The sequence below is a fragment of the Onthophagus taurus genome, chromosome 3 (genome assembly GCF_036711975.1).
Source record: "Onthophagus taurus isolate NC chromosome 3, IU_Otau_3.0, whole genome shotgun sequence".
Lineage (NCBI taxonomy): Eukaryota > Metazoa > Arthropoda > Insecta > Coleoptera > Scarabaeidae > Onthophagus > Onthophagus taurus.
Genome location: NC_091968.1, coordinates 18,075,457 through 18,147,220, shown reverse-complemented (window position 1 = coordinate 18,147,220; position 71,764 = coordinate 18,075,457). Strand labels below are relative to the sequence as shown.

Here is a 71,764-nt window from a genome sequence, read left to right as displayed (position 1 = left end):
ATTAGCCGTTTGAAGAAAACTATGCAATCCGCTGCCGTAATCTGTAGCTCCCCATCCAGTTATTGTTAAATTGTTATGATCTAATTCAAATTTTGATTGTAAACAAGCAGGTTTTACGTATTTCGTGTAAACAGCTGGACGATCTAATTTAATTAAAGCTATGTCGTGGTAAAAAGATTCGAAATCGTACTCGGGGGGAGTGAAAACTTCTTTGACTTTAAAGTTTTGAGGTTCTGAAAATTCGGTTGTTGAAGCTACGTCTAAATCGCCTAATCTTACTAGGGAAACTGGCCCACTAAAAATAATTAAAAAATTAAACGTTTAAATAAAAATTTGTGTTTTCTTACAAATCTCGTGATTCTAAACAATGAGCTGCTGTTAAGATGAATTGATCGCTGATTAAGCTCCCACCGCATTTAAATTCGATGTTTTCTGATGGACCATATCCCAAAATAGCCTAAAATCACCTTAAATGTGCACTTTTAAATAAGTATTAAAATTTTTAATCACCATATGGCGGTATTCTTCAAAATAAACATTTACACCTCCAACGACAAAAGGAGAACCTTGAGTTAAACTTCTTGGTGTTGTGGTCGTGGTTGTTATCGTAGTTTTGATGTCCAATTTTAAATATTCTTGACATTCTTTAAGAATAAAATTATTATAAAATTAATTAATATTTAAAATTATTATTTTACTTTCTTCGCTTTTTCCATTCAAAGTTCGTCCTTGAACAGTTTCGTCATTATTTTGATCACAACAAACGATAGGATATAGACCAGAAAATCCACACGAAACAGGTCGAAATCCCCGTTCAAGTTCATTCTTTGCCGAGTTACATTCTAAGATATGTTGACATTTTCCAACTGATCCATCTCGTAAATTACAACGTTGAGAATCTTAAATATTTTTAGTGAAAAATGTTTTATTTAAAAATTAGATTAATTAAAACGTACCTTGAGATTTAACGAATAGAATGAGAGTTAATCCGAAAAATGTCTCAACGAAACCACGCATTGCTTTAAACTAATTTGTTTTGCATTAACCTAACTCACCTTGGGCTGGAAACATGTGAACGAGAATCAAGATGTTTTATATTTTTGTTCTGTCTCGGCAAATCTTCCCGGTATTTGCATAACGAGTATGTTTATTTAATGTTTATTATGGGTTCATAAATTATTTTTAAATACTCAAGATTGTTTCTATAACTGCTTTTTATTATTAGTTTGTTGTCGCAATATTTATGTACACTTCAATATTAGTTAGAAAATATCAGAGTGCGTCAACAGCTTTTCGCAAAAAGAGAAGCATTAGACCAAATCGAGCATAAGCATAAATCACCAGTGAGCTGATTATCACACTATACAAACCAGTAAGGTACATTTAATTTTCAAGGAACTTCTCCTGTTAATGATTGGTTACAATTGCTTTAGCCGAGCATAGCCCAAATTTTGCTCTGCTGTAGATATGAATACCTCAATTTAGTATTTGGTTGAGATGTATGTGGAAAACCCAAGAGAACAGCAAAATAATTGATTCGACGAAGAATGCCAGAATGCGATGCTGGAAAAGAACAGAACCAACCTAAAAATGATCAGGAGAAAACTTAGAGCTAACATTGAAGGGAAAATGATAGGGAGCTTAGGTGCAATATGTTACTAAAAAGTAACAGTTCCAAATACCTGTTACAACTGTTCCTCTGTTCCTTTGTTCCTCTGATTCTAGTGATAGAGCATATATCCCCAAAATGTCAAAATTGGATTTTTCTTAATAAAATCAACTATAACCTATGTACTAAAACTGATGGAGAAAGATGTTATAAATAAAAAATATACCTAATGCATCCAGAAATCATAATCCATCCTATTTCATATTTAACTATCACCATTTTCTAATGATATAGCATAATGGAAGAATTGTTAAAATCTGCAGGAATCTCAGCAGAACAACAGAGAAGGTTATTTATACAGGCCCAAGTACCTCCAAGGATATACACATAATTACTGAGAAATGTAAAGTCCTGAGAAGATGGCTGACCACTTCAGAACACTGTTGTACTCTTACAATGAATAACAAGAACAAGTACAGCCGAATGCGAACAAAAGAACTCAACCACCTTCTGTTGTTGAAGTGAGAGAAGCTTTTCAATATCTAGAACTTTTTATACTCAACGGCGAGACATTCACAATACACTTCCGTAGACTATTAACACAAGTATGACAGGAACACACAATACCAGAGGAATGAAGCACTGAGATTATTTACTTACAAGGGGACCTTACGGGTTCGTCATCACCGATTTTGTTCATATTTATAGGGATTGAAGATCAGTACTCGGACATCATTTTCCTGAAGCAGTTCGATCCCATGCTGGAAAATATCCGAGAAAATCGATTTCAAAATTTTCAAAATATTTCGCAACAATAGAAATGCGGTAAATTGTATCTTTGTTCATAATGCCGATTAGCCGAGCGGCGTGAGTGGGGCTTTGGATACCCAAGGTCCGCAGGTTCAATCCTTACTGTTCGCTTTATTTTTTTTATTTTTTCATTATTGATGATAATCATTATTTTTAATGATTATTAACAAATATTAAATAAATTCAAAAGTAATAGCACAATGTCATCTGTTCATTGTCAAACCAAATATAATCCAGATTACGCATACGGATGGCATAGTGATGACAAAATAATTTATTTATTGTTAGGAGTCAAGTTAGGAGTATTATATAATATGAAATATATTAACAATACGAATAATATACGAACCGCCATGCCGATCAAAACACGTTTCTCACGTGTACTTACCAATAGATTCGACACGGGAAGAGAAATAAACTTTTTCGGTGAATCAAAGTCGTCCGCCATTGGACAATAGCGGATGACTTTAAACAGTTCCCGTGCGGTTATTATAAACATTTCGAAAAAAATTTATTAGAAAGATCGCTTCAGAATAATGTATCCTACAACCGTACAATGCTCTGATGCGGAAGATACCGGGCAGCCTGTATATAGATATAACAATAAATTATAATAACAACAGATTACTATTTTTAATCAATATTACATGAACTGCCCATGCCATGCTATTAACCGTATCAGATTCTCGATTTTTGGGTGGCAGTTTATCTCCCCAAAGGATTTGAATGACCTTTTATCGAGCAAGGTATTAATGTTCGTTAAGAGCGACTGCACGGTAAAATTTGATAACAATATCTATCGGGGTGCAATAGATCCTTAGGTATCTATACCTTGCTCCGCGAGGTTGGTTAGTCCGCTTATCCCATATGTAATCTATGTAATGTAATGTAATATATATTGTTATTATCGTATTGTTAATATATTTCATATCAAGGACAGTAGAATCTAACAGGACTGCTACATCCATTGTTGTGACAACCTGGCCGCAGACTACGTCACACCATTTTTCACTCCCAGCTGTTGTTATGGTCTATGCGTTTACTGTGTATTTTTAAAGATTATATCCTAGACGTCTTCATATTATTTTTGAAGTTTTATGTTTTTAGACGTATTAATGTCTATCATATAACCTCTAAAAACACAGACAGTTACCAGGCGTGGCAAATAGTGTGACGTAGAGTGCGGGCAACCAACCCGTAGTGGACTACAAAAATACAATGGATGTAGCAGTCCTGTTATTTCATATTATATAATACTCCTAACAATAAATAAATTATTTTGTCATCACTATGCCATCCCTATGCGTGATCTGGATTATTTATTTGGTTTGACAATGAACAGATGACATTATGCTATTGTTTTTAATATTATTTTTGAATTTATTTAATATTTGTTAATAATCATTAAAAATAATGATGATAATCATTATTTTTAATAAAAAAAAATAAATTTATTTATAAATTTATTTAAATTTGGATTAATAATGATTATCATAATGAAAAAATAAAAAAAAAATAAAGCGACCAGTAAGGATTGAACCTGCGACCTTGAGCATCTAAAGCCCCACTCACGCCGCTCGGCTAATCGGCACTATGAACGAAAATACAATATACCGCATTTCTATAGTTGCGAAATATTTTGAAAATTTTGAAATCGATTTTCTCGGATATTTTCCAGCATGGGATCGAACTGCTTCAGGAAAATGATGTCCGAGTACTGATCTTCAATCCCTATAAATATGAACAAAATCGGTGATGACGAACCCGTAAGGTCCCCTCGTTAGTATAAAAGAAGAGAAGTGTGTACGACTGTGCTGTCGGTAATACTTTACAAACTATTGATACGCTACGTGAAAAACATAATGGGATCTTATCAGACGATATTCAGAAGTAATTATCCTACAATTCATCACATTTCGTCTATGAGATAGATCTAAAGCTATACTCAGCAATGTTGGAATTTGAGATTCTAAACCCCCTGGTAGAAATGGTAAAATTAACAATAACAGAGGATCAGTGTGTGATTGGAGACCAGGGTGAACTGTCAAACCCATTTAATACATGTAGAGCAAGGTCTATAGAACATAAGGTTACCCAATTGCGATTCTCCTCATCTGAGGGGCAAAGTGGGTCAGTGACGTAGCTAGTTCTATGAACAACACAACACGATGCGAGGTTTAAATATTTTATATAGACTGTACCACAGTACAGGCACGTAGAAGCTATCTTTTACTCTGATTGTATCGAACCAGTGACGTCAATCTGCGGGGTAACAATCGATACTACAGAGGCATAGGGAATTAGGTAACCTTATGTTCTATAGACCTTGCGTGAGACAAGGTCATGCCTTGTCTTGCAACCTATTTAGTCTTTGCCTTAGAGAAGGTTATACGAGAGTTACAGCTGAACCTAAAAGGAACTGGCAATTGTAGCCTCCAGGTTCATCATGGTGAGTATTAATAGGATAAAAAAGAATAAGTCCACGATGATTATTTATTATTTTTTTCTAATTTCGGTACAACAATGTTTCGCTTTTTCTAAAAGCGTCTTCAGGTACGACTAGAATAATATGGAAGATAATTATTACTAGTTGACGGGTTTTTTTTGTTAGTGATATAAAATTAAAATTATAAAAAGTTCTTTCCGTCAAAAACTAAGAATGATGAACACGTTTTTGATGAAATTTTTCCACATGATCATTTTTTCACGTGTTCATCATTCTTAGTTTTTGACGGTAAGAACTTTTTATAATTTTAATTTTATATCACTAACAAAAAAAAAACCGTCAACTAGTAATAATTATCTTCCATATTATTCTAGTCGTACCTGAAGACGCTTTTAGAAAAAGCGAAACATTATTGTACCGAAATTAGAAAAAAATAATAAATAATCATCGTGGACTTATTCTGTTTTATCCTATTAATACTCACCATGATGAACCTGGAGGCTACAATTGCCAATTTACAAAACGCGGAGTTATCCGTTAAAATCTTTAATTATGGCCACAAATTTTCCTTCCCACAAAAACTTAATAAAATTGAACTCGCGATCTCCCTGGAGTCACAGCTCCAATTCAAACCTGAAATTCACAAATTTATGCTTAACAATATTAAAAACATCATTAAAGACAACAACACTCACACGGGCTGTGACCGCAGGGAGATCGCTAACATAAAACAGAAGATCATTGATAATGACCTTGTAGGGACACTTGGAGACAAAAACGCCGGTCTAGTTATCCTTAATAAAAATTCTTATCTTCAAAAAACATTCTCTTTCTTTCAACAAAATAATATTACATTAATTAACAAAAACCCAACTCAATCTTACAATAACCTTCTCAAAAAACTTATTAATTCTAGCAAAGATACTCTTGTTAAATTTAACTTTAATACTTACTCACTCATTCAAATGAATCCCCTCCCACCTGTTCTCAAATGTTTAATTAAACTTCACAAAGAAGAGCATAGCATTCGACCTATTATTAGTAATGTTAATACTCCTTCAGAGAAGATTGCCAAACAGTTTCAAAAATTCCTATACAACAATTTTAATAGTGATATAAAATATAGTGTTAAAAACTCAAAACAATTAATTGATTCTCTTCAAGATATCCAAATCAATAATGACTCCATCCTCATCTCTTTCGATATTAAAAACTTATATTCTAATATTCCTATAAAAGATTCATTAAAAATAATCGAAGCCCACCTTTGTAATAACATATGCAAATATGACAGTGTTCAATACCAAGACATATATAACTTCATTTCCTTGTTGGAATTGGTATGCAATCAGAATTTTTTATTTTTGATAACAAATTTTACCAGATGAAGGATGGCCTCCCCATGGGTTCACCCATTTCAGGGATAATTGCTGATATTTTTGTTAACCACTTCGAAGGGATTCTGTTCTCGGAGAAATATGAATTTTTTACTAAAAATATTATCTTTTATAAAAGATACGTTGATAATATCCTTCTGATATACAACGGTAAAAGATCCCACATTATAGCTCTTAATAACATTTTTAACAATATTAATAATCTTCAATTTACTTACGAAGTAGAAAAATGTTCATCTATTTGCTTCCTTGATCTTAATATAACAAAGTGCACCTCCGAGAACAGAATCCTATTCGACATATATAGAAAACCTACTACTACCAATACCTTAATCCCAAAAAATTCATTTACATCATTTCAACATAAATACGCATCTTTTCGTTTCTTTTTTGATAGAATTTTAAATTACCCACTTTCACGTGCTAGTTTTAACAAGGAAATTAATACTATCATCAAGCTGGGCTTCGATAATGGTTACTCCCTTCAGGAGCTTCAAAATTTATTTTTCCGCATTCATCAAGCTAGAATTAATAATCTCATATATCCCCACTTTTCCAACCCCGGCGTTTTTGTCTCTATACCTTTCCACCCTTTAATCCAAAAACAATTTTCCGATATTTTCAATAAGTTTAATGTCACACCGGTATACCGTGCTAATGCTAAATTGGGCCAATTATTAACTAATAATAAACACATATTCGATGATAAACTTAAAAGTGGGATTTACAAACTTAATTGTAACGATTGCGATTCCTTTTATATAGGACAAACTGGAAGGAATATCAGTACTAGATTCAAGGAACACTTAAATAAAGAAAATTCTACTTTTTATAAACATTTAAAAGAACATAAACATAAAACTGATATATCCAAAATTAAACTTCTAAAACATCTTAATAAATCCAGAAAAATGAACCTATTTGAGGAATACTATATAAAATCATACCACATTAAAAACCCTGAACATATTTTGAATGAAATTACTGGTTTTAACAATTATAATAGATATTTTACACCTTTCATATAATTTCAAACTCACCGCTCTTGCATTTGGTTTGTCACATCCTGATACCAATTTTTCATTTTCTTAAGTTGTCATATTCCTTACTTCCCCTTTTAACTGACCTCAGTCCGTTGTAACCAGTCGATATGTGCACACGACTCAAGTTTTTCAGTAACACTTAACGTTATAATACGCTTTCAATAATATTAATACCTTTTTCTTTTAGATTTTTAACGATAAATTCCCTTTTATAACACGCCTTCAGCTTCCACAGTTTCTTTTACGCCTGCCTTCAGCATTTCAAAACTTTATTAACCTATCACCCGACGTTGGAGTTTTTAACCTGACATGGTAAACCCGCGCCGTTTTCAAAAATTTCACTTTTTTCTTTAATCCAAAATTATATTTTTAATCATCGGTCCGTCGTAGTTTTTTGTAAGAGAAATTTTTCCACATGATCATTTTTTCACGTGTTCATCATTCTTAGTTTTTGACGGTAAGAACTTTTTATAATTTTAATTTTATATCACTAACAAAAAAAACCCGTCAACTAGTAATAATTATCTTCCATATTATTCTAGTCGTACCTGAAGACGCTTTTAGAAAAAGCCAAACATTGTTGTACCGAAATTAGAAAAAAATAATAAATAATCATCGTGGACATATTCTTTTTTATCCTACTAAAAGGAACTATCTGTACTAGATGTGTACAAGTTATGGCGTACGCGGACGATATAATAATCATTAGCAGAACGCCACGAGAAGTACAAAAAGTAATCATCAATCTGAAGAATGCTGCATTAAGTATGGGTTTTACCATATACCTCCCTAAATCTAAATATATGTGCATATCACGCCGAAACGTGGTTCAATGGGGAAGTATAAATACACTGAGAAAAATGGATTGTACTATGCACTAAAAATATACTATGAGGTATAATACGTTTACTACGAATAGTGAATACAATACAATGAATTGCTGCATGTATAATATTTTTTCTATAATACGATTCGTACAATCTACATCTCTCAGTGTATAAACATTGACGGTGAATCAACAAAAGTAGTGAAGGATTTTACGTATATGGACTTAGTTGTAACTGAAAAAATGACAAAACCTACTTCGGCTTGTCTTCACAGTAAGGTGTCGCAATCTGTCTAAAATGCAAATCTCACTGAACGAGATAAAGAATAGATCAGTCGGCACAGGAAAACGATGTTGGGAGATTGCGTTGAATTTTTGTTTCATATTTATCACATATTAACATTTCATCCGCAAATAAGGTTTTTTCATTGTACCTTTGTCGTGGTATGTCGTGTATGAAAACATTAAACAATGTTGGTGAGAGGTACCTCTTTAAGGGTACCGATTTTTTCCAAGATGCCGGGAAATAGCCAATTAGTTTTCCAACATAGTTGAAATTTTCTTGGTAGTTACCCACATCTTTAGTATCCATACTACTTAGAAGATTTGAAAAGAGTATTCGTTGTCCTCCACGTTTAATACCTCTTTTTTCATTTATTAAATCAGGGTAGTGTGATTGGTATAGACGGTGCGTATGTGATTAGAAGTAGTCAACAGTAGTAGAATAGCTGGTAAATACAAAGGCACAACGAATTGTGAAAATAACGAAGGATCATCGAAAGACCCAGAAAAAGATTGAGCGACAACTTTTGAATGGCTAAATAATGTGAAGAAAAACATTCAATTAAGCGTATACAGGGTATCTCAGCGAGACTGTTCACTAGACGTTTCTGGGGTTCTGGCCAAAATAAAAATTTGAGTATTCAGATTTAAGTATAATCAATTGCGTTCTCTTCGACTAAAATATTTTCAGATTTCTAGCACTTTCGGCAACCCAACCCAATCCAACCCTATATATTTTCACGTACAAGTAAACGTCGGTTTGCGCCTGTTCGATTTAAGTCGATTCACAATTACGCCGGTTGGTGCCTATTGATTTTTTCTGATTTGAAGGCGGAAGAAAATACTGGCGAAACTTTCTTGGCAAGCACTGGGTTGTTCACGAGATTCAATTCTCGAACCAATATCCGTAGCACTAAACTAAGCGGAGAAGCAGCGGGCATTGATGTAGTAGCAGCAGCAGCCTACCCTCAAAAGTTTCAAGAAATTGTGCAACAAGGGAACTACCCTGCAAATCTCATCTTCAATTTTGATGAAACATGTCTCTATTGGAAGAAGTTGCCAACGAAAACGTTTATTTCGCGAGAAGAACGTAGCCCTCCTGGATTTAAAGCCGCCAAGGATAGACTGATAAATAATATTAACATAAACGAAGACAGTATCAGGCTTACACGCGTATGTAGATTCGAAGACGTAACTGAAGATGTGACCGAACTGTTAGACGTGCATGACCAACCACTCTGAAATCAAGAATTAGAAGAGTTGATGGAGGCATATGATCGCTCTCAATCAGAAAATCCCAAAGAAGAAGAGGAGGATGAGAAAGAAAATGATAGGAAAATCCTAAAAGCGAACGATCTAACTCGTTTCCTATCCTCTATAGCAGTGGTGTCCATAAAGTCGATCGCGAAGCCATTTTGAGTCGATCGCCAACAAAATCATGAATCTGAAATATCTATAATTGGGCCTCAGAACCAAAAAAGGAAGGTTAGTTTTAAAATGTAAAAAAAGATCTTAAACCCTTCGGTCTATCTTGGCAAGACATTTATATAAAAAGTCGATCTTGATCAAAAATTACTGGACACCACTGCTCTATAGAAAGGTTAACAGGTGAGATCTGAGATAGATGGGGATTACAATCGAAGCGCAAATTATGCTATGATTCTGCAAGAAAGCAACAATCAAATCAAATGAAATTGAATGCTTTTTTCAAAAAGAGTTTAATTTAGTACCGACGAACTAGTGAGTTAGTAAGTATTTATTTCAAAAAATACTTTAATTTATATCAAGAGATTGTTATTTATTTTGAATATATTATGTAAATAGGATATGTATTAAATAAACATGTTAGATTGTTCTTAGAATTTTGACATGGAACCTAATGTTATATCGTCCATTATATTTGTGTTCATTTTACGCCGATTTTGTTTACGCCGGTGTCTCTCGGAACGGAACCCTGGCGTAAAACGACATTTACCTGTATTTGGATTTGTCTTTTTTCAAGGTTTATGAATAACTTTACTTTTTGCAATTTGATTCGGGCTTTCTCGAGTTATTCGAATTATTCTAAAAAAATCTGAAAACACTCAATTTTTGGGATATCAATTTAGGATTCAAAACATGTTTAAGCAACATGATGGAGTATGTTTTGGTGCCAAGATTGGCTGTCTAGATCGTTTGGTCACTCAACTATGGCACGTAAACTTTTCAAAATATGGAAGCACCATAACTTCATTTCTTTAAATGGCACCCTTCATATTTTATTACTTAGTCGTCTTCGACGTCTCATTTTACATCTCTTTTATCCCATATGTCCTATACCTAACATTTATAGTTGGGGAAATAATTATGGTTTCTTGAAAAATGCACACATCATATCGATATTTACCTAGTATGCCATGGAAAGCAAAAGTTTAATGAGTTATTGACAAACGTCAAAGTCTGATTTACGTTATTTGATGCTTTTGAAACTTGTTGAGAAAAAATATCGAATAATTAGAGTAAAGTAAAGTTATTCATAAACCTTGAAAATAGACAAATCCCAATAAGTAAATGTTTGCTACTCCAAATAATCAATATATTGTCTTCCTATTTACGCCATTTACTATTTTTTTATTTATTGGATTGTTTGAACTAAGAATACTATAATTCCTCATTGCATTTGTAGAATTGTAGGAAGAAGAAATTCTAATGGTTTATTGAGATGATAAATGTCGAGGGCGCTTGCGGCCAAGGCATAGTAGTTGAGACGATTACTTGACGACTTATACTACAAGTTTAACCTCTTCCTCACTGACAAAAATACCTAGCAAACTTAATACCTTAGCGTCGGCCACCCTAGGCACTTGGTATACAATTATCGCATTGAAAAGTTACCAAGTTTTATTTGTAACAACCTACGATACACATTATCGTTGCGACAATGGGGTCAGTTACTTCCTGTTTTTTGGGTTAACAACTTCAATCATCGCGCCACAGCCCGAAGGGGCCTTGGGTTTCATTTCTTACTTGCTAATAATACTTTGTGAGCTACTTATGCAAATACCTATTCTATATTCAAAGGTACGAAGTTTTATTTCTAATGGTTTAGAAATATGTTAGATGTCAAGGTCACTTGCGGCCGATGCTCCACAATGGAGACTGTTACTTGCTGTCTTCTGGACATAATGAGCGTTAACGATTTCAATTATGACGCTTAGGATGCAAACAATCTCGGTTTTCGTATTTTCTTTGTTGGTAACAATACTTCGTGAGCTACTTATGCAAATACCTATTGCTTTCCTTGATAATGAAGTTTTATTTCTAATGGCTTAGAAATATGTTAGACGCTGAGATCGTGGAAGAGGCACTGCAATGCAGTTGCTTGCTACTTTCTTTATAATGACTGTTGACGATTTCACTTGTGGCACCTCTGTGGCTTCGGCTAGCGTATGGTCTGAAAAAGATTTTATTAAATTAATGAATAATTCAGTATTTGGCAAGACGATGAAAAACGTTGACGTAAGATTAGTCACTAGTTGGGATGATATTCATACTGGTAAAACCGCAGTTCGATCTCGTCTTGAAGCGCGTAATTTAATCGCTAATTTAAATTTTAAATCATAATTTTTACGAAAACGTTTTCGGTAATTCAAATGGATCGTCTTCATATTTTTTACGATAAACATTTGTTTAACAAATTCATTTATTTTAATTTTGTGTTATTTTGCTAGTTATAGTTTTCGTTAGGAGCTTAGTAGAGGTGAGTACTGGCTGTACACAGTTAAAGACCAAAGAAATAACGGGATGAGCAGCCGGTGTGGCAGGTGAGAGAATAAACCTCCTTTAATCTGTCCTAAGCTTTCGTTATTTGTTTATAACTTCATCATCTTGTATGTAATATTCAGTGGAGTTATAGACGTGTAGTTTTCAGGGTCATTTTTATTTCTATCTTTAGACGGTTGGGTGTGTTATTCCTAATAAAGTCTGGTTCCCGGTGGAATATTTGAAAGCATCCTCTTCACGAAAGCAGGGAAGTGTTTTTGGTTGTGTTAATGTTAACTTTTCCGTTATCGATGGTTTAATCTGCTATCTCGTTGATACATTTTTGAATGCTTCTGCCAGGTTGCCTCGACGTTCGGTTCCTTCTCAAATTTGGTGTTATTTAGTTTAGTTTTTAACCTGTTTTTGTGTAGATACTTTGTGCTTTCAGATATCAGTGATTCTAGGTTATATTTTTCAATAAATTTGGGTTGCATTTTGAATAATCGGAGTCGTTCTAATAAGATCTTGTATATGACAAGGTTAAAATCTATACTTATGTATTCGGATTTGAGTACCCTTACGTCTAGTATTTGCGATGTAAGTATTGCTCGATTTGTAATTACGTAGTCTATCATTGATTGCTGGCCTTTATTCTTGTTAAAGGTATCTTTTTCTTATAGTTTCTACGTGGGAAGTATATATTGTTTATCCTTTATTCATATCTGGAGCGAGCAGAAGTGTTGTTTCGTTGTATTTCTGGTTTATTCCCTGAATAATATTATTGAAATCTCAAGCATTAAGTTCTCCAGGTATTATTACCTTATCGCTAGTGTGAATTGTTTCATGAAACAATAGATATGCAAAACAGTCTGTTGGTATCTTTTTTTTCACCGGTGCTAAAGCTGCTCTAACAATTCCGTCCACCTTGATAAGTTTAACCGCTACAGGATGTTCCAGGACTTTGAATATAGAAGTCTAAATTCCAATTGTATTTTAGCAATGGATGAGCTTTTGATAAGGGATAGTTGAAGATTTTGTTATCTAGATAGATTGATTAACTTAATGATTGTCCAACTAAAACAGACGCCACTTTACGATGCAAAAATATTCCAGGAACAAATTGAAAGTGTAATGGTGACAAGCAATTGTAGGTCTTGAGACCATCCCAGTACTATACAACTCCATCATCAGGGATTCCACCTTGTCAATATCAGAACACTCTATCACCAGCATTTTCACCTTCTCAGTATCATTCCCTATCGCTTTCAAACAACATCGACTGAGAATATTGATCGTCGTCGGTTTCAAATCGATAGACAACAATGCGTTGAAGATTCGCAGGAGTAATCTAATGTACTTACCGCAGCTCTAAAACGTGTGTCAGACTAAATTTTGTACTACTTTAACTTAAAACGCCAACCACGCATTTTCATATTTGAAGATTTTTTACAACTATTGGAATTCTCCTAACAATTGGTGCTATTAACAGAAAATATATTCGAGTCAAATGTTCTGCCAACCCTGCCCCACATTTTTTTAATTATAAGAAGTATTATTCTATGGTGCTATAAGCAGTAGCAGATGCACATGTCAGGTTTATTACAATTAAAGTTAGAGAATACGGCAAACAAAGCGATGACGTCATATTTCAGAAGCATATCTCAACAAAGATACTCCTTTGCTAGGAACAAGCAAAGCAATGCCTTATGTGTATTTATTGACGATGTGGCTTTCTTATGATTAAATAAATAATGTAGCAAATAATCACAATATCGCACGGAACAGGTCAAAACTTCAAGCGCACCGATTAACACAAATTAAATAAAATTCTTCATACATACAACCTAAATCTGGTGTAACCTTGACACTATATTTGTTTGCTTTTAGTTTGTTGATCCACATCTGTTTGTGAAATCCTTCCATTTTTAATTATTTTATTTAATGATTTATTCTGTAATTGAATTCTTAATGTACCCTTTATATTAATAACCGTACTTATTAAGTCATCAAAACTATGGAAAATCTTCATTATGTAAATCTTTTATGTCTTATTATGTTCATCTTTTAATCGGTCTGTTTTCTGAACAATCAAGGTGATTTGGATTATTTCAAATGAAATCAGTTTAACAAAATGCGTGGTTCCATTAAGACGTTTCTCGGTTTAACATTCATATTGTTTGTTAAAAATGAAACGGAAATTGTCGAAGGAAGAATTTCAAAAAGAATTAGCGAGAAAAGTAAAATGTTAAAAATTTAATATTACACATTGATTAATATCTAATTTTATCCTTAAAGAATGTCAAGAATATTTAAAATTGAACATCAAAACTACGATAACAACCACCACGAGTACAACACCAAAAAGTGTAATGAAGCCTAATTTTCCCTTCGTTGTTGGTGGTACGAATGCTTATTTTGAAGAATATCCCCATATGGTAATTAACAATTGAAATCATTAACTAAAATAAATTATTAAAATAATTATAGGCTATTTTGGGATATGGTCCATCAGAAAACATCGAATTTAAATGCGGTGGGAGTTTAATCAGCGAACAATTCATCTTAACAGCAGCTCATTGTTTAGAATCAAAAGATTTGTAAGAAATCAACAAAATTTTTTGTTTAAATAACTATTTTTTTAATTATTTTTAGTGGACCAGTTTCCCTAGTAAGATTAGGCGATTTGGATATAGCTGCAACAAACGAATCTGCGGAACCTCAAAATTTTAAGATTCAACAAGTTTTTAGTCCCCCGGATTATGATTTCGAATCTTTTTATCACGATATAGCTCTAATTAAATTGGATCGTCCCGTGATTTACACGCTATACGTAAAACCTGCTTGTTTACAATCAAAATTAGATTTAGAACATAACAATTTAACAATAACTGGATGGGGAGCTTTATATTATGGCGGTAAATTGCATACTTATCTTCAAAAGGCTAATTTACACAATTTGCCGGCGGGAAATTGTGCAAGAAGTATTCGTGCACAACCGAGATTAGCGAATGGTTTCAATGAAGAGTTGCAAATATGCGGAGGAGATCCAGAAACTATGGTGGATGCTTGTCATGGTGATTCTGGTGGACCGATTCAAATGAAAATTCAACATTTACCACAAATGTATAGAGTTGTTGGGGTTACATCGTTTGGAAATAATTGCGGATTAGTTCCCGGGGTTTATACAAGAGTCTCTAACTATATTTCTTGGATTGAATCCATAGTTTGGCCAAATTAAATAAATGTATGTGTAATTATTTGTTTTATTTGACTTTAAATTTTTTTTAAATTCGATTGAGTTTTTTCTACTATAAATGTCAAAACTCACAATAAGTTTTTAATTCTCCATGCTTCATTAGACGCCTTTGGTTAGGTTCCATTCTGCCATCGTGTTCTTTACTCCTCTTGATCATGTGTTGGGTCTCCTCCCTTTTTTTGCCGCCCTTGCCGCCCTTCTCCAACAATTCATTTACTTTGCCAATACCTTTCTTGCATCACTTATATTCATCTGCCACTAACTATGGTTTTAAAGATAGTGTTATACAGGGTGTCTCAGCGAGACTGAACCTTCTTAGATGTTTAAGGGCTAGAAACAAGTTACAATAAATGTTCGAAATAGTGGCCGTTCGCATTCAAGCACTGTGTTATACATGAAGAAACACCCTCAACTGTTGTTCTTCGTACTTCTTGAGGAAAGAGACTGTAGTACGCGTGCTTCTAATTCTTCCTTTGTATTTACGGGTGTCTGGTAGACCTGATGTTTTATACATCCCCAAAGGTAGACGTCCACAGGCGTCAAATTTGGAGATCTTGCCAGTCAGTTTCACGGTCCTAACTGCCTTATCCACCTGCCTTCGAACATTGAGGTGAGTTTTTGAGATACTTCAATAGGCGGGAGCTCCATCCAGTTGATACCAACTGCTTCTTCTCATGTTCAAAGACAGGTTGTCAAGAAAATCTTCTACCACAGTACGTAATAAGTTCAGGTAATGCTCCGCCGTTAAAACGCCGTCATAAATGACGTAAGAGAACCTGCCATCCACCAAAAGCAAAAAACGTTAAAACTAAACTTAACCAGATAGTTTCTTTCTCGGATTGCATTCAGGTTGACGGAAGCCTAGATATGGTTGTTATGCCTGTTAAAGGTATCTTTGCGCGAAAACTTCTTCCGTCCAGATAACTTTTTCAAAAAGTTTCACACAAGTTCACTTCGTCGTCGGGATCTTGAGTATGAAGGTCTTGAACTAACCAGGACTTGTAGTTGTGGAACTGATGTTTCTTCAAGATCCTCAGATTGAGGCGTTGAGGTTGGCCTTGAAATATGCCAAGAATTTGCTTCTATTCTTCTAACTTTACCTTTTATTATCGGAGGTAAATGTGAATAGTTTTCATTAAACATTCTGCTAGTTTTACTAAAAACTTTGTCGCAGTTTCTGTGCATAAACGATATATTAAGGATTTCTTCATTTGTACAAATATTATAAAAACGTAGGTTTAGTCATTCTAGAAAAACGTTTATACATTGCAGAAACCTTACAATTTTTTAACGACTACAATTTCATAGAAATAAAGAAAAACCTTACAGCCGCCTTTCATACCAAAACTAAGAAAATAGTTAAAGCACAAGAATTTCTCACACAACAAAATGTATTCACATTTAATTTAACGCCAATGAAACCAAAAACACCTTTGGTATATTCATTGATCAAATTACACAAAAGCAATTATCCAATAAGACCTATTATTTCATCAATTGAGTTCATTACATACAAAATTTCTAATACCATTTTCCAAAAATAATATACAATTTAAAGCCAAATTTGCTGTAAATTGTGAGGATGTTATCCACAATATGATAAATATGCATTTTTTTAATAAATTAATAATTATATTTTACTAGATAAATGAAGCGAACATGTTGAGTGAATTTTAATGAATGAATAATAATAAACAAATTGTCTTGGTGATATTGTCATGATAAATAAATAAGATGTTTTAAAGAAAAGGGAGGTCGGCCATGAATGTGTCGCCACAAATACTCCTCCCTCCCCTCCTTCCAAGAAGAGATCAAGACAGAACGCAAAGAAAACGCATGTAAAATGTTAATTATGGTAAAGAAAAAGAAACATTTTTAACTTTATTTTGTTCATTTATAGAGAAAGGACGTAATGAATCGTTTAAAATAAAAGCTGTTTGTAATCTGTCAATACTAACAATACAATTCTTGTTATTTCTAAAAATTATGAAACTTTTATCGAATTGTAAGTGTTAAGAGGCTACTTTACCATACAGCTCGGCAAATTACAAAAAACATACATTATTTATGAAAATATTTGGATGAAATTTTGTACATAGCTTCTTCTAACAATTCTACATAACGCATGGTGAAAATTTTTAAAATTTTTCAAAAAAAGGTTTTTTTTTCCTCAATATTATAGAATTTGGTCGTTCTTTTTTAGCTTGCATGATAGTATACTTGAAAATAGTAATATTTTTCAAATGAAATTTTTCAGAATTTTTAGTTATAAAGGAATAGTTTGTAATTTGCTAAAGTTGCAAAAAGGTATCATAAAAATGAATATTGTCCGTCATGATTCCCACGAAGTATTAACTCCGCGTTAGTCCCGCCTCTTGCCGACTGAGCGGCGCTGACATCGACTCTCTTCATCGAAGCTCGATGTTTTATTTATTACTTTTTTAATGTGGTAGAGAAACTAATCATTTCCAAAAGTGCGTTTTGAACATTATTTTCCGTGATTTTCTTCTAATGATTGTGTAATTTAACTAAATTTTTGAGTTTATAGTCAATAGTTGTTATTTTATTGTTTACTATAGTGTTAATTTAATTTAGTTTGTGTAAAGTTTTTATAAACAATGGGTAGGTTCATCTAAAAAACTACCCCTTAGTATTTGAAGACGTTCTCGAAAAAGGAGTAATAGACGGTAATAATTTACGATTTTTATAAAATCTAAAATTTCATATTTTATAGTCCGAGATTCAATTGAAAAATGTATTCATTCCGAAAGGTAAGTTAAATTTTATTAATTTTATTGTATAAACTGTAGCACACATAAAAAGTACTTATTTAAAAAGAATAAACCATCACAGTAAAAATTAAAACGATACATTATTTGAAGCGATACCATAATACAATTATATATTCTATAATATAATTGTATAATTATTATATACAATTATAATAAATAATACAAATGATGCAAAACCAAATACTGATGGTGGAGAATAATCCATTCAACTGCAACAAAATGAAAGGAAAGATGATAGAGCGAAGATTTTGGTGATCAAATCGTCGTCTGACTTGAATAAATTGTAAGATGGCCCTCGTCGTTTTTATTGTTGATCCTATCACTTTTTAACGGTTTATGGGTATCAGCTTCTATTATCAGAACGTCCGTGGTTTACGATCCAAGACTAATACTTGTTCAATCAATTCACATGCCTTATTGGCGGATTTTATCTGCCTTACTGAAACATTTCTTAATGATAGCATATCCGACAAGGAGCTACTCAACTCATCTTATACCGTATATCGTCGCGATAGAAATTCAACGGCTTCCACCAAGCGCGATGGTGGCGGAATCCTTATAGCTGCGAAGCATGGCTTTCATACCGTTCCCATGCCGAGTCTGCAAAGCGGTGCGGAGGACTTGTGGTTGAAAGTTCAGTGCGGTCAACTAATTTTTCTTTTGTGCTGTGTTTATCTTCCTCCTTCTGCTGATGAAGCGCTGAATCTGTTTTTGTCCAGTGTGTCTGCTGTGCGCGATGCCTACCCGGAAATTATGATTGTTATTATAGGTGATTTCAACATGCCAACTATCTCTTGGTCTATGTCTGAAGATGATGTATTAATTACCACAGGGAATTTCGACGGTCGCGCGATTGATTTTCTTAACATTTATTCATATTGTAATTTTAGTCAATTTAATAATGTATCGAATATTAATAATAGAATTCTTGATCTTGTTCTATGCGCTAACGGTCGAGTCGAAAGCATACACCTCTGCAACGATCCACTTGTGGATCCTGACTGCCACCATCCACCGTTTGAATTCTTATTATCGGGCATGTTCATTTGTCTGAGTGATGGTCCGAATGTTCGCTTTCTTTTTAAGAACGCGAATTCCGGAGCTATCAAGTGTTTCTTAAATAGTATCGATTGGCAGTCTGTTTTCGCTGGGATGGGCATGGAGAGCATGGTTGAAGTTTTCTATGACCGCGTTAATTATGTAATTAACAGAGACGTTCCTAAGCGCTTTCTGCCTAAGCAACGTTTTCCTTACTGGTACAAACGTTCAACTATTCGTGTCATTAAAGAAAAGCTACTTTACCATAAAAAATGGAAATCTACTCGCCATAATAGTGATTACTTGGCTTTCTCTATCTTGCGCTCCAGGTCTAAGAGGCTTATTGCGGCTGATTATAGAGATTACTTAAACTCGATTCAGGCGGGGGTTATGGAAAATCCCAAAGGAATCTGGTCCTTTGTTAAGTCCAGGAAAGGGGATGTGTCTTGCCAGCCGCTATGTTTTCTGTTGATGGGTCAATGGTGACCTCAGGTCCTGATATCTCTTGTGCATTTGCAGAGTATTTCGCCTCGGTTTTCGTAGATGGTAGTATTGACCGCTCAATGGTCTTCGGTGGCCAGGGTGTTTCACCTTGGTTCTCTGCTGACGCAGTCCTCAATGTTTTGACCCATCTTGACAAGTCCTCTGGCTCTGGTCCGGATGGTATTCCATCTTCCTTTTTGAGGGAGTTTACTGCCGAACTGTCGACCCCACTTTTTCTTATTTTTTCAAAATCCTTACTTTACTCGAAGGTACTTTTCCGCGCGCGTGGAAGACAGCTTTTGTCGTTCCAATATTTAAATCAGGGAATAGTCAGTTGGTATCTAATTACCGTCCAATTTCTATTATCTCGTCTATTCCCAAGGTTTTTGAAAAAATTGTTTGCGATTACTTTAACCACTCTATTGCTCACTCTCTCATTACTGAACAACATGGATTCTTGTCTGGCCTATAGGTTGAGTCTAACTTAGTGTCTTATGTTAATTTTATTCATTCTACCTTAAATGAGGACTCACAGGTTGACGCAATTTATACCGATTTCTCTAAAGACTTCGACAAGATTGACCATGGAATTCTTATACAAAAGCTGTCCTCCTTTAACATTCCTGCCGGCATTGTGCGCTGGATAATGTCATATCTTTCTGACAGAAGTCAGGCAGTTAGGATGGGTAGCTTTTTGTCGGACTACAAACCCATCTCATCTGGTGTGCCTCAGGGAAGTCACCTTGGGCCCACATTATTTCTAATTTACATGAACGACATTTCTTCGTGCTTTAAATTTTCCAAATTCCTGCGCTATGCGGATGATAATAAAATATTTACTAGAGTCAGCTCTAGTCATGACTGCCTAAGGCTCCAGGAGGACCTTGATCGTCTACATGATTACTGTCGCGTTAACAAACTTTATTTGAACTATGACAAATGCCAAAAAATAACGTTTACATGGAAACGCTATCTTATTAATTTTAATTACAACTTTAATGGTAGACCTATTATCTCTACTGACAGAGTGAAGGATCTTGGCATTATACTTGATGCCAAATTGAGATATCACCTTCACATCGAAGTCATGGTGGCGAAAGCCCTGCGTAACCTAGGGTTTGTTATCAGAATAAGTAGACAGTTTACCAATTTTACAAGCATTAAATCTCTTTATATGGCATTTGTTAATAGCGTATTATCCTATGGTTCCATAGTGTGGAATCCTATGTACGCGGTCTATCGTGATCGCATCGAAGCGGTTCAACGACGCTTTGTACGCTATCTGGCTTACAAATATCATCTTCCCTATTGCGATTACGATAGATGCTGTGTGGTTTTTATAATTTTTTTTTAATTAGCAACTATCAATGCTGTTATTATTATTTTCATAGTTAATTATTGTTATTTTTTTTTCTCGTTTTTTTGCTTTAAGTGTTTTGTTTTTATGAGGATGCTTCACTGGGGATATCCTCCCTGTTTGTGTCCCAATAATAAATAAATAAAAAGAAGGGCTTAGCAGCTCATTTTTTTTATATTTTATGTGCGGGATAAAAAACAAGCTTTACACTGAAGAAAGCAAAGAGTCTATTGAGATAAACTTTGCTGTTGTTTCTGTTATTTGTCGGTACCGGATATACACAGACTGAAGAATTATTGTTATGTGTGGATATACCATTTATGTTAACAAAAACATTCCAAAAATATCAACACCGTAAGTGACAAAATCATGGATTAAGCATGGCAGTCTATGATAAACGCAGGTGAAGAAGAATTAATTTAGTTACAACTTCAGGAGAAGTAAATAAAGACTGAATTCCTATGATAACCTTAATTGCAGCTGCCTGGTGTAAACGCTAAACGCTCGAACAACGTCAATTACGATGCATCATCCGGAGTGGTACTGCTATAAAATAATTGTATACAATAAAATAAAATACTTTTGTATACAGGGTAATTCAGGTAGGTAGCGAAAGCCGATCAGGGTTATGTTGCTATTGATAATGATAGCAATTCGGTTATAATTTATGAGTGACATTTCACATGAAGAATATAAAAGAAAGAAGAATTTATTGTAAACTTGTAAGATGGATGCATTAACAGAAATAAAATACAAATTCTTACCAGAAGTTAAAGTACCAATCAGAAATAGATCCAAGAAAGGTATCTGTGCCCAACTGCATCGAGATTTGGTGATGCATGTAGGATGAGAAATGGCACGTCTTGCTTAAATAAAGTTAAATCAATCTTGTACTCGAAATTTGCTAGAAACAATAACATTAAACATGGCCAAGACTATGAATAGCCTGCAGTAAAAAAATTTGAAAGTAAATATAATTTGTCAGCAAACTCTTGAGCTCTATTCATCCGTAAGATGTATGGATTCTTAGTTGCAAGTCCAAATGAAACAATAAAAAACGAAAATGCCATCGTCGAGGTGAAGTGTCCAGCGAATTTCAAGAGCTTACATCTATTCAACGATGGCAAATTAAAATTTCCTAAAGATTTTTCTATTCAGGGCTGTTTTATTTATTACACTATTATTTTGTATACTTGAATCATTATTTAATATTATTATTAATTAGATATTACATAATATTTCATTTACTTATACAAGGTGATGCAGACCATCCATGCAGTCCATTTTTTTAAACGGAAATATTCAAAAAGTTAGAATGAAAAGTAATAATATTCATAAAATGGATATGCTTTGCACAGCCAAGAAACCACATTTATTCAGCTATTATACATTTTTTCTTTAATTTTTGTAACTACCTGTGTTTTCAAATAAAATTACTTACACGATTACTCTGAGACACCTGTATATCAAACGAACGCATAATAATACATATGCATAATAATACTATATATTTTCACATATTTGGATTTGTCTATTTTCAAGGTTTATGAATAACTTTACTTTTTGCAATTTGATTCGGGCTTTCTCGAGTTATTCGAATTTTTCTAAAAAAATCTGCTCTAGCAGAAATTTTTTCAAAAAATCTGAGAACACTCGATTTTTGAATATCAATTTAGGATTCAAAACATGTTTAAGCAACATGATGGAGTATGTTTTGGTGCCAAGATTGGCTGTCTAGACCGTTTGGTCACTCAACTATGGCACGTAAACTTTTCAAAATTTGGAAGCACCATAACTTCATTTCTGTAACAACGTCTCATTTTACATCTCTTTTATCCCATATGGGAAATAATTATGGTTTCTTGAAAAATGCACACATCATATCGATATTAACAGAAAATATATTCGAGTCAAATGTTCTGCTAACTGTGCTCCACATTTTTTACTTATAAGAAGCATTATTCTATTGTGCTATAAGCAGTAGCAGATGCACATGTCAGGTTTATAACAATTCAAGTTGGAGGATACGGCAAACAAAGCGATGAAATCATATTTCAGAAGCATATCTCAACAAAGATACTCCTTTGCTAGGAACAAGCAAAGCAATGCCTTATGTGTATTTATTGACGATGTGGCTTTCTTATGACTAAATAAATAATGTAGCAAATAATCACAATATCGCACGGGACAGGTCAAAACTTCAAGCGCACCGATTAACACAAATTTAATAAAATTCTACATACATAAAACCTAAATCTGGTGTAACCTTGACACTATATTTGTTTGATTTTAATTTGTTGATCCACATCTCTTTGTGAAAAATTTACAAAATCCTTCCATTTTTAATTATTTTATTTAATGATTTATTCTGTAATTGAATTCTTAATGTACCCTTTATATTAATAACCGTACTTATTAAGTCATCAAAACTATGGAAAATCTTCATTATGTAAATCTTTTATATCTTATTATGTTCATCTTTTAATCGGTCTGTTTTCTGAACAATCAAGGTGATTTGGATTATTTTAAATGAAATCAGTTTAACACAATGCGTGGTTCCATTAAAACGTTTCTCGGTTTAACATTCATATTGTTTGTTAAAAATGAAACGGAAATTGTCGAAGGAAGAATTTCAGATAGAATTAGCGAGAAAAGTAAAATGTTAAAAACTTAATATTACACATTGATTAATATTTAATTTTATCCTTAAAGAATGTCAAGAATATTTAAAATTGAACATCAAAACTACGATAACAACCACCACGACACCAAAAAGTGTAATGAAGCCTAATTTTCCCTTCGTTGTTGGTGGTACGAATGCTTATTTTGAAGAATATCCCCATATGGTAATTAAAAATTGAAATCATTAACTAAAATAATTTATTAAAATAATTATAGGCTATTTTGGGATATGGTCCATCAGAAAACATCGAATTTAAATGCGGTGGGAGTTTAATCAGCGAACAATTCATCTTAACAGCAGCTCATTGTTTAGAATCAAAAGATTTGTAAGAAACCAACAAAATTTTTTGTTTAAATATCTATTTTTTTAATTATTTTTAGTGGACCAGTTTCCCTAGTAAGATTAGGCGATTTGGATATAGCTGCAACAAACGAATCTGCGGAACCTCAAAATTTTAAGATTCAAGAAGTTTTTAGTCCCCCGGATTACGATTTCGAATCTTTTTACCACGATATAGCTCTAATTAAATTAGATCGTCCCGTGATTTACACGCTATACGTAAAACCTGCTTGTTTACAATCAAAATTAGATTTAGATCATAACAATTTAACAATAACTGGATGGGGAGCTTTATATTATGGCGGTAAATTGCATACTTATCTTCAAAAGGCTAATTTACACAATTTGCCGGCGCGAAATTGTGCAAGAAGTATTCGTGCACAACCGAGATTAGCGAATGGTTTCGATGAAAAGTTGCAAATATGCGGGGGAGATCCAGAAACTATGGTGGATGCTTGTCATGGTGATTCTGGTGGACCGATTCAAATGAAAATTCAACATTTACCACAAATGTATAGAGTTGTAGGGGTTACATCGTTTGGAAATAATTGCGGATTAGTTCCCGGGGTTTATACAAGAGTCTCTAACTATATTTCTTGGATTGAATCCATAGTTTGGCCAAATTAAATAAATGTATGTGTAATTGTTTGTTGTATTTGACTTTAAATTTTTTTTAAATTTGATTGAGTTTTTTCTACTATTAAATGTCAAAACTCACAATAAGTTTTTAATTCTCCATGCTTCTCGGTGCTATTAGTCGCCTTTGGTTAGGTTCCATTCTGCCATCGTGTTCTTTACTCCTCTTGATCATGTGTTGCGTCTCCTCCCTTTTTTTTTGCCGCCCTTGCCGCCCTTCTCCAACAATTCATTTACTTTGCCAATACCTTTCTTGCATCACTTATATTCATCTGCCACTAACTATGGTTTTAAAGATAGTGTTATACAGGGTGTCTCAGCGAGACTGAACCTTCTTAAATGTTTAAGGGCTAGAAACAAGTTACAATAAATGTTCGAAATAGTGGCCGTTCGCATTCAAGCACTGTGTTATACATGAAGAAACATCAAGTGTTGCTCTTCGTACTTCTTGAGGAAAGAGACTGTAGTACGCGTGCTTCTAATTCTTCCTTTATATTTACGGGTGTCTGGTAGACCTGATGTTTTATACATCCCCAAAGGTAGACGTCCACAGGCGTCAAATCTGGAGATCTTGCCAGCCAGTTTCACGGTCCTAACTGCCTTATCCACCTGCCTTCGAACATTGAGGTGAGTTTTTGAGATACTTCAATAGGCGGGAGCTCCATCCAGTTAATACCAATTGCTTCTTCTCAAGTTCAAAGACAGGTTGTCAAGAAAATCTTCTACCACAATACGTAATAAATTCAGGTCATGCTCTACCGTTAAAACGCCGTCATAAATGACGTAAGAGAACCTGCCATCCACCAAAAGCAAAAAACGTTAAAACTAAACTTAACCTGATAGTTTCTTTCTCGGATTGCATTCAGGTTGATGGAAGCCCAGATTTATGGTTGTTATGCCTGTTAAAGATACCTTTGCGCGAAAATTTCGTCCGTCCAGATAGCTTTTTTCAAAAAGTTTTCATCCTCTTGACAGCGAAGGTATAGTACATCTCACACAAGTTCACTTCGTCGTCGGGATCTTGAGTATGAAGGTCTTGAACTAACGAGAACTTGCAGTTGTGAAACTGATGTTTCTTCAAGATCCTCTGCACTGAACACCTACTGATACCCAGATCTTCTTTGGCAGCTCGAATTGAGGCGTTGAGGTTGGCCTTGAAATATGCCAAGAATTTGCTTCTATTCTTTTAACTTTACCGTTTATCATCGGAGGTAAATGTGGATAGTTTTCATTAAACATTCTGCTAGTTTTACTAAAAACTTTGTCGCAGTTTCCGTGCATAAACAATATATTAAGGATTTCTTCATTTGTACAAACATTATAAAAATGCAGGTTTAGTCATTCTAGAAAAACCTTTATACATAGCAAAAACCTTACAATTTTTTAACGACAACAATTTTATAGAAATAAAGAAAAACCCTACAGCCGCCTTTCATACCAAAACTAAGAAAATAGTTAAAGCACAAGAATTTCTCACACAACAAAATATATTCACATTTAATTTAACGCCAATGAAACCAAAAACACCTTTGGTATATTCATTGATCAAATTACACAAAAACAATTATCCAATAAGACCTATTATTTCATCAATTGAGTTCATTACATACAAAATTTCAAAATTTCTAATACAATTTTTCAAAAATAATATACAATTTAAAGCCAAATTTACTGTAAATTGTGGGGATGTTATCCACAATATGATAAATATGTATTTTTTAAATAAATTAATAATTATATTTTAATAGATAAACGAAGCGAACATGTTGAGTGAATTTTAATGAATAATAATAAACAAATTGTCTTGGTGATATTGTTACGATATAGTATATTAAGTATCCAACACGGTAAGTAAAATTTACCGGTTGACGACAATAGTGTCGGAAACCGGTAAATTACTTACCGTTCGTGATGGTTATAACATTTTTTGCACGATCGAAATGAATATAAATAATAATTAATTTACTAAAATATGTTGACATTTGTAATGATTTATAAAGTAGGTAAAAATTTTGAATTAATTCTGTTGCAATGGTTTTATTTACAAAAAAAAAACAAATGATGTGATTTGTGAAATTGTATTGTAAACAGTGCTTACAATAATATTAAAACTTAATATAATATAAATTATATAAATTATAATATATATTACTATATAACCAAAATGAGTGATTCTGAGAGTGAAAATGGTGATGATATAGAAAAAGCTTGGAATATTGGACGTTCGGCAATAATTCCCGAAAAATCTAGGGAACGTTATGAAATGACGTACCAAATTTTCAAAAAATGGTGTGGAGTAAAGAATAAAAATACGAGTGAAAAAATCTTGTTGGCATATTTGGTCGAAAGAAACGGAAAATTAAAAGCTGCAGGTAGTTTATGAGCCGAATACTCAATGTTGAAAGCGACAATTTTTTTACACGTATCCATTGATATATCCAAGTTTTCAACATTACCTAATTGCCTTTCTAAAAAGAAAAAATGTTGGGTACAAATTTAAAAAAGCTAGTGTTTTTACCAAGGATGAAATGTTTAAATTTTTAATTGAAGCACCAGACGAATTGTTTTTAATCCATGTTATTCGTTAAATTAAAGTCAGCTTTCTTGTAACAGATGTATTAACTTTACTTAGAACACAAAAAAGAATATGTAACTGATTAAACTAAACGCTATACATTATTTGGTCCACACGACACTTCCTTCTTCTTCCGATGATGCACACCGACTTGTTTTAGTTCGTACATCTCGTCTCTACACGCCACCTATTGTCGTTCGCCAACATCCATAAAGTAAATTTAGATTACTTGTAAAAATACGAGGATATATTTCCGACAATGTATTTTTTTAGGTAGCAATGATATTAGGAGTAGCGGGAGCATGTCGCAGAGAAGATATAAAATGACTATTAAAGATATAGAAGATCGTGAATCTTTTATTATTATAACCATTCCAAATACAAAAACCAATATTCAGCGCACATTTACTGTCATAAATAAAAAAAACGAAAAAATTAATTATTTGAAAATTGTTCGGAAATATATTAAACTGCGGCCAAACAATGCAAAGTCGTTGCATTTATTCCTAAATTATCGGAATGAGAAATGTAAAAATCAGGTAGTCGGTAAAGGTACTATTGGAGCTTTATCATCGAAAATTGCTGAATACTTAAAATTGGAAAATGCAGTTAATTACACTGGTCACTCGTTTCGACGTACTTCAGCCACATTATTAGCGAATAAAGGTGTAGACGTTTTAGGACTAAAAAGACATGGAGGTTTTAAATCTTCAACTGTGGCTGAAAGCTATGTTGAAGATTATCTTCAAAACAAAAATCAATTTGCAGAAAAGATTCTACATGATGATAATGAATCGCCTTGCAGCGTTTCTGATTAAAGTAAATACACTCACGTAAATTTAACTAATCAACAACTTTATTGAAACTTCAAACAAAATATCAATGTAATTCAGTTCAGCGTTTATACTTCTCAAAAACACACCCGTTTAGTCCGTCTTTTCTGGCGATACACGTCTTTTTTACCTCTGCCACGCACCAACTCTCATGTTCGACTCTCCCAATCTTGTTCAAACCTGTTCGTTTTTATCTAACGTCTCGGAACCTTTTCGAACGCGGGAATCACTCCATTGCCACCCCACGCTCCGCACTACCAACCCAAAATCTCCCGCACACAAAATATCCCTAACATGATAATATACTACAATCGTCAGCTTGTGCTTCTACATCACGGACATTTTCTGTTGATACAAATACCGAAAAAAGCAATATTTCAATTTCGATTTCTAGCTGTAATAACTGTACATTTAATTTCAAATAAATTATATTTTTATTTGAAATTTTATTTATTATACTTACCGTTCTAGAACGGTAAGTAAATTACTTACCGTCGTTTTAGCCCTAGCAACCAGTAAAATTTACTACTCGTAAATAAACAAAATAGTCCGATCGTGCAAAAAAATAAATAAGATGTTTTACAGAAAAGGGAGGTCGGTCATGAATGTGCCGCCATAAATACTCCTCCCTCCAAGAAGAGACCAAGACAGAACGCGAAGAAAACGCAAGTAAAATGTTAATTATGGTAAAGAAAAAGAAACTTTTTTAACTTTATTTTGTTCATTTATAGAAAAGGACGTAATGAATCGTTCAAAATAAAAGCTGTTTGTAATCTGTCAATACTTCTTAGTATAGAGTAGTATACTAGTATACTAGTATACTAAGACTAGTAGACTAGTAGTAAGACCAGTAGTTACTAGTATTCTATACTATACTAGTATACTAGTATAGTATAGAAAATGAAGTGAATACAATTACTACTAGTATACTAGTATAATATAGAATACAATTCTTGTTATTTCTAAAAATTATGAAATTTTTATCGAATTTTTTAATAACTTTATGAGGTCCCTCAAACCTGGGTGTTAACGCACTGGGCATACCTTCCAATTTAAGGAAAACGAAATCTGATTTTAATAAATCTTTTAAAAGGTTTTTGAAATGTATGATGGAAAACTGGTCGAGCACGTAAGTTTGAAAAGGTTTCACGTAAAGCTATGAGTCTTTACTCATATTTATTATATGAACTTATTAGGTTCAGTATCGAAAGATTCATGTGATGTGAGAAACAATTCTAATGGAAGACGTAGAGGTTGACCAAACACTAATTCTGCAGGAGAACAATCAAGGTCTTCCGTGTAAGCAGATTTGAGCCCAAGAAGAATGACTGAAAACTGTAACTGTGTTCGTCACTCCAATAATTGTTATTGTGTGAACCCTTAGCAACAATAGAAGTCTTAAGTGTTCTGTGGAACCTTTCTAAAATTCCATTGCTTTGGGGATGAAATGAGGAGGTATGAATTTGATGTGGTCCAATTAATGTACTAAATCGAGAAAAAATCTGAGTCTCAAATTCCTTCCTTTATCATGTGTTATGGTATGCGGTATACCGAATCTCGAAAAATAGTGACGGAGAAGAGTCTTGGCAATGGTAGTCGCTGTTATATTCCATAGAGGAACCGCATTCAGGCCAGCGTGTAAAACGTTCTATGACAGTAAGAATATAGGTATAACAACGTGAAGGAGGTAGGGGACCAACAATATCAATGTGTACACAGGAAAAAATATAGAGTAAAAATCAACTCTAAAACATGGTTCAGATCGGTCCAATATATTTAGAGTTATTTTTTTGCACTATATAGTGTAGGTGAATAGATTAAAATTTTACACTAAATAGTGAAAGATGGTGTTTATTAAATAGTGTAAAATCGTTACTCTATAACAGTGTATTATATGTAATCTAACTAGATGTTGTCGTGACTCTAATTAGATACATTTCTAATCTAATCAGTGTAAATTATTAAAAATTCGCTCTAATTTTACTCTATTAAGTGACAAAATATCACTAAATAGTGTGTATCTTTCACTTATTAGTGTTAATTTTTAATAGGAAGTATAGAATATTTTTAGGAACGTTTTAGGTTTGTAATAAAAATCAAAATTATAAATATATTTCTTTTTATTTTTACTTGTAATATATTGTTACATCTTAAATATAAAAAAAATTAAATTCTTTTTTTATAACCATACTGACGAAGTCACCATGAAAACTGCATCTAATGAGTCTTCTATAAGTTTTCTGTGTGTATAGTTGTACATACTTACCAATCTTCGCAAGGAACTCGTACGTAAAATCTTCCGGAAGTTCCACTAATTTCACAACACGAATGTTTGGCAAACATAATTAAAATAAAAATAATCGTTCTTTCTTTTTATATCGCGTAAATCAGGTCTCGAGACGCTGTCGAGTTCCGACTCGTTTAGTAAATGGTCGTTAAATTTTAGCTGTATCACACCACATGTTAATCACGTGGTACCGACGAGTAATCCCGAGTAAAATAGTGCGGTGCCTACGAAGTACCCGAAGGAAAAGTACACGTCTAGTGTAAAATTTAATGTTTTATATATTACATAACTTCACTAACATAAGTAAAAAAAAAACTCTCCTTTAGAGAACTGTAAAAACTACTCTATTAAGTGAATAATATATGAACTCTATATTAATATTAAATATAGTGTACATTAGAGTTATTTTTACCATGTGATATTACAATTTTTACTCTAATTCTTTTTACCAACTACTCTAAAATTTTTACACGACACGATTTTTTCCTGTGTATATGTTCGAACCTTCCTTTTGAAATTGCAAATCTTTTAAATGGTGATTTTGTAAATTTGTGAATCTTCGTTTTTTGACAACGTAGACAAGATTTCGTCCAAAGATAAATATCTTTATTCATACAAGGCCAAAAATACCGTGTTTTAAAAAAATTCTGTGACGCGGGATTGAAATATTATTAAAAGCATCAAAAATTATTTGACGAAATGTTTCAGGACTGTAAATTTTAGGTACGGAAGAAGAAATCTCACATTTTTTTGCGCTACTTGTATACTTTTGACATTAGGAAAAAGAGAAGTCAACGATTCAACTCGAGACAATGCGTCCGCGATTATGTTATCAAATCCTTTAATAAATTGTATATCAGATATAATTAAATAATATAATGTAGATAATATCTGATGAGGAGTTTTGTCGGCTTTAGAATGAAATGAAGTAATTAAGGGTTTATGGGCGGTAAAATCGTAAAATTATCGCCATGTAGAAAAGGTTTGAAAAATTTAGTCGCTGAATATATTGCAAGAAGTTCTCTATCGTACGAAGAGTAACTGATCTGTGAAGATGAAAGTTTTTTTGAAAAGAATGCTATAGGTTGAGTAAAATTATTATCTGTTTGGGCGAGAAATCCTGCAATTGCTGTAGATGAAGCATCTGTTGTTATTGACAATTTGGCTGTACGAGAAGGATGCGCAAGAACAATTGATTGACTTAAAAGAATTTTTGCAGTATAAAATGAATGTTCATGTTCATCTAACCAAACAATGATGTCTCTTTTGTTATTATTTTTCAAAGAATTAGAAAGAGTATACAAAGAACTAAGAATCCCTGAAAAAATTGGGACGAAACGATGATAGGAATTAATCGTACCTAAAAATCTTTGCAATTCCTTAAGGTTTTCGGTCTTCGAAAATCATTAATGGCCTAAATCCTATCGGATGAAGGACGAATTCCATTTGATGAAATGGTATGACTAAGAAAATCAATGGATAAGGAAATCACATTTTGAAGCTTTTATATTCATGCCAAAACAATTTAATCTTTCAAAAAGTTTATGTAAATGTGAAAGATGTTCGTCCTCATTTTTACTCGCTATAAGAATGTCATCTAAATATACGAATGCAAAGTTTAAACCATTAGTGACTTCATTATTGAACCGTTGGTACGTCTGTGCTGCGTTTCTGAGTCTGAGAGGCATTCTGGTAAATTCGTAAAGAGGAGTTGTAATTGTAGTTTTATCAATATCCTCTTCAGCAATAGGTATTTGATGGTAAGCACGTGGCATATGTAATGGAGATGCAATGGAAGAAGATGAAGGACGACAAATACCAAGGGAAACCATTAAATCAAATTCTTCTTTTGGAAATTGCGAATTTTGTTGAGTCCAGACGTCTTGGTCTGCAGAAGGGTAAATGGAAATTTGTAACAATATGATTTGTGGAATGCTTAACGGGAGAAGCAAAGTCTGGTGTTGAAGATATTTGCATCAGTGATCCAGAAGAACTTATTTTGGTTGTAGAATCAATCAATCGTTGATTTTTAATATCAACCAAAATGGTGAATTTTTCAAGAAAATCTGCACCGAAAATAGGCTTATTAACATCGGCAATGGTAAATATAAAGGGAAAAGTTAACCTTTATTTAGTTTAAGTTTGGATTAAAACAATATTGTAAAACAAATATTTTTTCACTGTAGAGTCTCTGAAGATGTCTATAAAGCGAAACTAGTCAGACGAATTGTAAATAAAAAAAATTTCAACTAGTTAAAGTACATTAAATTTTTTATTTTCTCTTGACCAAGTATTTATTAAGCCAACAAAAATATTAAAACGTCTTCTCTATATAACTACCGGGAGTAATTGCTAAAATATAAAAGAAATAAAGAGAACATCCTCATTCTTGTTCATCCTTACACGACCTGTTTTTTTGAACAACCATACAACTCCATCATTAAGTTTTCCACCTTGTCAATATCAGAACACTCCATCATCAGCATTTTCACCTTCTCAGTATCATTCATCTCGTAGAGTGATCTAGTACACTCACCACAGCTCTAAAACGTGTGTTAGACTAAATTTTGTACTACTTTAACTTAAATAGCCAAGCAAGCATTTTCATATTTGAAGATTTTTTGCAATTCTTGGAATTCTCCTAACAATTGGTGCTATTAACAGAAAATATATTCGAGTCAAATGTTCTGCCAACTCTGCTCCACATTTTTTAATTATAAGAAGTATTATTCTATTGTGCTATAAGCAAAAGCAGATGCACATGTCAGGTTTATAACAATTAAAGTTGGAGGATACGGCAAACAAAGCGATGAAATCATATTTCAGAAGCATATCTCAACAAAGATACTCCATTGTTAGGAATAAGCAAAGCAATGCCTTATGTATGTATATTTATTGACGATGTGGCTGACCCATTATTGCAACATGTGATTAAACCTTGCAGTCGAGATAACTTAGATGAAGTAATGGAATATTTTAATGTATGTTTCAGAACATTCTAAATCTTTTACGAAGGGTTTACACACCTCGACGTGTCTAGTACGATGATGTAGTACGAAAATACTCCTTCATCGTGTCCATATCCAACTTTATTATGATTAAATAAATAATCTAGCAAATAATCGCAATATCGCACAGGACATGTCAAAACTTTAAGCGTACCGATTGGCACAAATTATACAAAGTTCTTCATATATTAAACCTAAATCCGGTGTAACGTCGACTCTATATTTGATTGCTTTTAGTTTGTTGATCCACATCAGTTTGTAAAAAATTTACAAAATCCCTCCATTTTTAATTATTTTATTTATTTATTGTTATTATTTATATTAATAACAGTATTTATTAAGTAACCAAAATATGGAAAATCTTCATTATGTAAGTCTTTTATATCTTATTATGTTCATCTTTTAATTGGTCTGTTTTCTGAACAATCAAGGTGATTTGGATTATTTTAAATGAAATCAGTTTAACACAATGTATGGTTCCATTAAGACGTTTCTCGGTTTAACATTCATATTGTTTGTTAAAACTCAAAGTAGGTTTTAATTGTATATTTAGTTTATATTAAATTTAGTATTAAATCAATTTTTTCACTAACCATATTTAAGAGTTTCAAAGTTGTAACTTACGAAATGGATCCATTGGAATATGTCAACATATCTTAGATTGTATCTCAGCAAAGAACGAACTTCAACAAGGATTACGACCTGTTTCGTGTGGATTCTCTGGTAGATATCCTACGGTTTGTTGCGATCAAAATGAAACGGAAATTATCGAAGAAAAAATTTCAAATAGAATTAGCGAAAAAAGTAAAATGTTAAAAATTTAATATTACACAGTTCTTAATATTTAATATTATCCTTAAAGAATGTCAAGAATATTTAAAATTGAACATCAAAACTACGATAACAACCACCACGAGTACAACACCAAAAAGTGTAATGCGGCATAATAATTTTCGCCACATTGTTGGTGGTGTGAATGCTCATTTCGAAGAATATCCCCATATGGTAATAAAAGATTCAAATCATTAACTAAAATAATTTATTAAAATACTTATAGGCTGTTTTGGGATATGGTCCATCAAAAAACATTGAATTTAAATGCGGTGGGAGTTTAATCAGCGAACAATTCATCTTAACAGCAGCTCATTGTTTAGAATCAAAAGATTTGTAAGAAATCAACAAAAATTTTTGTTTAAATATCAATTTTTGTAATTATTTTTAGTGGACCAGTTTCCCTAGTAAGATTAGGCGATTTGGATATAGCTGCAACAACCGAATTTGCGGAACCTCAAAATTTTAAGATCCAAGAAGTTTTTAGTCCCCCCGATTATAATTTCGAATCTTTTTACCACGATATAGCTCTAATTAAATTGGATCGTCCTGCGATTTACACCATATACGTAAAGCCTGCTTGTTTACAATCAAAATTTGATTTAGATCAAAACAATTTAACAATAACTGGATGGGGAGCTTTATATTATGGTGGTAAATTGCATACTTATCTTCAAAAGGCTAATTTACACAATTTGCCGGCGAAAAATTGTGCAAGAAGTATTCGTGCACAACCGAAATTAGCGAATGGTTTCGATGAAGAGTTGCAAATATGCGGGGGAGATCCAGAAACTATGGTGGATGCTTGTCATGGTGATTCTGGTGGACCGATTCAAATGAAAATTCAACATTTACCACAAATGTATAGAGTTGTTGGGATTACATCGTTTGGAAATAATTGCGGATTAGTTCCCGGGGTTTATACAAGAGTCTCTAACTATATTTCTTGGATTGAATCCATAGTTTGGCCAAATTGAATAAAAGAACGCGTAATTGTGTTTTATTAGACCTTGATTTTTTTTTTAATTCGATTGAGTATTTTTGTACTTGTAAATGTCAAAACTCGCAATAAGTTTTCCATTCTCCATGCTTCTCGGTTCTACTAGTCGTCCATGGTTAAATTCCACTCTGCTATCGTGTTCTTTATTCCTTTTGACCATGTGTTGGGCCTTCTCCCTTTCTTCCTTCTTTCGTGGGGTTTTCATTCCATGATAGTTCGTGGACGTATTCCCTCTTGCATCATTCTAACGTCACCGTACCAGATGATTTGTTTTGACTTTATTTTATCTAGAATTGTGGTTGGCATGTGTAAATAGATGTGTATTGTCTATTTACATAGACAATACCTTTCTTGCATCACTTGTATTCATCTACCACACTTCACATCCGCAGCTAACTATGGTTTTAAAGATAGTGTTATGCATTATACAGGACCAACTTTACAATTTTTTTTCTCTAAAACTATCATACGAAAAAATTTTAATTTTGAACAGGTGTTCTTAAAGAGTGGCATATTTTATTTTTTCGATATTCCATATAATTTCGCGGAAAAGCGCGGTTTAGTAAGACCCCGTTATGTCGAAAACGGCTGGGTGGATATCAATGCGGTTTTAACCAAAATGTGTCAAATAGAAAGGGGGGTTCCGTCCAATCGGAAAAGATGGTGCGTTCCAGACAGTACGTCGCGCCTTTATCTTACGTACATAAAGAAATAAGGCGCGCCATCCTGTCTCTGGAACACACACCAGGACCATCTTTTCCGATTGGACGAAACCCTCCTCTTCTCGCATAGCTTATTTCAGTTATTTTTTAATTTATAATTCGCTTAAATCGCCCTAAAAAAGTAGAAACAATTATTTATTTTACTAATATGCTTTTACCATTTTCGCCTAAATCTCATCCATCGCATCTTCAGAAAGCTTCCTGTTGGAAAAAGGTGTATAACAATATGATATAAATTCTCTTGTTTTAATAAACATTAATTCAAAAGTATACATCAAAAAATAAAACTTACGTCAAAATTCGAATACATAAAATATCTTGTATTGTTCCATATGAACAAGTTGAATATTAAAATATAAATTCCAAAATAATAAAATGAATATAGTATAACATTAAAAGAACAACAACGATTGAGATTATGTGAATCAAACTTTATAAACTAAAAATAACATTTTATGCTGCATCTTTCATAATTTAAATATTTAAAAAATATTTAAAAATACAGCTCAGGTTCAAAGACAAATACTATATTATCGATAGACATATGTTGAAAAAGAATTATAATTGAAATCCATTCTACCACTTGTTAATTTTGAAGTAGGTAAATAATTTAAAGTTTGAATCTGTACTTTTAAGCTGGTTTTTATTTAATACTAGTTTCAGCCCTTGGCCATCTTCAAAGACTATTTTTTATTCTTTGTTAAAAAGATCACAAATCGAAACTGAAGGTCATACTATTTTAATTATAATTACTAAATTTAGCTCTATTAAGTAATGAGTGAAAAGCGGAATATTACAATTAAATTTGCTGTTAAAATCGCTGTCTTGGCTGTACGTGTGGTGTACAGACCTCCGAATTATGTCGGTGATTTATTTTTTGAGAGCCTGGAGGAGACATTGATGCTGGCAAAACAACTCTGTTCACACGTGGTATGTTTGGGCGATTTTAATATCAATTTGTTGGACCGTGGCTCGCGTACTGTTCTGTCGTTCAACCTGTTGTTGGACTCCTTGGATATGACTCAAGTAGTTCAGGAGCCTACAAGGGTGACGCGCACTACCTCAACGCTTATAGATGTTATTATCGTTTCAAGCGAATTAACGTATTATCGTTTAACAACGAATTAATAATTGCGGGATGCCCTGGTTGACGAAACTCAGCTATATCGGACCATGCTCTGGTCTTCTGCAGCATTGGACTCACAATCAGAAAGATAAATTCTAATCCCCACCAGTACAAACAATTTAGAAATCTTAAAAATATAAACTTGGATTTATTTGAGGTTGATGTTAGCAATAATTATAGATACGTCTTACAGTATACAAAAAATACGGAGTTGTTGTCGTCGATATATTTACGGCATTCGGAAGTACGACCGAGTATCGCACAAAATCGTGCGATACTCGGTTTTTCATAAGATCGTACGGTTGGGATTTGATTTATGAGTTGCATGACATTGACGACAAAATTTCATTTTTGAATGCGAGTTTGTTAAATTTGATCGATTTTTATGCTCCTGTAAAAGCTGTACGTATCACGAGGCCTCCCGCACCATGGATGACTTTGAAATTTATGATGAACCTAAGAGATAAAGCTTACCGAAAATTTAAGCATTCTAGGAATCATAATGATTTTATGTATTTTAGGCAGCTCCGCAATTTGGTCAACTCTAGTGTTCGTCATGAAAAGAAGGCATATCTGCGGTATCGTTGCGCTGCTGATCCGGGTAACGTTTGGAAACATCTGAAAGATTTAAATATCTTAAATAAAATTCATTGTCACATAGATTTGTCTCACTTGGGAACTGCAAATGATCTAAACAATTTCTTTGTTGCTAATAATAATAATGCGGACCCCCTGACCCTTCTACCAGACGTTATTATTCTTCTAACAAGTTTAGTACTAAAGCTTTTAAGTTTATCGCTACTACTGAAACAGAGGTAGCTAATCTCATTCTGCAGCGATTAAGGTACTACGGAAAATTCGCCACCCACGGAATTCCCGATGTAATTGTTTCGGATAACGGAACAGCTTTTACTTCAAAGGAGTATCGTGAATGGTTAAGAAAAAATTGAATCCGTCGAGCTTTAACTGCACCGTAACATCCCAGTAGCAATGGCCAGGCTGAACGTATGGTGCAGAACTTCAAAAAGTCATTAAAAAAATTGGGTAATGATGACGTGGGAGCAACAATTTCAAACTATTCAGACAAGTGGCAGCCAGCAACGGTGGTGGAAGCGACAGGTCCGTTAAGTTATAAATTAACAACCGACAACGGTAAAACTTTAAAACGCCACATCGATCAAATTCGACCACGTGCTGAACGCAGTACAATCGAAGTACCAGATCAAACAAACGAAAAGGATTTGCCAAGGGAACCGGAGCGGGAATCCACAAAGCCAACTAGTGAGAAGAACACAGATTCTTCAGAAACTGCTGCCTGAGAGGTGCTACCCTCACCACGCTCCACACGAGTCAAAATATCTGGAGGATTACACACCATAGATGTTCCTGGATCTAGGAGGGAGGAGTGTGGTGTATTGGAACAAAGCGAGTTAGAACAAAGAACTACCCGAGGTTAGGTAGAGGGTGACCACACGCCAAAGTCTCAGTTTCACGTTGGCTCGATGTGCGTGAGAGTCTCTACATAGTTTTAGCGTTATTTCAATGTAAATAAGTTTACATTTTTATTATTAAAGTTCAGTTAAGAGAAACCCGGTGTTTCCTTTAAACCACTCCGTACACAACAGCGTACAAAACAGATCTCTTGTCGTGTGTCGGTGAAGTTCTTGGAGCTGAGAACTGGGAAGTTTGGGAGGAATCCATGTTCATGTTGTTTCGTGCGACTCGTTTATTTGACGTCGAGGATGGTACACGTAAAGTACCAGAGAAGGTAGAAAAATCAACCACAGAACAATTGGAAGCTATCGATGAATACGAAGCCGATTGTGCAAGAGCCCAGTTATATATAACTAGAGCACTAAGTCAACCCATAAAGCGTCATGTTTTGGGCTGTAAGACCCCTAAAGAATTGCTTGAACAATTTTTTGGTTATGCCTACGATGCTAATGTTAATATGATTACCCATATTGATGAGTTGCATAATTTATTTCATGAAATAAATAGTGAACTCAAAAGGAAAAAGAAAACAGAGCTTGACGAATGCATTTTACTGGGACGAGTTTTATATATTTTGCCTGTTGAATATATACCTGTAAAAATGGTTTGGGAAACTGAATCACACGATTCCAGATCGCTTGATATATTAACAGAGCGTATTAGTAACCACGAAGAAAGAATAAACGTTGGTACGGATAATAACATGGTGGCTCTACGTGCAGCATAACAGAACAATAACGAAGGATCAACGAAAAGTGGAAATGGGGACACAAAGAAAAAGAAAAGCAGCAATTTCCTTTTTAAATGTTATAAATGTCACAAAACGAGACATAAAGCTGCACAGTGCCCAGAAAAATCGAATGATGACGATGAAAACAATTCGAAGAACACGGATCGTGGAAGGTTGATGGCTTTGCCCAGTTATATTAATTCCATCGGTGTGGATGCATGGATTGCTGATTCTGGATATTCCCAGCACATGACGTCAAAAAAGAAAAACTTGAAGACGTATGTACCACAGAGGGTTCCAATTTCTATAACTGGAATTGGTTCTCAAGATCTACTAGCTCTAGGAATAGGAAAAATGAGCATACAAGCGAGAGTTAAAAATGAATGGTTCAATCGTGAATTAAAAAATGTCTTGTACGTGCCAGAATTGCGTGGAAATTTATTTTCTACCGCGTAAGCCAGAAAGAGTGGATGCGCAAGCCACTTTCTTGCGAATGGTTCGTGTGTCATGAAATGTGATGGACAGATTTTGGTAATCGGAAAGACAATATCTAACGGTTTGACGATTTTGGACATTTCGGTAGTAAAACCGGTGAATCCCGTGGTCGTAAATGTTGCGTCAGTAAATGAATCGTTGTAAGTGTTGCACTAAAGACTCGCATATCAAAATAAAAGACACATTGCAAAGTTTTTACAAAGAAATAGTATCAGTGTTGAAATCAAAGATGAATTTTGTGTCAGTTGCAGGGAAAAATGCATCGGAAGCATTTTGGGTCGAGAACGGTGCGTGCGAAGGAAGCTGGTGAACAGATTGTTTTGCCTTAAGACCAACGATAAGGCAGATAGATACTGCAGGTGTTCGTATTAAAACATTATTGTGTGACGCGGGAACTGAATTTCTAAATAAAACACTGAAAGACACTTTATCAAAAAGCAGTATTATGTTGCGGGTTGCAATGACAGACGTACTGTAAAATCGAAGCAGCTCGTGCTATGCTTACACAAAAGGGATTACCTATAAAAGTTTGGGCTGAAGCGTGTAATACGGCAGTTTTTGTGTTTAATAGAACGGCACCTACACCAGTGAATGAAAAATCACCAATTGAACTGTGGTATGGGAGGGTCAGTCATTTTGATATTAACAAACTAAGAGTGTTCGGAACGAAAGTTTGGTATTTGCTACCAGAACGTAATCGAAAACAAAAATTTGGAAGCAAAAGCGAATGCGGACTTTTGGTTGGTTACGAGGAATCGGATGGATATAGGATATATGTTAACGGACGCAGAGATCTGGTGCGTTCCTGTAACGTTACATTCGAAAATGAATTGACTTTCCAACTGGACAGCAATTTTAAGAATGACCTTGAAACTCAGGGATCTGAAGGCAACAACAAGGAAGAAACGGAAGAAGTTCTTCAAGAAATTTACCCAGATAAGTCGGAAAATTGTAATAAAGATATAGAAGAAACAAATCCGACACGTCCAAAACGACAACAAAAACTACCAAGTCGATACAACGACTATGAGGTAGCAATTCAGGAAAGGAAAAATCCTTACAAGATTACGCTTACTTTGCCTACCTTGAGGAATGTGCTCCGGGAAAGTATGAAGAAACGATAGATTCTGAAGGTAAAGTCATGTGGAAAAAAGCAATGGATGAAGAAATGAAGTCTCATGAAGAGAATGGTACATGACGGATGGAAGAATTACCAGAAGGAAGGAAAGTATTTTCTCCAGTCGCTCGTTATGATACAGTACGCGTATTGTTAAGCATGGCAGCTACGCAAGGCTTGAAATTTTATCAAGTTGATGTGAAGACCGCTTTTCTTTATGGCGAAATTAAATTAATTCTGGCAGAGTGTACAACTTTAATCTGCATCTTTTTAATCATTGTATGAAAAGGCCGAAATATTTATATTATCTTGATTTGTGGATGTATTGTGGATGATGTGTTGCGTAGCGTCGACGGGGGTGACATGCATGCGATTGTATTGTTGGATTATTCAAAAGCATTTGATATGATAAATCACCATCTGTTACTAAGTATTTTACACTACATTGGTCTGAGTCACACAGCAATAGAGTTTTTTAAACATTACCTTTTAAACAGAGAACAACGAACTAAAATCAAAGATGTCTTCTCACAAAGAGAACTAATCTCTAAAGGAGTTCCTCAGGGAAGTATATGTGGACCTCTGCTGTTTATAATTTATGTGAGTACGTTTTATAAAAATTTTAAGTTTTGCAAATATCATGCTTATGCTGATGATACTCAGTTGTCAAAATTAATTCGGATGTACAATCCCTTGTTGACGCTTCTGAGGCACATGGTCTAAAAATTAACCCCACTAAATCCAATGTAATTATTTTTGGGAATAAAAATCATATCAAATCTGTTAGTGATATTCTTAAAATTAGTGTAGGTTATCAGAAATTACAGCACGTGGATTCCGTTAAAAATTTGGGTCTGTTTATAGACAATGATTTAAAATTTAATACACACATAAATAAGCTATTACAAAAATCTTATTGTATTTTGAAATGTCTCTATCCGTATCGACACGTGTTAAATGCAGATAGTAAACGATTATTAACTGATGCATTGATTTTATCTCACTTCAACCACTGTGATTCGGTCTATGGTCCCTGCTTAACTAAAGAAAATCAAAGAAGGGTGCAGTATGTCCAGAATAGCTGCCTCAGGCTGATTTATGGCATACAAAAATATCAGAGAGTTTCACATAAATTGGCGTAGTGTGGTTGGCTGAATATGCATAATAGGATGGCTCTACATAGAGGAGTAGTTTATTTCAAAATCTTAAAAGACAAAATTCCTGTTTATTTAAGTAATAAAATAACCTACCTAACTATAAAGATTCACTTACGGTGCCACGTCACGCGTCGTCTGCTTTTCGGAATTCATTTACATACGGCATCACAGTTTTTTGGAACACCCTTCCTCGCCCATTAAAAGTGTTAAACGTGTCAAAGTTTAAAATTAAATACAGACGGTATCTATGTGAGCGACAGACAAGATTGAAATAGTTTTCCTTATTATACTCAGTTATACATATATTTTTTTTGCGCTGTTATGGATTATTTGTTGTTATAGTACATAGGAGCCAGGGGAAGAGCAGGCCTCACTACCAAGGTGTTGCCTGACCTGGCTACCTAATTAACCTTCTTAATTTTCTTTATTATGTAAAGTGATTTATATGTAAAAGATTTTTGAGGGTTAATAAATTGCATTATTATTATTATTATTATTATTATTATTTAAATACAATAATAACTCGTAGAATAACTAATGTTATAAGTATTCACTTATCCAAACTAGAAAAAATTAAATTATGTAAAAATTTGTCTGGCCTCATTAACCAGTACTTGGATAAACCTATGTTTGAAAATTCTCATGATGTTAATAACCATAATTTAATAACTCTCACTCCCGGAATGTATTCAAATGACGTATTGTGTCGGTGATGTCACTGTTGCTGCTTAGTTCGATCGGTGTCCGATCTGTCGATACTGTTGTCAATTATTTTAACAAGTCAAATAAACTTAATATAAATGTTAATAACAAAGATCATAATAGTCAATCTTGTTCAGTTTCAAAACTGTCGATGGTGCACATAAATATACAAGGACTAAAAAATAAATGTACTGTTCTTGAGACCTTTTTTTATAATTTATATGTAAAACCAGTTGTGCTATGTATTTGCGAGCACTGGCTCACAGTTGATGGAATTAAGAATTTATCAATTCTCAACTATAATCACGTCACCTCTTTTTGCAGAAGATCTCATGGACGTGGTGGGGTCGCGTTACTGGTTCGGGATGATGTCGTTCCTCTGCCTATTGCTGAAAATTCAAAAGAATTGAAAGAATGGAGTGTGGTGATAATTGAAAAATAATCCAAAAAGGTGATATTGATGATCCTAGACCAATTAGTATACTGCCGGTGTTGTCGAAAATTTTTGAAATGCTAATGAAAAATCAATATTTTGAAACTAATAATATTTTTAACAAACAACAATTTGACTTTAGAAAAGGACTCTCTACGGCACTGGCTATACAAAATTTTGTCGAGTATGTGGTCGATGGTTTTGAGGCTTCGCAATACACTGAGGCTAGTTTTTTGGATCTTACCAAAGCTTTTGATTGCTCTGCCCTGTTTCATTCTATCTTAATACGTAAACTGTACACTTACAATGTCGCCCCGGACGCTTGTAAGCTTTTGTCATCTTATCGTACAAATAGAACTCAATTTGTTAAATTTAACTCGGTGATGTCTAACCCTGGGAATATTACAAGTGGTGTTCCTCAGGTGTCAATTTTGGGTCCTATTTTATTCTTAATATATGTAAATGATTTGCATTCTTTCCTGAGTGGTGGAAGCTCAAGTTCAATCTTGTATGCGGATGACACAAGTTTGCTGACAAAACATGATTCTGACTTTGATGCTAGAGGATTGCAAGATTTAATGTTAAAATCGGCAAGGCATTGATTTGCAAGTATTCGTCTAACACTGAATGCTGATAAAACAGAAGTACTGACCTTTACACTAAAGCAAACTACTATTAAATCCTATGTAGCGGATAGTTGAGTCAGGTTTTTGGGTGTTCATCTGAATTCCGGGCTTACGTGGAATGTTCATGGTGAGAAATTAGCTTCACGCTTAAGCTCCACTGCCTTTCTGATGGGTCGCCTGTCTGATTTTTCCTCTACTCGGGTGTTGCGTTCCCCGTATTTTGCGCTTTTTCAGAGCCATCTAAGTTATGGGTTCCTCTCCTGGGGACATGCCCCGATTAATAAAAGAATATTTGGTATATAAAGAAGAGCTATTAGAAATGTTGCTAATTTGAACTATACTGATGACTGTAGGCCTTCTTCTATCAAATTAAAAATATTAACACTACATTCATTATATATTTTGGAGTGTTTAAAGCTCACTTTTTTACATCATAGACAGCACAGGAAAAGTAGTGATGTTCACAATTATGGCACTAGGGGGAGGAATGATATTCGACCAGAGGCACTGTGACTGGAGAGGTCGAGAAACGCATATAATTATTATGGAGTGAAATTCTTCACAAATTCTTCTGTCTTGCATTGTGGTTATAGAAGCTTACCTTACAAAGCTTTTATAACCAAAATTAAAAATGTTTTGATGGAGAAGGCATATTACCATAGATGATTTCTTAAACGACATACAGTCCTTCGATGAATATTTTTATAATGTACTGGAACCCCAAAGTGCTGGAACAACAAATTCAAACAATTTATACTGAAGCAGGGCTTTCAAGAAAGCTGCAGATTCATGTTTGTTTATAAGAAATAAAAATGATCAGAGATAGTTCTTAGTAATCTATGTGGATAATGGATTGATAGCAGCGAATGATCAAGAAGAGATAACTGGATTAATCCACCAACTAAAGCAGGAATTCAAGATTACAGAAGGTGAACTGAATTCATTTTTCGGTATACAAATTCAACAGGCTGATAACAGCATTTTTATAAGTCAGCCAACATATACCAGAAAAATACTAGAGCGATTTGGAACGAAACATTCAAAGTCAGTTGGAGTTCCTACAATGACGATTGAAAAGGATGAAGAATCTAAAAAATATATAAGTGATAGGATTTCTTATCGTGAAGCTGTGGGTTGTTTACAATATTTGGCTACAGCTACACGACCAGATATTGCCTTTGCTGTGGGTGTCGTTTCAAGAGCAGTATCAAAACCATCCCAAGCTGATTGGCAACGAATTCAACGAATTTTTAGATACTTAAACGGAACAAGAAATGTTGGAATCATGTACCAATCGGATAATCCTGCATCTTTTATGACATACAGTGCGGCAGATCATGGAGGAGACTAGAAAACGATACGACTGGATTTTATACGAATTTTTAAAACTTAATCGGCGAAAATTGCAAAATTCAAAACATTTTTCGATCATTTCAAAAATTTATTTCTCAAGAACTAAAAGTGATTTTTCAAAACGGCTTTTTGCATTAAAAAGAGGATAATTTAATTAATAATTGGTGATATTTCCACAAGGATCCTTTGAGAAATTAATTTTATAGCGAACTTTAAAAGTTATCGATGAAAATTGCATAATCGAAAATTTTATCAAAATTCAAATATTGTTTTCTCAAAAACTGAAACTTATTTTTCAAAACGGGTTAGTTCATTAGAAAGAAGACACTTTTATTAATATTTTGGGAAATTTTCATACTCATATTCCAAGAAATGGATTTTATACGAATTTTTAAAACTTAATCGGCGAAAATTGCAAAATTCGAAAAAATTTTCGATCATTTCAAAAATTTATTTCTCAAGAACTAAAAGTGATTTTTCAAAACGGCTTTTTGCATTAAAAAGAGCCGTCTTTAATTACTAATTGGTGATACTTCCACAAGGATCCTTCAAGAAATTAATTTTATAGCGAATTTTGAAAGTTATTGATGAAAATTGCAACATAGAATATTTTATCAAAACTTCAAATATTGTTTTCTCAAAAACTAAAACTTATTTTTCAAAACCGGTTGATTCATTAGAAAGAAGACACTTTTATTAATATTTTGGGAAATTTTCATACTCATATTCCAAGAAATGGATTTTATAAGAATTTTTAAAACTTAATCGGCGAAAATTGCAAAATTCGAAAAAATTTACAATCATTTCAAAAATTTATTTCTCAAGAACTAAAAGTGATTTTTCAAAACGGCTTGTTGCATTAAAAAGAGGATAATTTAATTAATACTTGGTGTTATTTCCACAAGGATCCTTCAAGAAATTAATTTTATAGCGAATTTTGAAAGTTATTGATGAAAATTGCAACATAGAATATTTTATCAAAACTTCAAATATTGTTTTCTCAAAAACTAAAACTTATTTTTCAAAACCGGTTGGTTCATTAGAAAGAAGACACTATTATTAATATTTTGGGAAATTTTCATACTCATATTCCAAGAAATGGATTTTATACGAATTTTTAAAACTTAATCGGCGAAAATTGCAAAATTCGAAAAAATTTTTTATCATTTCAAAAATTTATTTCTCAAGAAATAAAAGTGATTTTTCAAAACGGCTTTTTGCATTAAAAAGAGCCGTCTTTAATTACTAATTGGTGATACTTCCACAAGGATCCATCAAGAAATTAATTTTATACCGAATTTTGAAAGTTATCGATGAAAATTGCAACATCGAAAATTTTATCAAAACTTCAAATATTGTTTTCTCAAAAACTAAAACTTATTTCTCAAAACAGGTTGGTTCATTGGAAAGAAGACACTTTTATTAATATTTTGGGAAATTTTCATACTCATATTCCAAGAAATGGATTTTCTACGAATTTTTAAAACTTAATCGGCGAAAATTGCAAAATACGAAAAAATTTTCGATCATTTCAAAAATTTATTTCTCAAGAACTAAAAGTGATTTTTCAAAACGGCTTGTTGCATTAAAAAGAGGATAATTTAATTAATACTTGGTGTTATTTCCACAAGGATCCTTCAAGAAATTAATTTTATAGCGAATTTTGAAAGTTATCGATGAAAATTGCAACATCGAAAATTTTATCAAAACTTCAAATATTGTTTTCTCAAAAACTAAAACTTATTTTTCAAAACCGGTTGATTCATTAGAAAGAAGACACTTTTATTAATATTTTGGGAAATTTTCATACTAATATTCCAAGAAATGGATTTTATACGAATTTTTAAAACTTAATCGGCGAAAATTGCAAAATTCGAAAAAATTTTCGACCATTTCAAAAATTTATTTATCAACAACTAAAAGTGATTTTTCAAAGCGGCTTTTTGCATTAAAAAGAGCCGTCTTTAATTAATAATTGGTGATATTTCCACAACGATCCTTCAAGAAATTAATTTTATAGCGAAATTTGAAAGTTATTGATGAAAGGTGCGACATCGAAAAGTTTATCAAAACTTCAAATATTGTTTTCTCAAAAACTAAAACTTATTTCTCAAAACGGGTTGGTTTATTGAAAAAAAGACACTTTTATTAATATTTTGGGAAATTTTCATACTCATATTCCAAGAAATGGATTTTATACGAATTTTTAAAACTTAATCGGAGAAAATTGCAAAATTCGATAAAATTTTCGATCGTTTCAAAAATTTATTTCTCAAGAACTAAAAGTGATTTTTCAAAACGGGTTTTTGCATTAAAAAGAGGATAATTTAATTAATAATTGGTGATATTTCCACAAGGATCCTTTAAGAAATTAATTCTATAGCGAATTTTGAAAGTTATCGATGAAAATTGCAACATCGAAAATTTTATCAAAACTTCAAATATTGTTTTCTCAGAAACTAAAACTTATTTTTCAAAACGGGTTGGTTCATTGGAAAGAAGACAATTTTATTAATATTTTGGAAAATTTTCACATTCATATTCCAAGAAATGGATTTTATACAAAATTTAAAACTTAATTGGCGAAAATTCCAAATTCCACATCGGTTTGCGCAAAATTACACATTTGATTACTTACGTTTTTAATTACTTTATTTAATGATTTATTCTGTAATTGAAATCCTAAATTATTACTTAGTTCCCATCATATTAATAACAGCATTAATTAAGTCAACAAAAATAATGAAACATCTTCATTATCTCTTAATTGTTCTGTTTATTTTTCATCAACAACCAAGGTGATTTGAATTATTTTAGTTGAAATCAGTTTAACGCAATGCATCGTTCCATTCAGACGTTTCTCGGTTTAACATACATTTTGTTTGTTTGCAAAGCTGAAATTGTCGAAGGAAGAAATGCAAATAGAATTAGCGAGGAAAGTAAATTATTAATGATTTACTAGTATGTATTGATTAATATTTAATTTTATTCTTAAAGAATGTCAAGAATACTTAAAATTGGACATCACAACAACGATAACAACCACCACAACTACAACACCAAAAAGTGTAATGCGGTATAAACGTTCTCCTTTCGTTGCTAATGGTGTAAATGCTTTTTTTGAAGAATATCCCCATATGGTAATTAAAAATTAAAATCATTATTTAAAGTTTATTTATTAAGATAATTATAGGCTATTTTGGGATATGGTCCATCAGAAAACATCGAATTTAAATGCGGTGGTAGCCTAATCAGTGATCAATTCATCTTGACAGCAGCTCATTGTTTAAAATCAAAAGATTTGTAAAAAATCAACAAAATTCTTTTTTTTAAATATCTAATTTTCTAATTATTTATAGTGGACCAGTTTCCCTGGTAAGATTAGGCGATTTGGATATAGCTTCAACAACGGAACTCGCAGAACCTCAAAATTTTAAGATCCAAGAAGTTTTTACTCCCCCCGATTACGATTTTGTATCTTTTTATCACGATATAGCTCTAATTAAATTAGATCGTCCGGCGATTTATACGAAATTCGTAAAACCTGCTTGTTTGCAATCAAAATTTGATTTAGATCATAACAATTTATCGATAGCTGGATGGGGAGCTAAATATTATGGTGATAAAATGCATAGTTATCTTCAAAAGGCCGCTTTATACAATTTGCCAGCGGAAAATTGTTCAAGAAGTATTCCTGCACAACCGAGATTGGCGAGTGGTTTCGATGAAAAGGTACAGTTATGCGGAGGAGATCCAATATCAATGGCAGATGCATGTCATGGTGATTCTGGTGGACCGATTCAAATAAAAATTCAACAGTTACCGCGAATGTATAGGATTGTTGGGGTTACATCCTTTGGAAATTATTGCGGATTAGTTCCTGGGGTTTATACAAGAGTCTCCAACTATATTTCTTGGATTGAATCCATAGTTTGGTTAAATTAAATAAACGTATGTAATTATTTGTTTTATTTGATCTTAAAGTTTCTCAATCCTGTAATTTCCAACTCACAATTCTTTTGAGATGTTGATGACCATGATATTCTATCCATCATTATGGAGATCTTCCCAGAGTATCCGTGGTCTGCCATCTCGCGCGATCTTTGCTTATGTCTCTCCGACCATTCAATTTCTCTCGTTGACGTTTTTGGATAAACATTTTTATCATATCTCGATATATGATCAACTATGACTGTTACCAACTCAGCGAATTTTAAATCCCAAAATTTTCCGATAAGAAACAATTAACAACAAAATGGTTTTTATCTAAAAAATTTGAGACTGTGCTTGAGAATTACATTAACAAAAATTGTTCATAATAAGTCGCAAAAACATAATCCATAAACAATTTCGCTCCAACTATTTCGCATTTGTTCTTATAAAAAATACGTCATACGAAAATAGGTGCTAAATCATCGTCATACATAAGAGATGATGTCAAAGAGAAGATGGAAAAAGCTTTGGTAATGTGAATGTGTCAAACTGCATTAAGAATCTATAAACGTATTAAAGAAGTTGAGCCAAGCACTTCATCTCATTGTCAGTCAAAACAACCTGAATTTGCTGCAAGTACAGGTTGGAAGACAGGTTTTCTTAAACGACATGCTCTCCATAATATAAGAATTAAGGGAAAAACTGCGTCTGCAGTTTCAAACAATTTCCTGAAAAACTTAAAAAACTTATTGAAGATGGAGGATACACCAGAGATCAAGTTTGGAATGTTTGTAATGGTGGCCTTTTTTGGAAAAAAATGTTGAGCAGAACTTATAATGCAAAAACGCAGAAAACTGCCGGTGGTTTTAAAGTAGCAAAGGATCGTGTAATATTATTGCATTGTTCTAATGCTTCAGGAAAATGTATGTTAAAATCACTGCTAGTAAATCGTGTCCCTGTAAGTTCTCAGAGGGTCAGTAGCAAAATAAAATTAATTCGGGGGTTCGTAGCTAGCGTTGGGGGGTCCGCAAAAAGTAAGAACAGTAGTCAGTTGTTGTAGTATATGTAAGTCTGTGAAGTGTATTAAGAACTAAATTTGTAAGATAGTATAGCGTATGTAAGATTTGTAAAGGACAAAAAAATATTTCCAGAATTATGATTTGTGAAATGTTTGGAAACTGATACAAAAGATGAAATTATATTTAAGGAATTAAATATTTTTTTGAAGCAAAAGCTATTCCTTTGTGTAATATCATCTGCTTTGCTACTGATGGTCCTCCGGCAATGGTAGGACGCCATCGAGGTTTTCTGGCATATTTAAAACAAGCAGTACCGAATGTATTAACAGTACATTGTGTCATTCATCGACAACATTTAGTAGCAAAAATCTTACATCGTTCACTGAATTATATGATTAGAGCAGTTAATAAAATCAAAAAGAATGCCTTAAATGAGAGATTATTTGCTCAACTTTGCCTGGAGAATGATGAAGGTTACAACCGTTTGCTACTGAACACAGAAGTACGTTGGTTGTCTAGAAGTGCATGTTTGAATAGATTTTACTCACTTTTTGATTAGAATTCTTTGAAACTGAAGACAATGATCTGCGACTTAATTTATTTCATTCAAGAAATGATATGTTTGCCAAATTTACCGAAATCAATTTGAAGCTGCAAGGCAATCGGTTGAATTAAATAAAAACAAAAAGTGTAATATCTGCATTCGTAAAAAAACTTTTTTTTATGAAGAAAGGTTGGGAAGAGGAGAATTCTCTTAATTTCCAAAACCTTTTTAGTTACAAAATCGTGATGTTGATTTGCTTGTATATTGTCAGCACTTGGGGGCACTTCACTTAGATTTCAAAAAAAGATTTGAAGACATTCTTCATTTGGTTATTACCGATTGGGTGTTGGACCCTTTTACATACAAATCAACTAGCTCTGTGTTTATTCATTAGCAACTTATCGAGCTAAGTACAAACGAAGAATTAAAACCAATGTTTGTTGACGGATATGAAAAATGTTGGTTACAAAAACAGATACCAACTTTATATCCCGAAGTATAGGACACTGCGGAAAAGTTTTTAATAGCTTTTTCGTCTTCGTAGTTAATGGAACGTAGATTTAGTGCGGTTATGAACCTGATTACGAAAAAAAGAAACCGACTTGATGTTAGTGCTCGTAGTGACTTGTGGTTATTGCTTACAAATATAGAGCCAAACATAAACAATTTGATCACAACTCAGCAGGCTCACCCATCACATTAAAAAATGTTATCTTTAAAACAGGAATATGTTTTTTTAAATATCAAAATGTTTTTATATGTATTTATTTTACGTCACAAGCCAGTGACAGGTCATCAATTTTCTAGCCAGCTCACTTTTTACGACCACTGCATTCCGGTAAAAATAGTTTTAGTAGCGCGGCACTGACTAGGGGGTCCACGATCACGTTTTGGCTCAAGAAGGGGTGCGTAGCCATAATAAGTTTGGGAACCACTGTGCTAGACAAACTAGACCATAATGACGATTTAACAGTCATTGATGCGTGAATGAAAAAATGTTTCTATCATGAACTACATTAATCAAGTTGTGTAAGCATTAGCTGACTTAAAGCCATCAATCTTGAACTCATGTTGGAAAAATATTTGGCCAGAATGTGTCAAAAGCAAAAATCCTGATCCTATTATCCATAATAACGCTGCTTTTACTGACATCACAACGCTGGGAAATATAACTGGTGGAGATGGATTCGATGATCAATCATTTACCCATATAGAGGAATTATTAGTTGATAAAAGCTTGACCGAAACTGAAATTATAGACCTCACCCTTGAGACTCACTCATCATGACAGAGAACATAGCGATAATGACGAAGAAGATCCTCCCATTTTAAATGCAACTCTAATTAAAGAAGTTATTGATCTTGCCAGGAAATTAGGTAATCATTTTGAACAACATGATCATCAGGATTAATTCGGCAAAATTTCAACGTGAACTGAAATCATTAATGACATCTTACAAGGAACTTTATAACGGTTTATTACGCAATCAAATACAATCTTTAATGACTGATTTCCTTCTAAAAACTACTGAATTGTCAAGGAGACTAGAAATAATTTCACAAGATGATGAACAATATAATTCTAGTGTTGGCAGTGATGTTGCAGTCTTACGCAAACGTATGCGTTTACTGTCAGAAAGTGACAATGCATAAAATTTTGTTATATTGATATTACTTTTACTACATCATATACGTCACGTCAAAAGAGAATTAGGTGTATTCGAAATTTGTAGTTATAAACCATAAAATCCAGAAAATCAGTATTAACCTATGTGGATAAACATTTTTATCATATCTCGAAAAGTGAGAATGATGGGAGAAAATGTTATGGTTGGGAATTGTTTGTTATACACAAAGAAAACATCATATCCACGCACGTATAACCAGGAGGAGCGGGAACTTTAATTTGAGATGTTCATCCTCTAGACTGGTTGCTTACCACTGATTACCACAGCTCAAGAGACCAGTTTTCCCTGTTTTAGTTCTTCCGCTTCCCCGCAACATCAGGGTACCATGGGTGCTAACGTCCGAGCCAGATGAACATAGGATTTTTTGTTCGAGGTGTTACTTTTCGGCCCATCCTCTTTTTTTCATTCTAGCTTGGGACTGGCATTAGCTGGCAAGTTCACCTAGTCTACCTAGATGAGTCGCTTAAAAACTGAAAAGGAAGTGTGAGAATATGGGATTAGAGCTGGGAAACACAAATCTATACACGTTACATTACGCAGATGACCCAAAATAGTGAAGATAAATTGCATGTTTAGAATACAGGTAGTGATGACAAGAAATAAACATACAGAAAAGAAGGTATATATGTGAACATATTGCTCAGAATCCTGGACCATAAATGCTGCATGCCGGAGGAAGATTGAAGCTTTTAAAATGATATGTTACTGAAGAATGTAATATCATATATAATATGTAATAATAGCATAAATTACAAAGTGTCAGAATTTGATGATTTTTCTTAATAAAATTATCTATTCCATAAGTACTAAAACTGACGAAGAAAAACGTCATGAATAAAAAGTATTCTTAATGCATCAATAAATTATAATCCAGAATTATTTCATATTTATCTATCACCAGGTTTAATAAACAGTCCCTTTCACTCGGAGAAAGAAGCTACAATTAAAAGCACCCTCCATTGAAAGCAGAACTATTAACTTCAAAATAAAAGTTAAATACCTAGGGATAATACTAGACAGTAAACTAAACTGGAACTCACACTTAGACAAGGTGAGGAAAAAGGCCATTATGGCTAATCAGATCTGCCGGAAGAAACTGGGGTCTCAAACCACGAATGGCTCATTGGGCCTACGTAGCAACAATCAGACCCATGGTTCATTATTGAATCTATCTTAAAACTCGCTAGTAACATTGCTAGCTTTTTGTTGAGCAGCGTTGTTTGTTTTCTAGGATTTTCTCGGTTTGATCTACAATCCTGTGAACCTAATCAATGGTAAAATGTTAGCTGCGAAATCCATAATGGCGGTCAGGAACGAGTTGTCATTTAACTCTAAGTGGTTTTAATCTCTTTATCAGAAGATTTTGGAATATTTTCTACATGATAGGAAGCAATGATATTGGCTTGTAAGACTTTATATCATTAGATGGCTTAATCAGTTTTAGCAGCATGACGACTTTTGCTAATATCCAGCAATATAGCACACGTCTAAGTCTAATTGCAACGTTGCATAGTTATGTTAGCATCACGGTGCTAACTTTTGAGGGGACTTTTTGAATACTGCCCCTATGATGAGAACATCTCCAGAAGCCTTTCAGGATTCAAGTTGGTGTGAATTTGGCTCGCGACTGCACGTGGCCATTAAGTGGCCACCGCAGATTTACAAAAAGGAACAGTTTAATGAACCCTATATCATCACTAATGATTTTAAATACCATTATGTTGATATCGTGCTGGTTGTTTATATATAGCAAAGTATTGATAAACCCAAGTCATTCGCCCCCGAAGCTCTACATTTCCAAAAAAAAATATGAACAATAATATCTTCCATTAACAAAGTCCGATTGATAATTCATAGAAGAAGATGCCTGAGGTAATAGTGTTTGTGTTCTTTATTCGACTTCAACAGGCTCACTTCTGGGGCAATTGTCTGCCCATTGCAATATCTGATAACATGAATACAGTATGTGGGAAATTTTGATTTGAATTGAATAGATAAATTCCGCTACTTCTGAATCCACTAACTATAAAAGCATTTGTAGGTGTAGCAGCGCGAATCGAAGCATTTTAACGACTGATTTTTTTATTTACATGCGTACGCATGACCTGATTGATCATGGTTGAAATAGCTTTTCAATGATCCAAATGCTTATAAGAAGCAGCTTGCACCAGGTTGTCATTGTCTCACATTTCACCGCAGATGTTATGGAATTGACGATCTTTTTTTGTTATAACTTTTCTGGGTTTATTGTTCAGCTGAACACCGGATTCGCCCATAGTATATAGGTTTATCCAAAAAGTCATTATCGATCATGACTTTGATCAAAATTACAATAAAGTTATTTACATCTTTTCTACTAAGCTCTTTAGCTCTGCCCACAGATAAACATTCAGCTTGTCTGATAGAAGCCTCTGGATTTCATTCAATACATTTTTTGAATTATGCACTTCCAGCCATTTGTATTTCATGGTCAAAATTGTAGAAATCAAACTATCTTAAAGAGATAGAAACGCACATGTACCGAAACGAAACCAAAGACATCTTTCAGAAAGTCAACAGCTTTCAAACTACGCAGTTGCGCAATAAAATCGGAATAAGGCACTATAGTACGGGATATTGAAGCAGTTTTGGAGGTTTGACAGAAATATTGCACACAACTCTTCAAGGATCAATAGATCTTGGGAAACGACGAAAGAACTCCTAACATAAACAAGATTGAACCAGACATTTTGCAAGCAAAGGTAAGGCGTTTAAATGCGACGATATAATAAATAGAAGAAGTTTTGCAGAATATGAATCAAAATGGCATTAAAATCTTACCTTAGCTTTATAATATAGCTTGGAAACAAGGTCAATGACCCAAGGATTGGTCTACCTCTACCTTCATTCCTATACATAAGAAGGGTGCAATTACAAAATGTTGCAACTATAGTATCATCTTTTAATCTCTTTAACATCTATGGAGAATACACAATGAAAAAGGCATTGGATAGAATGGAGGGATCTCAATTGGGGGCAAGAAGATTACAAACCTGAGATATGCAGACGATACAACTTTAATAGCTGCATTAGGAGAGGAAATTGTGGATCTTCTAAACTGAGTTGAGATAGGGTTGAGCCCGAGTTGAATGTAACTGTCACATTCCTGTCTCTCTTCTCCGTCTTAATAATCACCTTCATATCATTTTTAACCTTCATAATACCATGGGGTCACTGGGGACCCCACGGGTGATGTAAATGTAATTTTCTAATTTATTTATTTATACAAATTGAAGTACAATTTTGTAACTTTTATAGTTTTTATAAAAAAATCACACGTAATACCATTGGGGTCATAAGTCACCCCAGCTATTCATACGTGCTGTGCCTCCCCGTTTTCTACGCGTGCTGTTACATTTTATTTTGTTTACCGGGGAATCACTTCCTACATATTCCTGTCCATTCGGTACTTCCCCTAGTTCTAAATTTTGAATAGTCCTCGTTGCCACAATTTATCCTGTATCTGGTCATTCACGTTGTTATCAAGGCAAACGAGTTGTTTTAGATATGGTAAGGGGCTTGGAAGGGTCGGGAAGAAATGTCACTATAGACAATTTTTTTACCAGCCTTGATCTTGCACGGGAAATGGAAAAAAAAAATAACACTACTTGGTACTATACGAAAAAATAAACCAGAACTACCACAGGAATTGGTAACACCGCGCCATCGAGAACTATATTCTACAATTTTTGGTTATCAGAAGAAAGCTATGTCCAAAAAAGGGAAAAGTCGTTACCTTGCTCTCGACTATGCATGACATTGGTAAAATTTCTAATGATGAAAAGAAAAAACCGCAGATAATTTTAGATTACAATAAAACAAAATCAGGCGTGGACACTATGGATAAACTACTGCGAACTTACACGGTAAAGAGACAAACAAGAAGATGACCTGTAACAATTATTTATAACATGATTGATGTTAGTGCACTGAACGCATACATTATATGGATTCATCAAAACGACGATTGGAAAGCCAAAAAAGGGTACAAACGACGAGAATTTCTCAAACAGCTAGGAAAAGAATTAGTAGGTATTGGAACCAGCACAGATGAAGCTTCGACATCACAAGGCCCTACAGAAGACATTCGAACATCAAAACGTGGGAGATGCTACAAATGTCCTAGAAATCTAGACAGGAAGTATACGAAGCGATGTCATAACTGCAAACAGTTCCTTTGCAACAATCATCACATAATTCTTTGTTCTAAGTGTAAATCAGATACAAAATGAAGTTTATATTTGTTATATAGTTGTAACATTACCGCTAGTCAATTAACAACATTATGAACATCTTAAAACTACATCTACAATAAACGACGGCACAAATCCGGACGAGTAAGACATGCGAGATAAGGCCTATACTAGGTCATCAAAAGTGCTCAGACAGTACTCATCCACACTGTAGAATGCTCTCGCTAACAAGTAATTTCTGATCTTTGATTTAAAATTATTAATATCAAGTAATTTAATGGGATTAGGCAACAAATTAAAAAATTTTATTCCATAATAATTAGTGCCATCCCTAGCTCTTTCAGTGCGAGTATAATCAATCATGAGGTTATCATGGTGTCTGGTTCCATAATGATGGACCTCATCATGTCTTTTGAAATTCTGAAGATTTTTTTTAATGTAAAGGAGACAATTAAATATATAAATACAAGGTAGAGTTAAGATTTTTAACTCTACAAATTTAGCTCTACAACACTCAGAGAATTTTAAATTCGAAATCACTCGGATACATCGTCTCTGAGCGCTAAACACCCGAGCAGCATGTGCAGAATAACCCCAAGCGAGAATGGCATATGATAAGTGAGCATGAAAATAACCATAGTATGCTATCATTACTGTATTTACTGGAACGATATTGATTGAATTTCTAATACAGTAAATAATTTTGTTTAATATACTAGTTGTTCGTATTGCATGCTCTTCCCATGTAAGTTTACGATCTAAATGAACTCCTAGATATTTGACAGTAGGGTTATCAACATTATCACCTAGTGCGCGCAAAGAGAAGAGTAACCGCTGAGTCTTAGATTCATTTACGCTAAGCTGACTAGCTGAAAACCAGTCAAAAATGCAACCCCGAGATCCAACCACCTCACTAAAAAGATCCGGCAAATTATCACTTATATTCACAGTGGTTGTGTCATCAGCAAATAATATAATGTTACTTGACTCAGGAACGTTATCAGCTAAGTCATCAATAAATAATAAAAAAAGTATGGGGCCCAGCACAGACCCTTGAGGTACTCCATACTTAATAGATAATTTTGAAGATAGTCTATTTTTATAAATTACTTGTTGCAATCGATTTGATAAATAAGCTTTAACTAGCTTAACAGAACCAGCATCAAAGCCAAAATTTTGTAATTTAATTAACAATTGGTTATGAGATACGCAATCAAATGCTTTCGTAAGATCGTAAAAGGATGCCTGTGCATAATGTTTGTTTTCAAAACATTCGTTAACATATGAAACTAATTTGCAAATTGATGACGTAGTTGATTTATTTTTCCTAAAACCAAACTGTGACTCGTTTAGGAGGTTATTGGATTCAAGATACGCAATTAACTGGTTATATAAAACTATTTCGAAAATTTTATCCAAAACAGGTGTAGTTGAGATTGGTCTGTAATTTGAGACCTCATTAATTGACCCCCTTTTGAAAACAGGTACCACTTTAATTATTTTTAAGCAATCAGGGAAAATATGAACAGCAATACATTGATTAATCAGCTTAGCTAAGGGAATAATAATTAAGTTTTGAATAACTTTTATGATGTTCGGATTCAAACCATAAATATCTTTACTGGAAGTATTCTTAAGCGTAGAAATGACATTTCTCATGTCGTTAAACGATATTTCATGAACATTGAACTGTCCCGAAAAAAAATTAACATTATCCGAATTTTTACTTTGATGTAGTGGAATATCAGAAAGTAGTTCTTCCGCAATATTGCAGAAGTAACTGTTAAAGTCATCCGCATGACATTATAACACATTATAATTCTACGATAGTGATTTCTACAAGTCTTTACACAGTCCCAAGGAATAAACTCTGGAAAGGATTTGTTAAGATCAGAAACCAAATTGAGCAGATCTCTAGCTAGTTTAACTTCGTTATTAAACCAGGATACATGATTAGTGTCGATGTCTTTACTATCGACAATTTTAGTTTTTAATTGAAAGCAAGAATTTAGAGCATCAGATAATAATTCAACAAATACTTTGAATTTAGTATTTACGTCAATATTCGATTGATTAATAAAAGAAAAATCAATTTTCTCAACAAAATTATAACATTTTAGAAGTCCGTAGCGAGTAATAATTGGTCGATAACTAATTTTAGATTTAGATTTAGGGTAGCAATTAGCAATGTTACACTCGAAAGAGATCGCCGAGTGATCCGACAAACATGGGTTCACCACCTTTACATTCCAAAGATAGGTATCAAGGTTAGTAAATACATTATCAAGGCAAGCGTTTAATCTAGTAGCTTCTTTCGTAGCTATGCTCAATCCGAATGATGAAAAAAGATCCCGCAATAGCCAAGACTCTTTAGAGTTTGATTCAAAATGAACATTAAAGTCTCCAGACACCACAACACCTCTATCAAATGATAACCTCCCTAAAAGTTCTGATAATTTTGATAAATAAAGATGAAAATCTCCGTTAGGAGAGCGATAGACTGTCACGAGCTGAACACCGTTAACAAGCAAGCCTGCAGCTTCAAAGTCAATTTCCTTGGAAAAATACTTTAAATCAAACGAAAATTGTTTAGGGGACATAGTTGTATAATTACTGTAAATGGCCACATCCCCATTCTTATGAACATGGCGACAAAAATTTGATGTATTAGCAAACCCATCTATTTTCAAAGAATTTATCTCATCATCTGACAACCAATGTTCATTTAAACACAGAATATCAAAATTATTATCTTTGGCAAAAATTTCAAGCTGCAAGCTTTTGCCATTAAGACCCTGTATATTATAGTGTAAAATTTTAATTGTCTTTGACACGTCATCGTCGTCCGGATTAACAAACTTAACACTAATGTCATTATCATATACGCCATAAGCTAGTTTACTGTTACAATTGGATTTAGGTAGCAAAAATTCTGATCAGAACAATCGATATTAATTAAATTAGGATGTAGATTTCGAGAAGCGCTGAATATATTTAAGATAAGTTTACCTAGGTACATATACAATTTATTTTTACCACGGCCATTCATATGTAGTCCATGTTTAGTTTTATCTCGTGGTCCTAAAAGTGAATTTGTCTCCAAAAAATGACAACGGCTTCTTATATTAACATTTACACTGAGGAATTGATATATATCTCGATTAATTTTGTAAATATAATTGTCAAGTTGAGGTTTCTGGTTCCAGAAAGGAACAGACATGAAAATAACATTAGTTATACTACTGACAGATCTAACTTTTTTTAGTACATCACTTGCAATCTTACAATTACTCAACGCGTTATTGCAACCTCCAAATAAGATCACAAAATCAGATTTAGTAAAATTAGCACATAATAATTCAATATCCTTAACAACTTCGTCAAGATAGGCATTCGGTTTACATATAGTAAGAATCTCAAACGTGCCAGGAAGATAATTACGTAGATAATCACTACCACTACGCGCGTGGCTGTCGCCCAGTATTAACACCTTCGTCTTAGGGGTAAGGCCCACAGGATTCGGTCCCTCCGCATGTACAACAGGAACAGAAGTTGCAGCCGCAGGAGGCAGTTCCAATGGTTTCTCATTGTCAGTTTCCGGTGCCAATGATTTCTTATTTAGCACGTCTGTCACCAAGTCGGATTTTTTAAGGCACTTTTTTGATCGCGACTTTAATGACTTAGTCCAGTGGTATTCAAACTATGGGTCGCGACCCAAAATGGGGTCGCGAAAAGTTTTTTCGGGGTCGCAAGGTGGATGAAATAATTCCAAATAAATTTAGTAGAATACATACACATACATCATTTCCCACTTATTTGGGAAAAAATATTAGTTTCTAAAACATATAATTTCATTTTAAATTTTTGATAAATTACTGTAATTTTAAAATCAACAAATTTTGAAGGAACTATATACGGTGTGGGAAAAGTCAGTTAACTGCTATTAATAATTTATAGATAATTAATTAATAATCAGTAATTTATTGTAAATTTAGTCAAATTTAATCCTTTTTATTAATTTAATTTAATAAGTACAAACATTTTAATGCAATTTCATATTTTTTTATTAATATCGGTTAACTGACTTCTCGCACCCTGTATATGGAACGACGTCGCGTACAGCCGACCCAAAGTAGATTGGCCTGTGAAGGTCACTACTGCGCCGAAGTGGGAGTGCGACGGTTAATCGTTAAAGAGAGAGACGGTTCAACCGTTTGCCACTGCGCATCTGACCTTCACAGGCCAATCTACTTTGGGCCGGCAGTAATTCGTTTTCGGGGAATCACATGACTTGGCAAACAAGTTCAGCGTGGTGCATTTGCGAGTGTAGTTGTTATTTAGCAATAAAATTTCGTGTTTAACTTCCAATTAGTACTTGCAATAAACGGACAACTTAACATACAAATTTCAAAATCATGCATAAGTGGCTAAAAAATGGTAAAATAATTGATAAAACAGACAATGGAGAAACAAATATCGAGAAGAGTGCTTCGATTTCGGTTGATTTCTTCCGACCCGGACCAAATACGTGCTGAAGCTTCTGTTTCCTCAGCGTCGACAAATAAAGAAGTAAAAGCAAACAAACGGGTTCGTAAGTTCGATGATGAGTTTATAAAATATGGTTTCGTATGTACTGAAGATGATGAACCAAGGGCTAGATGTGTAATGTGTCTGACAGTGCTGTCAAACGAGTCACTGAAACCAAATAAACTGCACAGACACCTACACACAAAACACCCAGAATCCATAGGTAAACCCGTTGAATTTTTTCAGAAAAAAGTAGGTCATTTGAAATGTAAACAACATTTTATGACTACTTTTACCGACGTTAACCAAAAAGCATTGGAGGCTTCATATCGAGTAAGCTATCGTATAGCAAAATCTGGCAAACCGTACACAATTGCTGAAGACTTAATTGTTCCAGCAGTCCAAGATATAGCAGCCATTATGTTTGGCGAAAAGGAAATGCAACAAATATCTCAAATACCACTCTCGGATACCACAGTTAGCCGCAGAATATTTGAAATGGCAGAAAATGTGGAAAACGAAATTATAATGAGAATTCGAAAAAGTAAATTTTTTAGTCTTCAATTGGATTGCCAAAATGCTGCACAACTAATTTGTTTTGCAAAATATGAATACAAAAATGAAGTAGTTGACGACTTTCTTTTTTGCAAGGAACTATAAAGAACTACGGGTGAAGAAATTTTTAAATCGGTAAACTCTTACATCACGGGAAACCATATTTCTTGGGAAACTTGTGTGGGTGTGTGCAGTGATGGAGCTCGTGCCATGGTTGGAAAACACAGCGGACTTCTAGCCCGAATCAAAGAAGTTTCATCCAATGTAACATGGGTTCACTGTATGATTCATAGAGAAGCGCTTGTATCGAAAAACATGCCACCGAACTTAATGTCTGTCTTAGATACTGGAGTTAAAATAATAAATTTTATAAAGGCGCGTCCTCTGAATTCAAGGATTTTTGCGCACATATGCAAAGAAATGGGTAGTGAGCATCAGCATCTTCTTTTACATACAGAGGTTCGTTGGCTTTCGAGGGGTAGGGTTCTAACGAAACTATTTGAACTTAAAGAAGAAGTGTTTGTGTTTTTAAATGATAATGATAAAGACAAAAAATTTACAAACTTTTTAACCGATGAAGAATGGCTATGTAGGTTAGCTTACTTAAGTGACATTTTTCTCAAATTAAACGAGTTGAATTTAAGTCTTCAAGGTGAACAATTAAATATATTAGTGGCCAATGATAAAATTAAAGCCTTTACAAAAAAAATAGATTTGTGGTGCTCATACTGCAAGGAGAATAATTTTGCAGCATTTCCAACATTAGAATGTTTTGTTATACAAAACAAGTTCAAAGTTATTCAATCGATTGTTAAAGATATAACATCTCACTTGACAGATTTAAAATGTCAACTTAGTACTTATTTTCCGGAAGATTTTTCTAACTTTGACTGGATTCGAAATCCCTTTCAATGTAAATGACCCAAAAATGTGTCATTTCATTTTAGTGAAAAACTAATTGAGTTATCATCTGATGGAGAATTAAAATTAATTTTCAAAGAACTTAAATTGAGCAATTTTTGCCTTAAAGTTCGAAATGAATATCCAGAACTGTCTGATGAAGCTCTAAAGGTATTATTACTATATGCGTCATCTTATATGTGCGAGTTGGGATTTTCCCAATTTCTCTACCTAAAATCGAAATACCGAAACAAAATAGCAATAGAGCCACCTTTAAGACTCAAATTGAGCAAAATAGAGCCAGATATATCAGCACTTGTAAATAAGAAACAGGCTCACAGATCTCATTAAATATTTTTCTTTTGTATTGATTTTTGATGAAGTTCCTACGTGTACGCCATATTATAATTTTAATAGTTATAAATCGTTAATGTTGATTTTGAACCTAATATTTGTTAACTGCAGAGTTGATATTCTGTTTATTATAGGTACTTGTTTTAACATAATATATTTGCTATGTATGAAACAAAAAAAATAAAAACAAATTAACATATTCTTGATATAATAATACCTCTCCCAATTTTTGGAACAACTAGAATTAAATTATTATTTTAAGTTTGGGTCGGCATGTCACCTCTGTGTACCATTTGGGGTCATGCAGCCAAAATGTTTGAATACCACTGACTTAGTCAATCTAATCTTTAAATATCCAATATCTTTCTCCAACTGGTCGATTTTATTAAGTAATTGTAAAGTTGATTGACTCTTTCATACTTTTTTTAATTTTACTTGTTTATGTTTTTTAGGTTTAGATTCGATAATAGTCTCGACGCTAGTACAACTGTTAAAAGAACCGTCAAGATCATCACGTCAAGATCAGATTTAAACAAATATATGTTCCTTTTTAAACAAATATAGTTGCTTTATTTATAAAAGAGTCTGGGGTCTTTAATGACCCCATTGGTATTACGTGTCACAAAAAGGACCTGGTGTTATGAGGGTTAAACTCATCCCACCTTACCATCTATATTTTTCTTCCAGATTTCTCCCTCATCTATTTACCTCCCACATCATACATTATAATCTTTGATCAAGTCTTATTAGGCTCCCTCACCGCAATGTCCGCTAGCCTAACTCTTTTGTTAACATTCTTCATTCAGAACAAGTTTACGCCATAGCGAAAGTACGTGATCGTGTAGTTCCTTCTAATTTTTTCTTTTTTGACGGTTAAAAGTTGTCGGAGTTGTGTTATATCAGTGTCGTTACACTCGTGATAACCTCCTCCGTCCGTTTTCGTTTGTTTTTCTTCCGTTGATTGTACTGCATAAGAGTTATTTGTAATTATCTTATTTGACCTATTAGTTTCGGTTCGTGGTGTAAAAACTAGTTTCGATGCTGTTTCGATGGTTTCACGCCAAATGCGTGGAGCTCTCCAAAGCGGCAGCTTCTGCGCTCTCCACCCCCGGATCGTCGTGGAAATGTCCTGGTTGCCGTTCATCCTCTGATAATCGTAGGAGGACAATGTTACCGCATGATTTTAATCGTGTCACAGACCCCGTCCCGACTCTCGATGCCGTTTATAAGATGGTTAGGGAAATCCGATCGGAACTTAGGGATATGAAAGCTAATAATGACGAACTTATAAAGTCGGTACAATTCTGCTCTGACCAGATTACCGATTTCGAAATACTCCTTAAAGAGAAGTGTAAACTAATCGACGGTCTTTCTACAGAAAATGTTTTGTTGAGGAAACAAGTTTACAATTTGTCCACTAGGGTCGCGGACTTAGAGCAGTATTCCAGGCGCAACAACCTGGAGATACCGGGTATTCCTGAAAAGTCGGATGAGAATATTACTCAAATCATTAATAAAATAGGTGACTTTCTTGAGATCCCGTTAAAAACAGATGATATTGATGCCGTTCATCGTGTGCCGCAATTTGGTGATAAGAGCCGACCAAAGAACATCATCGTTCGCTTTTGTAATCGTAGAAAGCGCGATTCGGTACTGGCTGCTGCTGTCGTCAAGAGACGTTCCCTCCCTAAGGGATCCCGTCCAGGGTTTGCGATTGAGGGTTTATCACAGCAGTGTTTCATTAATGAGCATCTCACAGTTGCTAATAAAAAATTGTTTGGCACTACTAGAGCCGTGGCTAGAGAAAAGAATTACAAATACATCTGGACGCGCAACTGTAAGATTCTTGTCCAGAAAAACGACAGTAGCCGTGTCATTCAGATTAACTCCGACGAAGATTTGCGTAAACTGGAATAATTTTTTTATCGCATTTAAATAATTCACCAATTTTCTTCTCTTAATCATGGCGCCAAACAAATCCATCTCTATCTACTATCAGAATGTTCGCGGTTTGCGAAGCAAAAGCACTATTTTCAGCACAAACCTTCTAAACGCGGATTTGGATGTTGTGTCTCTTACAGAAACATGGCTCTGTCCCGGAATTGAATCCGCGGAATTCTTCCCCGACTCGTATGTTGTTTACAGGCGCGACCGGTTCATGAACGTTGATGCGAGTGCTCGGCGTGGTGGCGGTGTTTTGTTGGCCGTTTCTAGGGCGATTCAGAGTGCGGAGCGACCGGACTGGTTTACAGGTGTTGAAGCGGTGTGTGTAGCTTTAAGAAGTGGTTCCTCGGTGCTTAATATATGTTGTGTTTATATACCGCCGAATGACAACGCTGCGCTTACGCAATTCTCCCAATCCCTAATAGATGTGATTAAGCGACACCCTAATGAGGGATTCTTGATTTGCGGTGATTTTAATGTACCGGAAATTGGGTGGTCTCTTGACCCCGCTTGTCGATATTGTATTCCGTCTAGGGTTACCTCTTCTAGAGCTGCGGACTTCTTAGATGACATCGCTCTAACCGGTCTGTATCAATTAAATCATTATTGTAATAATTTTGGTAACATTCTTGACCTTATTTTTACCAACACGTTATTTGACTTTGAGCTGGTTTTAAGTACTTATGCACTTGTTTCAGAAGATATCGCGCACACTACACTAGATATTTCATGTAAATTTTCAATTTCTAGAAATCTATCTCATTGTAACGAGTCGCTTTATAATTTCAAGTCGGCATCATTTATTGAAATTGATCGGTTCTTAAATGAGGTATCCTGGCGGGATCGCTTGAGCGGTGGGACTGTGGACGAAGCTACCACTTACTTTTATGAAATGTTATCTGGGGCATTTCAACTTTTTGTACCGCGTAGACGAGTCGTAGGACTCGGTTTCCTGTGCTGGTTTTCAAAAGATACAATAAAAGTTATACGTGAAAAACGTAAAATGCATAAAAAGTGGAAGCGGTTCAGTAATGACCTTGATTATGTCACCTTTTCCCTCTTACGGGGTCGCTCAAAGTTTCTTATCAATCGTGATTACCGAAACTTTGTTGTAACTAGTGAAGAAAATATACGGCATGACCCCAAAAAGTTTTGGTCATTCGTGAGGAGCAGACGAGAGGGTTGTCACATGCCTACCGAGGTTACACTCGACGGCGTTACTGCTACTGATGGTACGCACATCTGCGATCTGTTCTCCAATTATTTCGGTTCGGTATTTCGCTCATCGCGGGTTACGGGTGGCAGCAATGGTTTTCTCCCTGTAAATTCGCGCTTCTGCGACCAGTCCCTACAGTTTGAACAGGCTGAGGTCTTGAGAGCTCTGGGAGCGGTTAACTCTACTGGGGGGCCTGGCGGCGACGGTGTACCTCCTGTTCTCATTAAAAACTGCTGTGAATCTCTTAGTGAGCCTTTAACAATTTTGTACAATAGATCTTTAAGAGAGTGCGTCTTTCCGCAAATATGGAAGCGTGCCACAGTTGTGCCTATATTCAAATCTGGCAGTAGAAGTTCCGTCAAAAATTACAGGCCCATTTCTTTACTGCCTATATTCGGTAAAGTTCTCGAGAGCTTAATTTATAAACCAATTTTTTACATTGTTAAGAATGTTTTAGACCAACGACAGCATGGTTTTTTTGCTGGTCGCTCAGTAGAGACTAATCTTCTTGAATACACTAATTACATTTTGCATTCTTTTGACGATAACTGCCAGGTTGATTCCGTATACACTGATTTTAGCAAAGCATTTGATAAGGTTGATCATCTGCTATTATTAAATAAAATAGAGCAAGTTGGTTTGCTCAGCAACATACAAGAGTGGCTCGCTTCCTATGTGGTTGATAGAACGCAGTGTGTCAGAATTAGAGGTTTCTCCTCACAGGCGGTGGCCGTCTCGTCCGGTGTCCCTCAGGGAAGCATCCTTGGCCCCTTGCTCTTCAATATTTACATTAATGATATTTTTCATTGTTTTAAACATTCAAACTGTTTAATGTATGCAGACGATTTAAAAATTTTTTGTCGTGTATCTGGCCCTAAGGATTGTTCTGCTCTTCAGCGCGATCTCCTCGATCTTGCTCAATATTGTCTGACAAATTTTATTAGCCTAAATTTTAGTAAATGTGTTACCATTACATTTACAAAGAAAGCTAATCCCATACGTTTTGATTACTTTATTGGTGGGGAATTGTTTCAGAAAGTCACGTCTATAAAAGATCTGGGGGTGACCTTTGATAGTAAACTTTTATTTAATGAGCACGTCGACTCGGTGGTCAACAAGGCTTCTCGCATGCTTGGATTTATCATGAGATCAGCGACTGATTTCACTGATATCAGTTCCATAAAAACTCTTTATTTTGCGTATGTATTCAGCGTTCTAAATTATTGTTCTGTCGTCTGGAATCCTAAATATGACATGTACGTGAAAAGATTGGAACTAGTCCAAAAGAGATTCCTCCGATTTTTATGTCGGAAGTCTCATATCACCTATGTTGACTACGACTCGGCGTGCCAATCCTTTCAGTTTCTGCGACTGACTCAGCGACGTTTTGCTAGTGACGTATTGCTATTCTACAAATTAATTCATAATATCTATAATTCGACTTCGCTTACGTCTCTAGTGAATTTGCATGTTCCGCCCAGAACGCTGAGATATGATTTTCTCTTTTTCACTCCTACAACCCGCACTAATGCTTATCAACATTCCCCATTGCTGCGTGCCGCTGGATCAGCCGATCGTCTGTCCATCGATATATTTGCTTATGAATCCATTATCTCGTTTAAAAAATCGACCTTAGCTGCTGTTGGGAGCATGCCGTATCATCATTGTTAACATTACAATCAGCAATTCCTTATTGTTGTTATTTTTTACTTGTTTATAGAATGTTTCCTTAATTTCAATCTGAATTTTTGATCATTTATTTTACTTATCTTATTTTATTTTACTTTTTTACTACTGTTCACTACTGATGTTATTTTGTGTCTTTATTATTTTGTTTTGTTCGTATTCTTTTTAGTGACACAGCTTTTATTGGGTTCGTCCTGTGCTGTGTCCAATGTACATAAATAAATAAATAAAAGCAATTTCCATATCCTTTTCGCTCAGATCAACACTCACAAAGATATGCGACACAGTAATTACTAAAAAAATTAAAAGAAACAGAAATTTGCCTACTTATGTGAAAACTTGAAAACCTTGAAAATTTAATGCGTGTATTGACATTTAAACTACTAAAAACACTTATCGCGTTTTAAGAAATTTTAAGGTCAAATAAAACGAATAATTACTGCTACATTTATTTAATTTGGCCAAACTATGGATTCAATCCAAGAAATATAGTTGGAGACTCTTGTATAAACCCCGGGAACTAACCCGCAATTATTTCCAAACGATGTAACCCCAGCAATCCTATACATTTGCGGTAATTCTTGAATTTTCAATTGCATCGGTCCACCAGAATCACCTTGACACGCATCCACCATAGTTTCTAGATCTCCCCCGCATATTTGCAACTCTTCATCAAAACCATTCGCTAATTTCGCTTGTTTAGGAAGACTTCTCGCACAATTCTCTGCCGGCAAACTGCGTAAAGGAGCCTTTTGAAGATAGCTATGCGATTGACCACCAAATTCTAAAGCTCCCCAACCAGTTATCGTTAAATTATTATTTTCTAATTCAAATTTTGATTGTAAACAAGCAGGTTTTACGTATCTCGTGTAAATGACCGGACGATCCAATTTAATTAGAGCTATATCGTGGTAAAAAGATTCGGAATCGTATTCTGGGAAAGTAAAAACTTTTTGGACCTTAAAATTTTGAGGTTCCGCAAGTTCCACTGTTGAAGCTATGTCTAAATCGCCCAATCTTACCGAAGAAACTGGTCCACTAAAAATAATTAAAAAATTAGATGCTTAAAAGTAAAAATTTGTGTTTTCTTACGACTCTCTTGATTCTAAACAATGACCTGCTGTTAGGACGAATTGATCACTGATTAAGCTCCCACCACATTTAAATTCGAGGTTTTTTGATGGACCATATCCCAAAATAGCCTAAAATTACCTTAAATATAAACGTTAAATAATGATTTGTGTTTGAATTACCATATGGGGATATTCTTCATAATAGGCATTCACACCTTTAATAACATAAGGATTAAACGAAAATGTCTTCGCAGGTTTTGGTGTTGTTGTAGTAGTGGTGGTTGATATCGTAGTTTTGATGTCTAATTTTAAATATTCTTGACATTCTTTAAGGATAAAATGAAATATTAATTAATTAATGTGTAATATTAAATTATTAATATATTACTTTCTTCGCTAATTCTATTTGAAGTTCTTCCTTGGGCAATTTCAGCTTTGTTTTGATCGCAACAAACCAGAGGATATCTACCAGAGAATCCACATGAAATAGGATGTAATCTTTGCTGAAGTTCTTTCTTGGCCGAGGTACATTGTAAGACGTGTTGACATGTTCCAACGGCTCCATTTCGTAAGTTACATTTTTGAAATTCTTAAATATGGTTAATCCAAGCAGTTTATTTGATTTAACAATAAATTTAATACAAATTAAATATACAATTAAAACGTACCTTGAGATTTAACGAATAAAATGAGAGTTAATACTAAGAACGTCCGAATCGGACCACGCATTATGGTACACTGATTCCATTTTAAATAATCCAACTCACCTTGGTTGGTCAGAACACCAATTAAAAGATGAACAAGAACCTGAATGATTTTTTTTTATTTCTTTTATCTCTCGCTAATAACTCTTGCCCATATTTACATAATATTGTTGTTGACTTGATAAATACTGCTATTTAAATAACGGGAATATTAAGTAGAAGTAATAACTTAGGAATTCAATTACAGAATAAATCATTAAATAATAGTTATTTATATTACAAGTGGGCTAGAAACATAATTACAGTACGAGTGTGGAGAATTGCACGACGAGGTCGTAGACCGAGTCGTGTAATCACACGAGTACTGTAATTATGCTCTAGCCCACGTGTGATATACAGCATTTTATCTACGACGGCTAAAAATTACTAAAAAATCAATTTCTTTACAAAAGTCTATTTAACATTTATAAAATATTTTGAAATGATTGTTGACAATTTTGAATTGTCAGTTTCAACAACATGTTTACTCATCTGGAATAAGTGTTTTGATATGTAAAAACATAACAATTAATGTTTATAAAAAATAGTATTGTTTCTCTGTAAGTAGATAACACTTTTTCTTTTGTATTGTTGCTCGTTTCAATAAATTAAGTCTGTTCTGATTAGGCTAAAAATGCGTTACGTAATGAAACCAGTGCGGTAATGAACTTCATTACGTAACTCAAATCACCTCAAATGAGTGCGGTAATGATGACTTATCCAAGCAGTCGTAGATAAAGTAATTAAAATGCGTTACAACGTGTTAATAGTTATTATTAATTATTGACGTAGAATGAAGTAATTTGTGTAATGATTTAAAAATTACGTTTGAGGAACACTTTTCACAGGTAATTATCTGATTTAAAACAACTGATCTCCGCTTAATCACAACTGTGCTATATCACACCACTTGTTCTCAAACTCCAACACTTCCCCACCATCAGAAAAAACTGCTTTAATCAGACCCATCCCCAAACTTAACAAAGACCAAACAATCCCATCAAGCTGCTGCCTTATCTCACTACTCCCTTCCATTTCTAAAATCATAGAGAAAATTATTCTCGAAATTCATAGCAGCATTTCCAGAAAACTAGAAGAAGACGCTCTGGGTGTTAGACAGCTTTCATATCTTCCAGGAACTTGCATTGAAGTACCTTACGTCCTTTTAGGCGATGAAGCATATCCTCTAAAAACCTACTTAATGAGGCCATACCCTGTGACAAAACTCGGACCATCAGAAAGTACTTATAATAAGCGTCTTTCAAAAGCTGGACAGGTGATAGAATGCGCATTTGGAATAATATATATTAATTATATATATTATTGAATTATACACAGGAAAAAATCGTGTCGTGTAAAAATTTTAGAGTAGTTGGTAAAAAGAATTAGAGTAAAAATTGTAATATCACATGGTAAAAATAACTCTAATGTACACTATATTTAATATTAATATAGAGTTCATATATTATTCACTTAATAGAGTAGTTTTTACAGTTCTCTAAAGGAGAGTTCTTTTTTACTTATGTTAGTGAAGTTATGTAATATATAAAACATTAAATTTTACACTAGACGTGCCCTTTTCCTTCGGGTACTTCGTAGGCACCGCACTATTTTGCTCGGGATTACTCGTTGGTACCACGTGATCAACATGTGGTGTGATACAGCTAAAATTTAACGGTCATCTACTAAACGAGTCGGAACTCGATAGCGTCTCGAGACCTGATTTACGCGATATAGAAAGAAAGAACGATTATTTTTATTTTAATTATGTTTGCCAAAATAAAACATTCATGATGTGTAAAAATTTGACTGGCCTCATTAACCCGTACTTGGATAAACCTATGTTTGAAAATTCTCATAATGTTAATAACCATAATTTAATAACTCTCACTCCCGGAACGTATTCAAATGACGTATTGTGTTGGTGATGTCACTGTTGATGCTTTGTTCGATCGGTGTCCGATCAGTGGTAGTGGGGATACTGATGTCAATTATATTAACAAGTCAAATAAACTTAATAACAAGTCAAATAAACTTAATATAAATGTTAATAACAAAAATCCTAATACGCAATCTTGTTCAGTTTCAAAACTGTCGATTGTGCACATAAATATACAAGGACT

At 33.9% G+C, this 71,764-nt stretch overlaps 7 protein-coding genes across 7 annotated transcripts in view; 5 read left to right on the top strand and 2 right to left on the bottom strand.

The window, feature by feature from the left end:
* Window positions 1–1,065, bottom strand: part of LOC111421706 (venom protease-like) — a 1,444-nt gene extending 379 nt beyond the window's left edge. Inside the window, exons 1-5 of the mRNA XM_023054885.2 lie at window positions 957–1,065; window positions 699–899; window positions 511–644; window positions 348–457; window positions 1–295 (exon numbers count right to left, since the gene is read on the bottom strand). The exon at window positions 1–295 is cut by the window's left edge and continues 379 nt beyond it. Of these exons, the coding sequence (XP_022910653.2) occupies window positions 1–295; window positions 348–457; window positions 511–644; window positions 699–899; window positions 957–1,017 (801 nt within the window). The 5' untranslated portion in view covers window positions 1,018–1,065. The remainder of the gene's footprint in view (window positions 296–347; window positions 458–510; window positions 645–698; window positions 900–956) is intronic.
* A 13,193-nt stretch (window positions 1,066–14,258) lies between these two features.
* LOC111421905 (serine protease snake-like) lies at window positions 14,259–15,411 on the top strand. The gene is made up of 4 exons (XM_023055103.2): window positions 14,259–14,391; window positions 14,450–14,589; window positions 14,642–14,751; window positions 14,807–15,411. The coding sequence occupies exons 1-4, from the start codon at window positions 14,286–14,288 to the stop codon at window positions 15,390–15,392; spliced, it is 942 nt and encodes a 313-aa protein (XP_022910871.2). The 5' UTR covers window positions 14,259–14,285; the 3' UTR covers window positions 15,393–15,411.
* Window positions 15,412–23,628: 8,217 nt separating this feature from the next.
* On the top strand, window positions 23,629–24,750 carry LOC111424040 (serine protease snake-like). Its single transcript, XM_023057444.2, has 4 exons — window positions 23,629–23,734; window positions 23,793–23,926; window positions 23,979–24,088; window positions 24,144–24,750. The coding sequence occupies exons 1-4, from the start codon at window positions 23,629–23,631 to the stop codon at window positions 24,727–24,729; spliced, it is 936 nt and encodes a 311-aa protein (XP_022913212.1). The 3' UTR covers window positions 24,730–24,750.
* A 9,177-nt stretch (window positions 24,751–33,927) lies between these two features.
* On the top strand, window positions 33,928–35,286 carry LOC111424001 (serine protease snake-like). The gene is made up of 5 exons (XM_023057386.2): window positions 33,928–33,971; window positions 34,045–34,245; window positions 34,304–34,446; window positions 34,499–34,608; window positions 34,664–35,286. Exons 3-5 carry the CDS (start codon window positions 34,378–34,380, stop codon window positions 35,247–35,249), a joined length of 765 nt encoding a protein of 254 aa, XP_022913154.2. The 5' UTR covers window positions 33,928–33,971; window positions 34,045–34,245; window positions 34,304–34,377; the 3' UTR covers window positions 35,250–35,286.
* Window positions 35,287–48,059: 12,773 nt separating this feature from the next.
* Window positions 48,060–49,189, top strand: LOC111424045 (serine protease snake-like). Its single transcript, XM_023057449.2, has 4 exons — window positions 48,060–48,166; window positions 48,225–48,367; window positions 48,421–48,530; window positions 48,587–49,189. The coding sequence occupies exons 1-4, from the start codon at window positions 48,064–48,066 to the stop codon at window positions 49,170–49,172; spliced, it is 942 nt and encodes a 313-aa protein (XP_022913217.2). The 5' UTR covers window positions 48,060–48,063; the 3' UTR covers window positions 49,173–49,189.
* Window positions 49,190–61,104: 11,915 nt separating this feature from the next.
* On the top strand, window positions 61,105–63,511 carry LOC139429497 (protein FAM200B-like). Its single transcript, XM_071195266.1, has 2 exons — window positions 61,105–61,714; window positions 63,432–63,511. The coding sequence occupies exons 1-2, from the start codon at window positions 61,105–61,107 to the stop codon at window positions 63,509–63,511; spliced, it is 690 nt and encodes a 229-aa protein (XP_071051367.1).
* A 4,750-nt stretch (window positions 63,512–68,261) lies between these two features.
* LOC111419669 (serine protease snake-like) lies at window positions 68,262–69,648 on the bottom strand. The gene is made up of 5 exons (XM_023052516.2): window positions 69,567–69,648; window positions 69,287–69,487; window positions 69,079–69,224; window positions 68,918–69,027; window positions 68,262–68,863 (listed from the first exon to the last, which is right to left on the bottom strand). Exons 1-5 carry the CDS (start codon window positions 69,625–69,627, stop codon window positions 68,278–68,280), a joined length of 1,104 nt encoding a protein of 367 aa, XP_022908284.2. The 5' UTR covers window positions 69,628–69,648; the 3' UTR covers window positions 68,262–68,277.
* Between the last annotated feature and the right edge of the window lie 2,116 nt (window positions 69,649–71,764).

What these genes read in the sequence shown, in the direction of transcription:
- LOC111421905 (XM_023055103.2), top strand. Translation starts at nt 14,286, where the DNA reads ATGCGTGGTTCCATTAAGACGTTTCTCGGTTTAACATTCATATTGTTT. An exon ending in AAAAAGAATTAGCGAGAAAA is followed by an intron (nt 14,392 to 14,449) that starts GTAAAATGTTAA and finishes TTATCCTTAAAG; the next exon opens with AATGTCAAGAATATTTAAAA. An exon ending in TGTTTAGAATCAAAAGATTT is followed by an intron (nt 14,752 to 14,806) that starts GTAAGAAATCAA and finishes AATTATTTTTAG; the next exon opens with TGGACCAGTTTCCCTAGTAA.
- LOC111424040 (XM_023057444.2), top strand. Translation starts at nt 23,629, where the DNA reads ATGCGTGGTTCCATTAAAACGTTTCTCGGTTTAACATTCATATTGTTT. An exon ending in AGATAGAATTAGCGAGAAAA is followed by an intron (nt 23,735 to 23,792) that starts GTAAAATGTTAA and finishes TTATCCTTAAAG; the next exon opens with AATGTCAAGAATATTTAAAA. An exon ending in TGTTTAGAATCAAAAGATTT is followed by an intron (nt 24,089 to 24,143) that starts GTAAGAAACCAA and finishes AATTATTTTTAG; the next exon opens with TGGACCAGTTTCCCTAGTAA.
- LOC111424001 (XM_023057386.2), top strand. Translation starts at nt 34,378, where the DNA reads ATGCGGCATAATAATTTTCGCCACATTGTTGGTGGTGTGAATGCTCAT. An exon ending in TCGAAGAATATCCCCATATG is followed by an intron (nt 34,447 to 34,498) that starts GTAATAAAAGAT and finishes AAATACTTATAG; the next exon opens with GCTGTTTTGGGATATGGTCC. An exon ending in TGTTTAGAATCAAAAGATTT is followed by an intron (nt 34,609 to 34,663) that starts GTAAGAAATCAA and finishes AATTATTTTTAG; the next exon opens with TGGACCAGTTTCCCTAGTAA.
- LOC111424045 (XM_023057449.2), top strand. Translation starts at nt 48,064, where the DNA reads ATGCATCGTTCCATTCAGACGTTTCTCGGTTTAACATACATTTTGTTT. An exon ending in AAATAGAATTAGCGAGGAAA is followed by an intron (nt 48,167 to 48,224) that starts GTAAATTATTAA and finishes TTATTCTTAAAG; the next exon opens with AATGTCAAGAATACTTAAAA. An exon ending in TGTTTAAAATCAAAAGATTT is followed by an intron (nt 48,531 to 48,586) that starts GTAAAAAATCAA and finishes AATTATTTATAG; the next exon opens with TGGACCAGTTTCCCTGGTAA.
- LOC139429497 (XM_071195266.1), top strand. Translation starts at nt 61,105, where the DNA reads ATGGAGAAACAAATATCGAGAAGAGTGCTTCGATTTCGGTTGATTTCT. An exon ending in TATAATGAGAATTCGAAAAA is followed by an intron (nt 61,715 to 63,431) that starts GTAAATTTTTTA and finishes TATGTTTTTTAG; the next exon opens with GTTTAGATTCGATAATAGTC.
- LOC111419669 (XM_023052516.2), bottom strand. Translation starts at nt 69,627, where the DNA reads ATGCGTGGTCCGATTCGGACGTTCTTAGTATTAACTCTCATTTTATTC. An exon ending in TTTATTCGTTAAATCTCAAG is followed by an intron (nt 69,488 to 69,566) that starts GTACGTTTTAAT and finishes ACCATATTTAAG; the next exon opens with AATTTCAAAAATGTAACTTA. An exon ending in ATGAAGAATATCCCCATATG is followed by an intron (nt 69,028 to 69,078) that starts GTAATTCAAACA and finishes AGGTAATTTTAG; the next exon opens with GCTATTTTGGGATATGGTCC.